General features: G+C 44.5%; 1 protein-coding gene across 1 annotated transcript; it reads left to right on the top strand.

The window, feature by feature from the left end:
* The first annotated feature begins 36,014 nt into the window (after positions 1-36,014).
* Positions 36,015-50,283, top strand: vstm2a (V-set and transmembrane domain containing 2A). Its single transcript, XM_068748198.1, has 4 exons — positions 36,015-36,053; positions 36,833-36,883; positions 38,130-38,466; positions 50,204-50,283. Exons 1-4 carry the CDS (start codon positions 36,015-36,017, stop codon positions 50,281-50,283), a joined length of 507 nt encoding a protein of 168 aa, XP_068604299.1.
* The last annotated feature ends 21,806 nt before the right edge of the window (positions 50,284-72,089 follow it).

The following is a 72,089-nucleotide window of genomic DNA, read 5'->3' as shown; positions in this document are numbered from 1 at the left end:
CAATAACGGTGAGTACACCGATGAAGTGGTAAAACACAATAACGGCGAGTACGCCGATGAAGTAGTAAACCACAATAACCGCGAGTACACCAATGAAGTAATAAAGCACAATAACAGCGAGTACACCGATGAAGTAGTAAAACACAATAACGGTGAGTACACCGATGAAGTGGTAAAACACAATAACGGCGAGTACACCGATGAAGTAGTAAACCACAATAACGGCGAGTACACCAATGAAGTAGTAAAGCACAATAACAGTGAGTACACCGATGAAGTAGTATAGCAAAATAACAGCGAGTACACTAAAGAAGTAGTAAACCACAATAACGGCGAGTACACCAATGAAGTAGTAAAGCACAATAACAGCGAGTACACCGATGAAGTAGCAAACCACAATAACGGTGAGTACACGGATGAAGTACTAAACCACAATAACGGCGAGTACACCGATGAAGTAGTAAACCACAATAACGGTGAGTATACGGATGAAGTAGTAAACCACAATAACGGCAAGTACACGGATGAATTAGTAAACCACAATAACAGCGAGTACACCGATGAAGTAGTAAAACACAATAACGGCGAGTACACCGATGAAGTAGTAAACCACAATAACGGCGAGTACACCAATGAAGTAGTAAAGCACAATAACAGCGAGTACACCGATGAAGTAGTAAAACACAATAACAGCGAGTACACCGATGAAGTAGTAAAGCACAATAACAGCGAGTACACTAAAGAAGTAGTAAACCACAATAACGGCGAGTACACCAATGAAGTAGTAAAGCACAATAACAGTGAGTACACCGATGAAGTAGTATAGCAAAATAACAGCGAGTACACTAAAGAAGTAGTAAACCACAATAACGGCGAGTACACCAATGAAGTAGTAAAGCACAATAACAGCGAGTACACCGATGAAGTAGCAAACCACAATAACGGTGAGTACACGGATGAAGTACTAAACCACAATAACGGCGAGTACACCAATGAAGTAGTAAACCACAATAACGGTGAGTATACGGATGAAGTAGTAAACCACAATAACGGCAAGTACACGGATGAATTAGTAAACCACAATAACAGCGAGTACACCGATGAAGTAGTAAAACACAATAACGGCGAGTACACGGATGAAGTAGTAAACCACAATAACGGCGAGTACACCAATGAAGTAGTAAAGCACAATAACAGCGAGTACACCGATGAAGTAGTAAAACACAATAACGGTGAGTACACCGATGAAGTAGTAAACCACAATAACAGCGAGTACACCGATGAAGTAGTAAAGCACAATAACAGCGAGTACACCGATGAAGTAGTAAACCACAATAACGGCGAGTACACCGATGAAGTAGTAAACCACAATAACGGCGAGTACACGGATGAAGTAGTAAACCACAATAACGGCGAGTACACCAATGAAGTAGTAAAGCACAATAACAGCGAGTACACCGATGAAGTAGTAAAACACAATAACAGCGAGTACACCGATGAAGTAGTAAACCACAATAACGGCGAGTATACGGATGAAGTAGTAAACCACAATAACGGCAAGTACACGGATGAAGTAGTAAACCACAATAACGGTGAGTACACCGATGAAGTGGTAAAACACAATAACGGCGAGTACGCCGATGAAGTAGTAAACCACAATAACGGCGAGTACACCAATGAAGTAATAAAGCACAATAACAGCGAGTACACCGATGAAGTAGTAAAACACAATAACGGTGAGTACACCGATGAAGTGGTAAAACACAATAACGGCGAGTACACCGATGAAGTAGTAAACCACAATAACGGCGAGTACACCAATGAAGTAGTAAAGCACAATAACAGCGAGTACACCGATGAAGTAGTAAAGCACAATAACAGCGAGTACACTAAAGAAGTAGTAAACCACAATAACGGCGAGTACACCAATGAAGTAGTAAAGCACAATAACAGCGAGTACACCGATGAAGTAGCAAACCACAATAACGGTGAGTACACGGATGAAGTACTAAACCACAATAACGGCGAGTACACCGATGAAGTAGTAAACCACAATAACGGTGAGTATACGGATGAAGTAGTAAACCACAATAACGGCAAGTACACGGATGAATTAGTAAACCACAATAACAGCGAGTACACCGATGAAGTAGTAAAACACAATAACGGCGAGTACACCGATGAAGTAGTAAACCACAATAACGGCGAGTACACCAATGAAGTAGTAAAGCACAATAACAGCGAGTACACCGATGAAGTAGTAAAACACAATAACAGCGAGTACACCGATGAAGTAGTAAAGCACAATAACAGCGAGTACACCGATGAAGTAGTAAAGCACAATAACAGCGAGTACACTAAAGAAGTAGTAAACCACAATAACGGCGAGTACACCAATGAAGTAGTAAAGCACAATAACAGCGAGTACACCGATGAAGTAGTAAAGCACAATAACAGCGAGTACACCGATGCAGTAGTAAACCACAATCACGGCGAGTACACGGATGAAGTAGTAAACCACAATAACGGCGAGTACACCAATGAAGTAGTAAAGCACAATAACAGCGAGTACACCGATGAAGTAGTAAAACACAATAACGGTGAGTACACCGATGAAGTAGTAAACCACAATAACAGCGAGTACACCGATGAAGTAGTAAAGCACAATAACAGCGAGTACACCGATGAAGTAGTAAACCACAATAACGGCGAGTACACGGATGAAGTAGTAAACCACAATAACGGCGAGTACACCAATGAAGTAGTAAAGCACAATAACAGCGAGTACACCGATGAAGTAGTAAAACACAATAACAACGAGTACACCGATGAAGTAGTAAACCACAATAACGGCGAGTATACGGATGAAGTAGTAAACCACAATAACGGCAAGTACACGGATGAAGTAGTAAACCACAATAAGGGTGAGTACACCGATGAAGTGGTAAAACACAATAACGGCGAGTACGCCGATGAAGTAGTAAACCACAATAACGGCGAGTACACCAATGAAGTAATAAAGCACAATAACAGCGAGTACACCGATGAAGTAGTAAAACACAATAACGGTGAGTACACCGATGAAGTGGTAAAACACAATAACGGCGAGTACACCGATGAAGTAGTAAACCACAATAACGGCGAGTACACCAATGAAGTAGTAAAGCACAATAACAGCGAGTACACCGATGAAGTAGTAAAGCACAATAACAGCGAGTACACTAAAGAAGTAGTAAACCACAATAACGGCGAGTACACCAATGAAGTAGTAAAGCACAATAACAGCGAGTACACCGATGAAGTAGCAAACCACAATAACGGTGAGTACACGGACGAAGTAGTAAACCGCAATAACGGCGAGTACACGAATGAAGTAGTAAACCACAATAACGGTGAGTACACCGATGAAGTAGTAAACCACAATAACGGGGAGTACACCGATGAAGTAGTAAACCACAATAACGGTGAGTACACGGATGAAGTACTAAACCACAATAACGGCGAGTACACCGATGAAGTAGTAAACCACAATAACGGTGAGTATACGGATGAATTAGTAAACCACAATAACAGCGAGTACACCGATGAAGTAGTAAAACACAATAACGGCGAGTACACCGATGAAGTAGTAAACCACAATAACGGCGAGTACACCAATGAAGTAGTAAAGCACAATAACAGCGAGTACACCGATGAAGTAGTAAAACACAATAACGGTGAGTACACCGATGAAGTAGTAAACCACAATAACGGCGAGTACACCAATGAAGTAGTAAAGCACAATAACAGCGAGTACACCGATGAAGTAGTAAAGCACAATAACAGCGAGTACACTAAAGAAGTAGTAAACCACAATAACGGCGAGTACACCAATGAAGTAGTAAAGCACAATAACAGCGAGTACACCGATGAAGTAGTAAAGCACAATAACAGCGAGTACACCGATGCAGTAGTAAACCACAATCACGGCGAGTACACCAATGAAGTAATAAAGCACAATAACAGCGAGTACACCGATGAAGTAGTAAAGCACAATAACAGCGAGTACACTAAAGAAGTAGTAAACCACAATAACGGCGAGTACACCAATGAAGTAGTAAAGCACAATAACAGCGAGTACACCGATGAAGTAGTAAAGCACAATAACAGCGAGTACACCGATGCAGTAGTAAACCACAATCACGGCGAGTACACGGATGAAGTAGTAAACCACAATAACGGCGAGTACACGGATGAAGTAGTAAACCACAATAACGGCGAGTACACCAATGAAGTAGTAAAGCACAATAACAGCGAGTACACCGATGAAGTAGTAAAACACAATAACGGTGAGTACACCGATGAAGTAGTAAACCACAATAACGGCAAGTACACGGATGAAGTAGCAAACCACAATAACGGTGAGTACACCGATGAAGTGGTAAAACACAATAACGGCGAGTACACCGATGAAGTAGTAAGCCACAATAACGGTGAGTACACCGATGAAATAGTAAACCACAACAACGCGAGTACACCGATGAAGTAGTAAACCACAATAACGGTGAGTACACCGATGAAATAGTAAACCACAATAACGGGGAGTACACGGATGAAGTAGTAAACCACAATAACGGTGAGTACACGGATGAAGTAGTAAACCACAATAAGGGCGAGTATACGGATGAAGTAGTAAACCACAATAACGGCGAGTACACCGATGAAGTAGTAAACCACAATAACGGCGAGTATACGGATGAAGTAGTAAACCACAATAACGGCAAGTACACGGATGAAGTAGTAAACCACAATAACGGTGAGTACACCGATGAAGTGGTAAAACACAATAACGGCGAGTACACCGATGAAGTAGTAAACCACAATAACGGCGAGTACACCAATGAAGTAGTAAAGCACAATAACAGCGAGTACACCGATGAAGTAGTAAAACACAATAACGGTGAGTACACCGATGAAGTGGTAAAACACAATAACGGCGAGTACACCGATGAAGTAGTAAACCACAATAACGGCGAGTACACCAATGAAGTAGTAAAGCACAATAACAGCGAGTACACCGATGAAGTAGTAAAGCACAATAACAGCGAGTACACCGATGAAGTAGTAAAACACAATAACGGCGAGTACACCGATGAAGTGGTAAAACACAATAACGGCGAGTACACCGATGAAGTAGTAAACCACAATAACGCCGAGTACACCAATGAAGTAGTAAAGCACAATAACAGCGAGTACACCAATGAAGTAGTAAAGCACAATAACAGCGAGTACACTAAAGAAGTAGTAAACCGCAATAACGGCGAGTACACCAATGAAGTAGTAAAGCACAATAACAGCGAGTACACCGATGAAGTAGCAAACCACAATAACGGCGAGTACACGAATGAAGTAGTAAACCACAATAACGGTGAGTACACCGATGAAGTAGTAAACCACAATAACGGGGAGTACACCGATGAAGTAGTAAACCACAATAACGGCGAGTACACCGATGAAGTAGTAAACCACAATAACGGCGAGTACACCGATGAAGTAGTAAACCACAATAACGGCGTGTACACCGATGAAGTAGTAAAGCACAATAACAGCGAGTACACCGATGAAGTAGTAAACCACAATAACGGCGAGTACACCAATGAAGTAGTAAAGCACAATAACAGCGAGTACACCGATGAGGTAGTAAAACACAATAACGGTGAGTACACCGATGAAGTAGTAAACCACAATAACGGCGAGTACACCAATGAAGTAGTAAAGCACAATAACAGCGAGTACACCGATGAAGTAGTAAAGCACAATAACAGCGAGTACACTGAAGAAGTAGTAAACCACAATAACGGCGAGTACATCAATGAAGTAGTAAAGCACAATAACAGCGAGTACACTAAAGAAGTAGTAAACCGCAATAACGGCGAGTACACCAATGAAGTAGTAAACCACAATAACGGCGAGTATACGGATGAAGTAGTAAACCACAATAACGGTGAGTACACCGATGAAGTGGTAAAACACAATAACGGCGAGTACACCAATGAAGTAGTAAAGCACAATAACAGCGAGTACACCGATGAAGTAGTAAAGCACAATAACAGCGAGTACACCGATGAAGTAGTAAACCACAATAACGGCGAGTACACGGATGAAGTAGTAAACCACAATAACGGCGAGTACACGGATGAAGTAGTAAACCACAATAACGGCGAGTACACCGATGAAGTAGTAAACCACAATAACGGCGAGTACACCGATGAAGTAGTAAACCACAATAACGGCGAGTACACCGATGAAGTAGTAAACCACAATAACAGCGAGTACACGGATGAAGTAGTAAACCACAATAACGGCGAGTACACGGATGAAGTAGTAAACCACAACAACGCGAGTACACGGATGAAGTAGAACGGGAGGTGGTGATGAGAGGAGATGTGGAACCGGTGCGTCTCTTTGGTGTTTCGTCAGGAAGGAACCAGAGGAAAGTGAAAGTGGAGAAACAGAACAAGCAAAGGTCTCACAAACATGGCGACACAGAGGCTGCAGCTAACAGACGACCTGCCGCCAGACAGGCAACCTGGTTATCAGACAGGCAACCTGGTTATCAGACAGGCAACCTGGTTACCAGACAGGCAACCTGGCTATCAGACAGGCAACCTGGTTATCAGACAGGCAACCTGGTTATCAGACAGGCAACCTGGCTATCAGACAGGGAACCTGGTTATCAGACAGGGAACCTGGTTATCAGACAGGCAACCTGGCTATCAGACAGGCAACCTGGCTATCAGACAGGCAACCTGGTTATCAGACAGGCAACCTGGCTATCAGACAGGCAACCTGGCTATCAGACAAGCAACCTGGTTATCAGACAGGCAACCTGCCGCCAGACAGGCAACCTGGTTATCAGACAGGCAACCTGGCTATCAGACAGGCAACCTGGTTATCAGACAGGCAACCTGGCTATCAGACAGGCAACCTGGTTATCAGACAGGCAACCTGGCTATCAGACAGGCAACCTGGTTATCAGACAGGCAACCTGGCTATCAGACAGGCAACCTGGCTATCAGACAGGCAACCTGGTTATCAGACAGGCAACCTGGTTATCAGACAGGCAACCTGGCTATCAGACAGGCAACCTGGCTATCAGACAAGCAACCTGGTTATCAGACAGGCAACCTGGCTATCAGACAGGCAACCTGGTTATCAGACAGGCAACCTGGTTATCAGACAGGCAACCTGGCTATCAGACAAGGCTTCCCAAAACCTCCCCGTCAAGGCCAATCCGTTATGCTCTCAATCATCTCTCAGTTTAGGCCAAGGCCGATGAGAAATACATCCACGAGTCCAGGAGGTTGAAGGAAATCTGACTAGAGTTAGTGTTCGTATGCAGGACACATCACGCCATCGCCCTGGAAACTCTGCATCCAATTAAAACACAGATCATTATAGTACATGCATACAGGCTTTGTTCCTCATCATAAAAACATCCATAGTTTTACTCCCTATAATAGTAATCTCTCCTTTAATTTTCTACCCTTAATCTAATGTGTTTTTCTGCAGTCGTCCCACCTGCCCGTCTTCGTGTCCTCATGTCTGTCCCACACTGTCCTCTGAGGCAAAGCAGGGCTTGTAGGCGTGATTGCAATTGTTGTGAACGTTTGTTTGTCTTCCAGTGTTGGCCCGGTGCTGATAAAAGTTAAAGGTTGATGTATATTTTACTGACTCCATTCTGGATTCTATCCAGATGAAATTTTCTGGTGATTCCCACCCTCCATGACTGTGTCAAATTCCACAAATATTGGTCAACAATCAACCGAGATATTGAGGAACACATTTTGAAGCTCCATTGACTGCGATGTTAACGAAAAACGTCGTAAACCAGAACCCAGGATCCCGTCTGGATCATCGCCACAACGTAACCATCTGTTCCTGGTAACATTCCCATCATTTCCAGATCCGTCCAGAACCTTTTGAGTTTTCTTGCTATCAGACGGACGGACAGAGAGACAGACGCGGGAATATAAATAACCTCGTCCTCGCCTCGGCCGAGGTTATTACAGCGATAAGCTTTCCATATATTTTTACACTATGCAATTGCTTATGTAATGTTTGGACTTAAATAGGTAATAAATACAGTTATTTAACAGCATGCTAAGGAGTAGTTACATTTATTTGACATTACATTACCTTTAGTTACATTTACACTGTGTTACTTTACCACTGGCCCTTTGGGGGCCGCCATAATGCTGATGTGGCCCTCGGACTGCTTTACAGTCACTTGAAATATACAGACTTGCAGATTGATTTTTCTGAAATTGAACATTTTCATGCACATGCTAGAACAGGGGTCGGGAACCTTTTTGACTAAAAGAGCCATGAAAGCAAAATATTTGGAAATTTATTTCAGTGAGAGCCGTATAATATATTTTAAACGTGAATTCAACTAAATGTCAGTATAAGCGGTAAGCAGGTAATAAAACTAGTATAATAAGCCTCTGAACGTTACGGACTAACGTGAGCGGAGCCCAGAAAGCAGAGAACAGAGACGGTGAGATAGTTGAATTTATCATTTACACCTGGAGCTGCACACAGGACGAGGGGCGGCTGGAGCCCAACGTAATATATATATAACAAAAATACTTATTTAGGAGGAATTCTCACTCCTGAATTTAAACGGTGTGCGTTTCCCTACTCCAGGGACGCAGGTTCGATTAATTCCACAATGGCAGAGAGCAGGTCCGGTTCAAACAGTTTATTCTCATGAACAATGATTGTCATACATTTGTGCATATAAAACGGGTATCTGTTTAACAGCAATTATAAACAGTCATTAAATATAACAGGCAGCAAAAGCACTTGGAAACCTAAAGCAGCAGCCACAATGAGGGGAGAGCAGTGGCTGTGATTGGCCCACACGCCTCTTCAACCTTTCGAAAAATAAGAAAATAATATATCTAAATTATGTCGCAGTCACAAGCTCGACGTGAAACTAAGCTGTAAAATAAAAGTCCTACCTTCCAGGAACAACCCAAACTCACTGGGACCGGACCGCGGAGCCAATCTGACCTGGGATCAGACGAGCAGCCCAGCAGGATCCAAACGGGCTCTATCAACAATCAGCTGCAGATCCAATCACATGCTGGCGTCACCGGGGCGTGCATCGTGCTAATTATATGCAAGAGTGGGGCGTGAATGTTTTAGAAAGTTACCTGTTCGGATAATAAATTGCGCGCAGATGGCCGTTTGCGTCAGTCACACCACGACAGCCACACGAGCAACCCGGAAGGGGTGTGGACGCGCGCCCGGCTACAAGCCTACCTGCCATTCTCTCTCTCTCTCTCTCTCTCTCTCTCTCTCTCTCTCTCTCTCTCGCTCTCTCTCTCTCTCTCAACCTAGCCGGTCAGACAGATGGCCGCCCACCATGAGCCTAGGTTCTGTCCAAGGTTTCTGCCCGTTAAAGGGAAGTTTTTCCTTGCCTCCGTTGCTCTTGTGGGTCAAGTTGGGTTCTGTCTTTCCCTGCAGGTCTTTCCCTGCTAATCCTGTAAAGTGCCTTGAGATGACTTTATGTTGTGATCTGGCGCTATATAAATAAAACTGAATTGAATTGAATTGAATTGAAGGGGAGAGGGGGTATGCCGCCCATTGAGGGGCGAGCCTCAATGGGCGGCATAGCGCCCCACAGTGGCACGGAGGGAGACTACGAACGGCTACGTATGGCTACATTTTGTTTTATCGGCGCGCGTGCCATATGCAATCATTAAAAGAGCCATAGGGTCCCGACCCCTGTGCTTGAACATCCTAATCTGTAACTGGACAACGTTACCTCTACACTCGTGGTGCAGCACGGCTGTAATCTGCACCGACTATCTCACCGAGCTGTTTATTTATCTGTTTTTATTTGTAATTCTGGGACTGACCTGAATTAAGGGCTGCTGCTCCACATGCTGCTCTGAAAATGACACACAGCCTCAGCTTCACATTCACCAGCAGCAAGTGTCTGTTTTTCTCAAGTCAATATTCGTGTTTGGCCCATGCAGTGAGGAGGAAGACGAGCTAACTGCTTTCATTTCTGACACTGAGCTGGCTGAACTCTTTATGGAGATCGTTGTTTTAAGCTGTCCGGGTTGAGCAGGAAGTATTTTTTTCATGATGTTAATGTCAAAGAATACATATATACTTTAGGAGGACATTAACATAGATGTTCTTTCATTGTAGCTGATGAGGCAGGAAATACCCTTCTTGCGTAACTGGATGAGATCATCTGTTTTTTTTAGTTCACATATAACTAAAGTTATATTTGATTAGATTTTAAGGGTTAATAATTTCACTTCTGCCTTCTAGGCGGCACATCTGTTGGAGCCGTGGCTGCCAGGCCTCCCTCTGCGTACCTCCAATTGTCATTCAGATTCATTAGTCTGGTTTGCGTGTCGACATTTATTCATCTGCTGTTTTGTACCAGCCCTGCAGGCTCTTGTTTAAGGCTCACCCCATTACCATTCATACACCCATCTGTAGTTATTTGAACAGATCCTGTTCCGAGTCGAGAGTCTTGTGGGATACGCTTCAAATCTTTTGTGCAAACTAATTAGACGTCAATGAGATTGATCCGTATTGCGCTTGGATCGCTGGTAAGCTGTTCTGAAATATGAAGTAGTTTCATCAGCTTTGTTCAACAAAAACTGCTGTCATGCTATAATATATCTGTAGAGCAGCGGTCCCCAACCACCGGGCCGTGGCCCGGTATCGGTCCGTGAGGCATTTGTTACCGGCCGCACAGAAATAATTACTAATTTGTGAAATTTCCGTTGTATCGATTATTAGCGTCTAAAAGTTGTTTTATTTTGAAAAACGACCGGATTTTCTCCAACGTAACAATCGCCTCTCAATGTTCTTGGTCACGTGATACGTTACCTAAAGAAACAGCCGTAAACTGGTGAAAATTAATAAAAAACAAATGTCTTTGGAGATCTTCTTTGCTCATGGGAAAGTCCAACTGAGGAGGAAGAAGAGGAGGAGGAAGAAGACGAGCCGACGACCTCCAAGAAAATAAAACTTATTTTAACAGACAAACCAGGATTCAGACTTAAAACTCGGGTTTATCAACAGCTGATTAGCTTCGTTAACGAGGCAACAAAGGGTTCAAAGCTGCTTCATAGAGACCAATAACCCTGAAGTAAAAGATTCAGATTCAGATAACTTTATTTATCCCAAGGGGCAATTAAAAGACAAGAATGTGGACATTATGAAACAAAAAAACGTGCCCATGAAGGACACAAGCAGTTATTGAGACGGCAACTAATGGTGAGTACCGTATTTTTTGGATTATACGTCGCTCCGGATTGTAGGTCGCACCAGCCAAAAAATGCATAATTAAGAAGAAAAAAACATATATAGGTCGCACTGGAGGATAAGTCGCATTTTTGGGGAAAATTTATTTGATAAAATCCAACACCAAACAACATATAGCACAAAGAACATGCTAACACGTTTACCAAAATATCAGGTTTTACTCCGAATCACGAAATCCAAGGAAATCTTCATCCTCGGTGTCACTTTTGAACAACTCCCCCAACTCGGCAGGTAGACAAGACGCCGCTTCCTCTTCTACGTCGCTTACATCAGACTCGTCGTCAGTTGCAGTTCCAATTATTCCAGCCTTTCTGAATCCCGACAGGATGGTTGCGGTTGTCACTGAAGCCCATGCTTTGTCGATCCATTCAATGACTTCCAGGAAAGTTGCATGGCGCATTCTCAAGAATCAAGAATCAAGAATCAAGAAATCTTTAATGTCATTCATACACTCTCATGCACAAACGAAAAACAGCACTCAGGTTGCCGTGAAGCTGTGCTCTCCATCCGTCATCCACTGCTCCCACAGGTTACGCAAAACTGACTTAAAGCTCCTATTCACGGAGATATCAAGTGGCTGGAGTATTTTGGTTAAGCCTCCAGGGATGATGGCAGGTATGGAGTTGAAAACTTTTAATTTATTTTTTAACTGTGGTGTGATGTGCGCTCTCATGCTATCCATCACAAGCAGAGCTTTGCGTGCTCTAAAGAAGCCATCCGGTCGCTTATTGTAGCACTTTGTAAGCCACAAGTTCATCATTTCTTGATCAATCCACCCTTTCTCGTTCACGGCGACTGCAACTGAGGAGGATTGGATTTTTGGCATGGTTTTTCGTTTGAAAATGACCATCGGTGGCAGTTTTGATCCGTCTCCACAACATGCCAGCACCACTGTGAAGTGTGATCTCTCATGACCAGTTGTAACGATATTCACACTTTTTTGCCCTTTCTCTGCAACACTTCGGCCCATGGGGATGTCAAAAGTGAGGGGGACCTCGTCCATGTTAATAATATGATCCGGTGTCACGTTGTGATCACTTACATGCTTTTCAATGAACGCGCGGAAACTGTCAACCTTGGCTTGGAAGTCCGCTGGCAGTTTTCGGGACAGTGTCGTCCTTGCTCTGATAGAGAGGCGTTTGCGTTGCATGAAGCGGTAACACCAAGAAGGTCCTCCCGCAAAGCCGTTTATATTCACCTCCCTGGCAACCACCTGGGCATGGAGACGCAACTGCACCGTTGACAAACCTCTCCCAGCAGCACGTTGTTCAAGCACCCATGCGTGAACTCGTTCCTCCAACTGCGGCCACCTAGCTTGTTGCCCGCGATTAGCTTTCTTTGTTTTCTTCATTTCAGTAAGCGTAACCTCCGCTTTTCGCCAGTCCCTTACAAGTTTTTCGCTCACTCCAAACTTTCTTTCTGCTGCTCGATTGCCGTTTTCGGCTCCATATTTCACTATCTGAAGCTTGTAAGCCGCGGAATATGACTTTCTTTTCGGCGCCATTTTCATTCAGCCCTTCTAATTTGTGTTTTTAGATAACAGGTGTGACAGATAACTCTGAACCTCCAGAAACCGCGACAGATTCTGACGGGTCACAGAGTTCCCTGTAACACCTGTTATAGAAATGTGTAGGCTACTGTCTCTGCGCTCACAGATTTTGTAAAAAAAAAGCATATATAAGTCGCTCCGATTTATAAGTCGCACCCCCGACCAAACTATGAAAAAAACCGCGACTTATAATCCGGAAAATACGGTAGATATTGGTGTAATCGTTTTTTAATAGTTATTGCAAGTGCATAATATAAACTTTATTGGTAAGATTATATTCCTCTTTTTTAATTGAATTCCCCCCCGGTCCGCAAAACTTTGCCCGATCAGTGGCAGGAAAAAGGTTGGGGACCGCTGCTGTAGAGAACAGAAGCCCTGAATCAATCAATCAATCAATCAATAAATCCCTCGCATGAACCACAGTGTTTAACGATTGGGCTGCGTGATACGAAGCTGTAATCAGGAACGATTGTTGATGTGGAAGAACCACGGCGGTGCAACAGGAACAACCAGACCTGCTGGAGCTGCTGGAGCTGCTGGAGCTTCCACTCTTCATCTCTGCTGATTGGAAGCCATCGATGAACTGATAGATGCCGTGGATGGATCGTATCGCCTTTCAGTTTGGCTGTCAGTCAGAGCCGCCAATGTACAAAATAGTCATGTTGGTGTTTTACAAATGGGAGAAGAGCTGTCATAATAGAGCGTCATCCTCAAATGGCAGCTCTGGGCGGTCATTAGGCATTCCCGTTGTGGGCAGGAAGCACTTTGTCATTCTGCTTGCTGTCACCTTGCATTGACATTTCACTCAGCATTCTTCAGTGACTGCCTTGTCGGTTCCCTCATTTCCGGCCGTGGCATTTTACCCTTTTGTCTTTCGAGAGCTGCAGAAGCCAAGCAGGACAAGAAATGAAAGCTGTCAAATGGAATTTAAGATTTATCTTCATGCGTGTTCATCATGTCTCTCCTTATGCTCGTTGGTTTCAATGATCGGACTATTATTCATCCATTTTCTTGTAGACGTCCCGCCCAAATCGCCTGGCTGACCTCTGCTTAATCCGGCTTGTTGGTCAAGGGTCTGCTGGAGCCTATCCCAGGAGGCGGGGTACACCCCGGACGCGTTGCCAGCGCCTCACAGGGCTGAATGGACCATTAATTCTACATGTCTATGTGTTTTTTAAGAGAGATATCGAATGGGAATTCTGTTTCATTGCAGGTAGGTTAAAGTAGGTACCTGGGGTCGTTGACTTACGACCTATGCAACGCTCGACTGTGCAAATTTATGGTCGTACCCGTCTGTTGTTTACGAGGTGTTTCTACGACATACCGAAAAACGAGCAAGCAAATTGAGTGCACGATGCCTACCAAGAGGAAATTGTCTTTTTCTACTCCTCATTTAGTCATGGAACAGCATAATATACTTAAAGGTCCCATATGATTAAAAACTCACTTTCCCATGTTTCTACACTATTCTGGTGATTGTGGGTCCTTAGCAAACCAAAAACAGCAAAATAAACCATCCAGTCAATCCTTGGTAGTTTGAGTAGGTCTGTAATCACCTCCTGAAACACGTCTGGAAGAAATCGCGTGCGTGGACGTCCCCGTGTCTGCGCTCTCTTCACAGTCATGGTGACCAGGAAGCTGAGCTGAAAGGAGAAGCTCTCCATTTACCGGTCGGTCTCCGTTCCTACCCTCACCTGAGGTAACGAGCTTTGGGTAGTGACCCAAAGAACAAGGTCTCGGGTACAAGCACCGTTACAAACCAAACGTCAAACCAGACTTCAGCCCGTCCAGCTGACAATAAATAAAATACAATAATTAGCCAAAATACTTGCACACGGTGCCGGAGAATGGGTTTAGTAGGAATGGGGACGAAGCAAGGGGGGGGGGTTACGGGTGCAAACAAGAGGTGTGGAAGACTGAAAACACTGGCGTGGGTAGCGTAATCTGGCAACAGAATGCGGATCAGGTGTGCCTGGTCCAGCTCACCTGTAGCCGTTTACATGCAGTAATCAGGAAACAAACCCAACATGAGGGAGGAGAAAGAAGAACCCAGAACCAAAGGACAGCAAAAACCACAGGCCCATGACAAAATACATGTTTCATTGTATTTAAATATGAAAGATAAATGGCAAGATTATCAATGTATATACATATAAATATATATATGTGTATATAGTAGTATCAGGGTTTATACAGAGATTCTTAAGTTAAATGTACAACATTTTTACTACCAGTTTATTTGTGATTATTTTTATGTTAGTCATTCTGCTGTCTCTCGGCATGCGGCGGAGGACAGATTGATCACTGCTCACCCTTCAGCCGATTATTGCTTGGCCTGTGATGACCAGTGTTTGTTGCTCCGTGATGCCAGTCTGTGCTCGGCCTTATTTAAGTTTGCGTTCTTGGATGGTAATTATTCTGGCGGTGATTTTTGGTTTCTGGTTTTGCACGTCCCGTCTTGCTCAATTGGATATTTTGTTGGCTGTGAATCTTTTTTTATTTTCCTGGAGGCCCCCCCCCCCCCTCCCCCTCAGTACTTGCTGAGAGTTTTAAACATTGCTTTGCCTCCGCCGCCGCATTTTGTGGGTCTCTTACCTGCCACTCCCTTCTTGAAACTTGACAAGCACGACTTCAATCTTCAATTGTAGCAGCGTAAAATGACAATAAAATCTCTTTCCAAAATTAATTAACATATTCCCTCACAATTTAACGAGGTTATTATTTCTTAACTCCAACACTGGACACAAAAACTGGCCAGAGAGAGGGAGAGAAGCTCTCTGTGTGTGTGTGTGTGTGTTCGGGCAAGCGCGTGAGCTACATTTAAGTTAAGAGGGAACTCTACCATCAGAGTTGGATTAATTAAGATGTCACAAGCTCAATATGTCAAATAGGACAGACTGGACCTTTAGAATGAGCAGCTACACGTTGCAATGGGACACACATTTATAAGTGTTTTAATTACGAGGAAGACAATAGATAATAATAATTAAGATCAACTTTACTCTGTAATAACAGTATTTCAAGAATTAAACAACAAACAAACTGCATAGATTCTCTCCTGGAGTCTCACAGATCTCAGAGTCTGGAGGACGTTGCATCAACAACAACATTCATGTTGATGGAATTAATAGCAGGAAAACATGCAAATTCAAGTTCCAGTTCGACAGCAGGGTCACGAGTTGTGTGGCATTTTCCTCTAACATTTTGATCAACCTTTTTTTCCCTTGTGTCTTCGGAGAACGCTTGATTAAGTTCTGAGCTTTGCTCCTCTCTTTCCCTCGGCAATCTCTGCACACTTGTCTGCATCATTTTCAAGTGCGTGACACACACTCTTGAGTACCTCCCGCTGGTACCGGAGGTCCTCCAGGTCTTTCTCTGCAGCTGCTCCCCCCCCCCCCCCTCACCATCAAAGCACAGCCTGCATTGTGACCTTGGAGGAGCTTCTTGGTCAGAGGAACGTTCTGAATGCCGCCACAGCCCATTAACCAATCGCAGATTATCCTGAGGGCTTCGAGAGATTCATCACCGACGTTGCACGCTTCAAGCTCCGCTGTTGCTCGTCCACGGGACAAGAGGAGAGCACTTTGGCAAAGCTTCAGCAGCCCAGGGTGGGAGGTGTGATCCGGGCAGCTTCTCTGCCTAACAATGGGGGATATCAGCAGGGACCTTTTCTGCAGTTTCTGGATGATCTCAATCAGACACCGCAAACACAGAGTGCTCCCCTATCTTGGTTCCTGGTTTGCCCAGGAGCGCCCATTAAGGAACATTCCTGTCAATTCTTTGAAATGAAATGTTTGTATAATATTAATACTGAACAAATTGTATTTGCTCGTTGATGCGTGCAGGCATCATAATTCACACTGACATCACAAAACAAATCAACAATGAAATTCCTTTGATGGCTGATTCAGCCTCCTGGCCCATGTCTACCCTTTTTAGGGAGACCCAGTTCTTCTCCTCAGAGATGTCCAATTTAATGAGCTGGGGGGGGGGGGGGGGGGGTTGGAGCTCCTGTTTGACGACAAGCCATTCTATCATTTAATACAGGTTTAAATTCACATTAATTCATCAAAAATATTTAGAGTGATACTTACCAACAGTAAGTCGCGGGTTCGAATCCGATGTGTGGTCTTTCTGTGTCTGCGTGGGTTCTCTCCGGGTTCTCCGGCTTCCTCCCACCATCACAAACATGCAGCTCAGGTGGATTGGTGACGCTAAATTTCCCGTAGGTGTGAGTGTGTGTGGCTGATTGTCTGTTTCTGTGTTGCCCTGGCGGCTTGTTCAGGGTGTACCCATTGATTGCTGAGATAGGCTCGAGCTTGGCCCACGACCCAGTAATGGGCAAAGCGGTTGAAAAAAATAAAAATGAAAACTTGCCAACAGAAGCTCAGTTAAATATTTTTCCAAAAAAGGCAACACTGGCTCTTCTATTTGGTATTTTTGAAGAAAGGGGTGAAAACGTCTCGCAATGGAGAGAACGAACTGAAGCTTTGGGATTTGATTTGATTTGAATGCTTTATTTCGAACATGCAAATTAAAAGACAAATAGAAAACAAACAAACCGAAAACAATGATAATAGTCAAACCAACAATAACAGTCAGAACAACAATAATAATACGAACAAAACATGTCCGAAAAGGAGTAGGATGAAGCATTAGCTTTTTTTGAACCTACCCCCTCTCCACTACTCAACAAGCCATTCCTCTAACATACATACATTCAATACATATCCAAGTAAATAAAAAATTTCAATTATACACAAACATATATTTTACATAATTCTTTATTTTTTATTTTGCTAGAAAATAATTAGAAAATTAACCTGATATATCCTGTCAGGTTTGTGACACTGTAAAAGAGAGAAAATCAGAACCAAGCCCTAAGACTAAACACCAATGATCATTTACTTGACTTGCGGCAAGAAACGAGACTAGTATTCTTTCTTTCAGCAAGGGAGAATGGATGCTGCTCATGAGCTGCCTCCTGCGATTCTCAGCGAGCATCTCTCCCCCACCTAGTTTTATTAGCAGATAAGAATGGGTACAGCATGAAACACACGCACACATCCCCGAGGCCTCCGATCTGAGGCCTCCAACCTTGAACAGAGACAAATAGTGCACAGTCTAGTCAGCATATAACAGTGATACAATCGTACCAGACTCCAAGGACTATATGTGAGCATGTTTATGAACATGATCATTTATCTAACAATCCACAAGATAGTAAATAGAGTAAACAAACAAATATACTTTCAAAAAATAGAGTCAAAAAGTGTAAATAACTAATTAATAAATCATTCGTGAAAACACCCGATCATTAAAGCCCTTCTCCCTCACTGTATTTCATGAAAACCTTGTGTTTGTACCGCTTTTTAAGAGCGGATCCCCTTGTGCTGCCAGGATGGCGTCATAAGAGGGTTTTGGACCTTCTTATCCTCAGCATCAACATACTTCAGAATCATGGACCAAACTTCCAGGACTGTCTTTGCAACCGGTAAATGTTCCACCCATCTGTGGCCACAGAACATTGGGGCCATCCATTCCTACTGAGAGAAGCTGCCTCATGTTGAGTTGGGAATGACATCACAGTACATCTAACACAGAAGAACGTTTGTTCAAATAACATTTATTGTTCAAGTAAATCAGATTCATAGAGACAGACAGTAATACTGTATATTGTTCCAATTAAAATTGTAGATTTGTTATCCTAAAGTAAAACATGAGTCAGGTGTGGGAATACCTTTGCCTAAATTAGATAATTGGCTATGTGGCTAACTATAGGTTTGGCTTTATTGGAGCCATGTTCAACCTTCAGATTAAGCATAACAGGCCATCAAACATTTTGATTATATACATTCCAATATTGTGTTACAGAAATGTAACAGTCAGCTAAATGAATAAAATAATCAGAAATTATAGCGATATGGCCTAAGATTTATATTCCGGTATAATTTGAACCGTAGATGGTAGAAGGTATATATGATGGTATACTTTGGTATGTAAATTTTAACAAAGTACAACAGGTAATTGTTACCCAAACATACAAACACACAATTGAAATGAACAAGCCTGTAAAGTAGCTTTAGTGCCAATTAGTGGCACACTACCAGGAAAGTTGAACTGAAAAACTAAGCACACACAAAGAAGAATTAAAACACAAAATTATAAGAACAATGCACATACAATGTAAAACGTCTTTGAGTACCTAGAAAAGCGCTATATAAAATCAATGCATTATTATTATTATTATTATTAATTATACAACGTTTTACTGGTTTATAGTCTTCTTACAGACCTTGCAATAATCCTCTCGGGCGAGTCTTTAAAGTTTGATTCCTCCAGCTAGAGTTTGGAAAATCTGCACTTTCCCAAGTCTGAAAGAAAGTAAACAAAGTACTTGTGCAGAGGTTGAATCGCCATTCAAGTTTGAATCAACGCACGTGCATGGGGCACCATTTCCTATCACTCAGGTCCTGTTCACAACATAAAAATACATTCACGCAAGTTGATTAATTTAAGAAAATTTAAGGCCTGCATGTAAATTACACAAATTGAAAATCGCATAGTCCCAGTTAAAAGGGTGCTCTGAAAATTACTACCGCGTCAGATGACATTTGCTACTTTTAACTACCTTTTACTGGCTGTAATTTGGCCTAATTATTGCTCACGAAGTGTAAAATTTGCACCATCTTTCTCCCATGACAGGACATGAAAAACGTACTTTTCCCATGTTTCTACACTATTCTGGTGATTTTGGGTCCTTATCAAACCAAATACAGCAAAATAAACCATCCAGTCAATCCTGCGTAGTTTCCGTAGGTCTGTAATCACCTCCTGAAACAACAAATTATTTTCGAAGACCGAGATTCCACAGATAAATTAGGGGTGTCAAATTATTGCATTAATTGCTATTAATTAATTAGTCATATTTAGTGCATTTTGTTTTTTAATTGCTTTAATACATTTTTTTTATCTCTTAGCGAACCATATCTAACGTTAGCAGCGGAATGTTAGCAACTTAGCAAGCCTTAGCAAAGCTCTTCACCAGACTGAACTGGAGGAGACGCCGCGCTATAAGCAAGACCAGGACCGACGGGCTGACAAATGTCCTCGCCAGGTGGATAGCGATGACCTGTAGGCCGATAAACATGTAAACATGGTGGAAGACGAGGGGTTAACAGGAAGTGCTGCAAACCTGCGTCCAGTGACGACGAAAAGAGAAACATTCTGCAGAAGAGCAGAATGTAAATGATAGAACTGCATCTGTTGGAATGGAATCTCCCTCTGGGATTAATAAAGTTTTCAGATTCAAGTCAAACAATAATTTACTTTCTAAAGCTACTGTTTGTTGATCTGCCACAATAATATAATGAATTTAAATGAAAATACATTAAGTTGAGGGCTTTTCTTTAATTAATTAATCTAATTTAAAAAAGACATTAATTAGATTAATTAATTACTCAATTATTTTATTGCTTGACAGCACTAATATATATATATATATATATATATATATAAGACTTCTTCAGTTCTGAATAAACTGAACTCAGAAACCTCTTGGATTAGAGTTGAAACATCTTCAACAAACCTTAAAGAAGTTCACTGACAATGTTCATACATTATTATGTTATCGTGGTTATTGGAATAGAAAATGATGGCTGCATTGTGATGACATGATTCATGTGTAGATAGTGTTCACTGGTGAACATGGTCTCAGAATTATACTTGTTGAGATTCAATTAACAAAATATGCAGAGCATAACAGAGCCGGTGTGAAGCAGCTCTCAAGTCAACTACAATTAGCACCACTTGCTTTGTGATTTGCACGTAACCATGGCAGCCGGTGCTTCATTTGTGAATCAGGAGGTCCTCTCACCAACAGAGGTTTGTGTTTCTGTGAGTCAGTGGGGGAGGAAAAGACAGAGAAAAGAATGGACTATTGGTGAAAACTAACTTAAGCAAACATAAAAAAAATCTCCATCTATCTATCTATCTATCTGGTAACATATTTAGATATCAAAGGGACAGCATCCGAAGTCGACATTAGGTGATCAGAACAAAGACCAAACTTTGTCTCACTTCATCCACCAAATACTTTCCCTTTCTTAAATCGGGTTTACCATTTGTCCCTTTATGTTGTCCCACAGCGTTTGTAAAGGAGACTCCTGATGACCATTTCTTTTTGATGGTCTGTCCTGGAATCAGACCCAGCAGCCATCAGTGTCCTCACGTTTAATGTCTGCATTACGAAGTTCTATTGAAGATGGAAGCACTGATGTCCATTTGAGTGGAAATCGTTGTCATCAAATCAAATCATTATGTATCCATTCGGAACAGGGCTAGAGGTCGACCCAGGAGACGATACATGGACGTAGTGAGGGAGGAACTGGGAGTGGCTGGTGTTGGGGAGGACGATGGACAGGGTGAAGTGGAGGTTGATTTGCTGTGGCGACCCCTCGGGGACAAGAAGAAAGTACAGTTGTACTAGTAGTAGTAGTAATAGTAGTAGTCGTGTCTTTGTACCTTCTCATTTGGTTGTGTTTTGAGAAGACCACTAAAGTGTCTCATTGAGTGAGACGACTTTGCTTTTTGGTCTAGTTACTGCTTGTTGACTTGTGAAAGGACAATTTACTGTAGCGCCCTTAGACTTACTCAAGAATAATAATGATGCTCATTCACTTTAGGTTCGGAAAGTTGGATATCTCTTAATTTTGTGTTGAACCCACTTAAAAGAGAAAAGACGTTTATACGTTGAACAGTGACAGCTTTATTGCCTCATAACAGTAACTGGTAACTATATTACAATAGAAAAAAAGAACAAAAATAAATCCCCTTTATAATAAAATAAAATAAATAAAAGTACAAATCAAATTTCCTTTCGTTTTTTAGATCAGTTCTTTAGTTTCTCCTTTGAGGAAAGTTCCATTTAATTTGTGTGTCTTATCTGAATCTGTGTGACTGAAGTGAATCGGTGGTCTGAAGGTCTCTGAGGAACCCACGGCCGGCCACGCCTGTTGGTAGGGTGGGTCGTCCAGTGATCAGAGAGTCGGTGGTTCGAATCCCAGCTCTGACTGTCTGCATGTCGAAGTGTCCTTGGGCAAGACACTGAACTCCAAATTGCTCCCAGTGGGTCTGGCAGCGGTTGCCCACTGGAGTGTGAATGTGTGAGTGAATGGGTGAATGTGAGGCCTAATATATATATATAAGTGCAGTCAATTTACCATTTACCGTGCGTCTGGTCCGTCCACAGTCCAGATCTCTGAAACTGGTCGCCACTGAACCCTCCAGGGTTCAGAATCAGAGTATTCGAGTCTTAATCCAATAAAAGAAAAAAACAATTGGAGCTCACGCCGTAGGGCTCGCTGGATGAGAGCGGCTCCTCCGTTCAGTTTAATACTGGATTCGGTTCGAGGTTCTCTTCAGATTTCTATTGTGACGATGTTCTCTTAGGGCGTCGAAAGAGAGAGCGCGCAAGAAACAGCGCTTAGTGAGTGCAACACGGAAGGACGGTGTGCGCCTCCTTCTGGCATGGATGTGCAACAATAACTAGAAAGACAATCAGAGATTGCAGACCCCGCCTCCAAAAGACTATTGGATCTTGTGAGACAGTAAACAGGGCTTCCGGATCAGAGGGGCCAAACCTGCTCTAGCTGGCTGCTCCGGAACGTACTACAAGACTCCTTCTGGACTCTTTTTCCCATCATGCCATTCGTGTCCCTCCCTCTTAAAGTGGCAGTTTACAGCAGAGGCACAATTCCAGATGTAAAAATAATTCTAGAATCTGGATCCAGATCCGGATCAACGCCATTCTTGGGAAGGACCGAGCCACGGACAGAACCTTGCTTGTGTACAAATTTCAAGTCGATTGGGTTACTAGTTTTTGAGTTATGCGCTCGGACAGACAAACAGACAGACAAATGCACCCAATTGCAATACCCTCGCCTCCCCTTCAGCAAGGGTAATAATAATGCATTGATTTTATATAGCGCTTTTCTGGGTACTCAAAGACGCTTTACATTGTATGTGCATTATTCATTCACTCCATACTTGGTAAGGTGACAGGGTGAGGCTGCCAATCTCAGCCATCAGTCCTCCTGACCCCACCGACATTCAATCGCTCACTCATTCACACATATGGTTTTAGCAACCATATGTTTCATGTGGGTTACACCGGCTTGACTCAATAAAGTGATTGTACACAATTCAAGCACTTTCCTATTTTCTACATGCACATTTGCATGCTTTAGATGTAATTGGCCTACCTCTTGTCGTAAACCGTCAGACTCTGAAGGGGATGTTATTTTATTTGACCTTTATTTAAGCAGGTAAAATGATTGAGAACAAACGTCACACACACAGGAAACACAATGATACACAACACCACTGTAAAGATGGGGTGTGTGTTGAGAGGAGCGGCTGCTTGAACATCGATGATGTCATCATCATACACGCAGACGGACTCGTGTTTGCCTGTGAATGCCAGCTCCGGGTTGTAACTCGGGTTAACATGGTTAACCCCCCCCCCCCCCCCCCCGCTGCCCGTCTTTAGCCACTCACTCAAGCCTTGCCTGCCAGCCAATCAGATCGGAGCCACTTCATTCTGCCCCACACCTGCTGCTTTTTTCTGATTCATCTGGATATTTAGCCCCCCCTTTGGACCTTTTGGAGTTGGACCTGTGCCTGTTTCTGGGTTTCTGCCGTTTCTGATCTTTTGCTATTGAATCTTTGAACGGACTAAATGTACAGATTAAACCGTCCGTTTGGCTGAATCCTGCCTCTGCCCGGGAATTCTGCATGTGGGTCTAACGCATTTATGACACCGTCACCAAAGACCTCAACTGGAGGACAGATTGAATTTTAATTGAATGCAACATTGACAATTCATTATCTGCTATGATTAAGTTGTTCTGGCTATAATGGATGCGGCTGGCGCCGAAACCCATTCATCATTATTGGCTACGTGTCAGTGGGTAGCAGGAATCTGTCAATATGGAGGGTATTTATGTATCCACTGTTTACCATTGCCCAGCAGGTTTAATGATATGTACTTTATAAAACTAATTAAGTAAACACTATCATGCGACTAAGTTCAGAAATATCCCACAATGGAGCAGAACCGGCCTGGATCTCGCTGGTTCTGCTCCTCAACCATCCCTTGTGTCAACAGAGATAATGGATGGGGCGCGTTGCAGGAGTGTGTCCTGCCCTCCTCCGCATCCCCCGCCCTACCCCACCTGCGCCTAATTTTAATGCACTCACACACTTGTATATATCAGAAAAGAAAAAAATGCTTGTGTGCAGTGTGTGTGTGTGTGTGTGTGTGTGTGTGGGGGGGGGGGGGGGGGGGGGGGTATATGACATATGTTATAATAATACCTATAAGTACTGCACTGTAATAAAAATATGTCACATTGATATTCAGCCAGCATCCAACCTCATATGAGTGTCCCGAGCTAGGCTTAGCATTCTGTCCAGGTTTAGCATTCCGTCCAGGCTTAGCATTCGGTCCAGGTTTAGCATTCTGTCCAGGTTTAGCATTCCGTCCAGGCTTAGCATTCGGTCCAGGTTTAGCATTCTGTCCAGGTTTAGCATTCTGTCCAGGTTTTGCATTCCGTCCAGGTTGTTAGGGTTTCCCTAACCCTCTCCCGGTTCTTTGTTCTCCGTTGTGGGCGTGTGGTCAATAAGGAGGATTTGGGCCAAGATTAAGATATTTATATAACATACAGATCAGTACAAGTTAGTTCGGATATGAGAGCTGGATTCCACCATGCTTCTCGTGGCTGTTCCATGGCGGAATGCCGGCATTTTCTGCTTCGTCAACACGTCCCTGTAGGCGGGGATTTGCCCCAGCCAATCTAAGCCCATGTTTATCTGCGTCATTATGTGTCGTCACCAGATGAGGCGTTCAAGTGAATCAGTAATAATAATACAAACATAAATGTGGTGCTCCCTGTTGTGATGTAGGCGTGTAATCACGTTGTGGAATCCCATTTAATATGGAAATTCCCTACAAGGTTTAGCATTCCATCCAAGTTTAGCATTTCATCCAGGTTTAGCATTTCATCCAGGTTTAGCATTTCATCCAGGTTTACCATTCCGTCCAGGCTTAGCATTCCTTCCAGGCTTAGCATTCCGTCCAGGTTTAGCATTCCGTCCAGGTTTAATATTCCGTCCAGGTTTAGCATTCCATCCTGGTTTAGCATTCCATCCAGGTTTAGCATTCCATCCAGGTTTAGCATTTCATCCAGGTTTAGCATTTCATCCAGGTTTAGCATTCCATCCAGGTTTAGCATTCCATCCAGGTTTACCATTCCGTCCAGGTTTTGCATTCCGTCCAGGTTTAGCATTCCATCCAGGTTTAGCATTCCATCCAGGTTTAGCATTCCGTCCAGGTTTTGCATTCCGTCCAGGTTTAGCAGTTCATCCAGGTTTAAATTCCATCCAGTTTTAGCATTCCGTCCAGGTTTAGCATTCCATCCAGGTTTAGCATTCCGTCCAGGTTTTGCATTCCGTCCAGGTTTAACATTCCATCCAGGTTTAGCATTCCATCCAGGTTTAGCAGTTCATCCAGGTTTAGCAGTTCATCCAGGTTTAAATTCCATCCAGTTTTAGCATTCCATCCAGGTTTAGCATTCCGTCCAGGCTTAGCATTCCGTCCAGGTTTAATATTCCGTCCAGGTTTAGCATTCCATCCTGGTTTAGCATTCCATCCAGGTTTAGCATTCCATCCAGGTTTAGCATTTCATCCAGGTTTAGCATTTCATCCAGGTTTAGCATTCCATCCAGGTTTAGCATTCCATCCAGGTTTAGCATTCCATCCAGGTTTAGCATTCCATCCAGGTTTAGCATTCCGTCCAGGTTTTGCATTCCGTCCAGGTTTAACATTCCATCCAGGTTTAGCATTCCATCCAGGTTTAGCATTCCATCCAGGTTTACCATTCCGTCCAGGTTTTGCATTCCGTCCAGGTTTAACATTCCATCCAGGTTTAGCATTCCATCCAGGTTTAGCAGTTCATCCAGGTTTAAATTCCATCCAGTTTTAGCATTCCGTCCAGGTTTAGCATTCCATCCAGGTTTAGCATTCCGTCCAGGTTTTGCATTCCGTCCAGGTTTAACATTCCATCCAGGTTTAAATTCCATCCAGTTTTAGCATTCCATCCAGTTTTAGCATTCCATCCAGTTTTAGCATTCCGTCCAGGTTTAGCATTTGTCTAACACCAACCATATTGCAATGAAGACAATTAGTACCGTAATTGCTGAACTATTATGCGCACCTGTGAAAAAGCCGCACCCACTGAATTAAAAAAAATATATATTTTGTACTAAAATAAGCCGCACATATTCGTAAGCCACAAGTGCAATCAGATCCGTAACTTCGGGATAAGGATTGGCTCTAGGGGCTGGGTCGGTCGGGCTGGGGTGCGAAGCGGGGCTGGGCTCGAGCCGCGGCTGGGGGAGCAGTCGCTCCGTCGCCCTCCCCTCTCCGCCCGTCGGAGGCTGCGCGGTGCGCGCGCGCGCCTGGCGGGGTGTCCCCGTCCCCCTTGCCCCCGTGCCCCTCATCCTCCGTCCGCGGGAGCGTGGTGCGGCAGGGGTGGGGACGCACGGGAGGTCGAGGGGGTGGGTTCCTTCCCCGCTACGCGGCGCGTCCGACGCCGCGTAGCGGATGGCGGACAGGCGGCGGGGACCGGGTACGGCGGTCCGGCGGCGGCGACTCTGGACGAGCGCCGGGCGCTTCTCGCGGATCTCCCCAGCTACGCGCAAGCGGGGCTTTCCCTCCGGGCGGGCGGGCGTTAATTTTGTAACGAAAATAAATAGGCTTTAACGAAACACGGCTCGTAACGAAAGTGGGAAATATACGTAAATTTGCCGCGTCGTTGCATAAACCGCAAGGTTCAAAATATTGGAAAAAAGTAGCGGCTTGTACACCGGGAATTACGGTAGTAAGAATTCTCAAGCAGAAAAAAGCAAATATTTCGAGCAAATATTGAAACCAGCTTTGCATTAATTACTTTGTGAGGCAGAGACATGATGGTGCCGCGTCAGAACGTGTTCTAAACCTGCCTGGATCTCATTACGCCATTGCGTGCGCCACCTTAAGGTCACATCCCTTGGGCTCTCATCCAGAAGTATCTGAAGCATCTGGGTGAGCGGCCCGGTTTACATGAGATCAGTCTGTACAACGTGAGATCAGCACAACTGCAAAACTCAGCATCGATGTCTTGTCACATTAGTTGTGGAATCTGTGCTTTACATTGAAATTCAATCATACATGTATTTTTGCCATGGCCAGTGTGGACAGGATGACACTATCGTCTTGTGGACTTGTCCTCCTTCGCTCAGTCGCACGTCTTTACAGCTTAGAATGATGGAATATGATTCTGTTTTTATTACAGCAGCTGTCTTTTAATAATATGCATCCAATAAAATCAACCTAAAACTCTTTCCAGATGTGTGCTTAGAGGGAAATCAAACATGTTCCGTATTGCAGTTTGTGATATTGTAAGATGTTACCTCGTCCACCTTGGCTTCTGACTAGGCAGTCATTACTCCCTTATTTGGCACTATTTTTTTATGGTTATATTTCTGCACCCTATTTTCTGCTGCTGCTCCGCCGGCCTTTTCTCTAATGCTTATCTTCTTGAATCATTATTGAGCATCGCTGCAAATGGCGGCTGCACAAAGAGAACCTCTCTCTTTGATTCTGAGACACTTATACCAAGGCCTGGGTTCTCAGATCTCAGACGCTTCCTGCTATCAAACCCCATTGATGCTGCACTGGAAACATCCTGACATTCTGTCATATTGTGCACATTCCACATTCAGTCAGTTGCGGTACCACAGAGACACATTTACAAATAGCTAAATGGATCCAGATGCGCCTGGCACTTAGCCAGCAGCTTTAGAGGGAGGATTTTAGATATAGAATTACTTAAGTCTTGGGGTTGGACTGAAGGTTGGCTTAAATCACGATTCACTTGGCAAATCAAACGCTTTTGCAGAGACAATGACTTCATTTCATGTCTTCTTTTACACCCGACAGTGAATAGTGGATGCTGATGAGGGATTCCTCATCACCAGACACGCCGACATAGACCAGCCCACATGGGACTGGCCAAAGCCCTACAATCTATGCACTCTCAGCTGGCTGACTGGTTTCTCCGACTGTTTTCAGATTGATTTAGTTATGATATGTCCGTTCGTTTGCAACATATGTCCTCAGTGTTTGGTAAGTCTCATCAAAGTCTGAAGTTTCATTGACTGTGCGAACAAATGTCTGGCGTCTGACTTTCATTCCCATTACGCCACAGAAACACACTGCCAGGCCAAAAAATAAATACAAGTCACACCTTTAGCTTTGGCATGATCTATCAGTTTCTGCAATGCCACAAGTTGTATTTCCATCCCCTGTTGAATTTCCCAGCGCATCCCACAGCTGTGCGATAGGGTTCAGGTCTAAACTCTGGTCCACGTGTAAACCGTAGCTCAATGCTACAGCGTTCACGCTGTCATGTGACGTCCTAAGCATTTGTGTATGTCAACGGCCGGTTTAGCTCATTTAAATGTCTGGCCTTTCATTGGCTGTGAATGTTTCTCATTTGGGCTCTCAGAGCTTTCCTCTCACACTGAGAGCGATACAATCACGGCAGCAGCAGGGGGGGTCTCGTCTACACCTCGGTTTAACCGATGACCGTTTTCTCTGTGTGACGTTAATTTGATCTCAGCAACTCAATAAAGTTTTTGATGCCTAGTAATTGCGGTGCACATTCTACAAGAAGTCAATTTGAGATTTGCATGAAGAATGGCAGCGCGTCATGGTGGAAGGGTTTCGCAATAAAGAGACAAGCGATTGAAATCGAATCGAGACACTTGTGCGCGTCCGCAGCTTTGCCTCAGAAAGCACTCATGCAATAGGAATGAAATATAAATGGGGAAATAGTGAAAGTTTATTCTCGCAGAGTCTTACATTGAAAACTTTTACATTGCTTTCACTGGCTGGAGACTTACTTCTGGCAAGAAGCATTATAGAGAGAGAAAGAAGCACGTTTCTATTGAAGCAGCTAAATCCTACACAGACACTAACCTCTGATCTCTGTTCAGGACCAACAGCAGCCACACACAGACAGAGGAATGGAAGGGTTCTGGACTGATAGTGGACACTCAGCATGTCACTTTATGTTGCAATTACTTTAATTGCATTTGTAGAGGTTTATGTGTCGAATATGCTCACGCATAATTTCATCATTTTAGTTTACTGCCAGGCAAAACCAAGGCAAGCCCAACACAAACGTTTCAGCCAATAAGCATGTGCTACACAGCCTCTCAAATGATTGATGCAGATGATAAATCAGTCACATGCAGGACAGTGTTTGTCCACTGAATGAAGATAACTATCCTTCTAGTGCATGACTAGAATTAATATTAATGTTTCCTCTCCATAACTGTTACTCAGTGTTTTCCTGCCGTTCCAGTTGGCCACTATATATTCATGTCAGGAGTTAACTTGAGCCAAAACCTGAAACCTTAAATCCGAGTTTTTGAAATTATGGCATTAATCATGCTATTGCACGTAGCTCTCAGGCTAATCTCTTGAGCATCTTCAAAGTGTCTTCCTAGTTTCTGCTGTAGAGTTTAACACCAAAGCACGTTTTCATGTTTGTGAAGTGAGGAACAAGCCGAGGTGCAAAAGTTCAGCAACAACATGATTGCCTGGTTTGATAATATCAGTTTCATTTCATGCTGTATCTGAGCTGACGCACGGTTCAGCATCCAGCGCCTTGAGACAGACGGACAGCAAACTGTGACAGTCGCTGGCATTAATGACTTCCATTAACGGATTTCATTGCCATCTGTCTGTTTGTTAACATAACATTTTCAGATGAGCAGTCAGTTAGGAAGATTGTTTCTGTGAGCACGGAGGTGGTAATTCATTTTTCCTACCATCTTGTTATCTTCAGCTCTCACACATGATCGGTTTTAATTTCCTGCTGTCATTGTCTGATGTTATCAATTCAGATATATGCTGTTCACAAATGGCCAATAGCACAGCGGCATTGTTGCCACCCACACCCTCCAACTCGTAGCCACTGTCCAGTTTTACCGACTTTAGTCATCAGCCGCCGCCGCCACCCTCGCCTCTACTCCAACAACAGTGTCCCGGTAGAGTCAAAGACTTCCTGACAGATTTCTTTATCATAAATCATCTGCTGCAGCAAAATGATTGTCTTAACTTTGCTGACTTTATTAAAGAAGTTGAGTACAAACACTATCTATCCAATAGTATTCACTCTTCTGCCTATAAGAGGTGCAATAAAGTAACAGGGGGGGGTTAAAGTGACAAAGAGTTGTGGAGTAGGAAAGATTCCACACCGTTTAATCATCACTGGTCAATAAAGGTTTTTTATTTCAGCAATCGTCATCATTACAATCTTTGTCAGAGTTTACAAATCAATAATGACGTTGCGTCGTACCATAAAGGGCACCAAACAATCGGAACCAAATAACGGGCACCAAACAACGGGCACCAAACAATCGGAACCAAACAACGGGCACCAAACAACGGGCACCAAACAACAGGCACCAAATAACGGGCGCCAAATAACGGGCACCAAACAACGGGCACCAAACAATGAGCACCAAACGACGGGCACCAAATAACAGGCACCAAACAACGGGCACCAAACGACGGGCACCAAACGACGGGCACCAAACGACGGGCACCAAACGACGGGCACCAAACGACGGGCACCAAACGACGGGCACCAAATGACGGGCACCAAACGACGGGCACCAAACGACGGGCACCAAACGACGGGCACCAAACAACAGGCACCAAATGACGGGCACCAAACAACGGGCACCAAACGACGGGCACCAAATGACAGGCACCAAACCACGGGCACCAAACCACGGGCACCAAACCACGGGCACCAAACCACGGGCACCAAACGACGGGCACCAAACGACGGGCACCAAACGACGGGCACCAAATAACGGGCACCAAATAACGGGCACCAAATAACGGGCACCAAATGACGGGCACCAAACGACGGGCACCAAACGACGGGCACCAAACAACAGGCACCAAACGACGGGCACCAAACGACGGGCACCAAACGACGGGCACCAAACGACGGGCACCAAACGACGGGCACCAAACAACAGGCACCAAACGACGGGCACCAAACAACGGGCACCAAACAACAGGCACCAAACGACGGGCACCAAACGACGGGCACCAAACGACGGGCACCAAATGACGGGCACCAAACAACGGGCACCAAATGACGGGCACCAAACGACGGGCACCAAACAACAGGCACCAAACAACGGGCACCAAACGACGGGCGCCAAACGACGGGCGCCAAACAACAAGCACCAAACGACGGGCACCAAATAACGGGCACCAAACAACGAGCACCAAACGACGGGCACCAAACAACGAGCACCAAACGACGGGCACCAAACAACGAGCACCAAATGACGGGCACCAAACGACGGGCACCAAACGACGGGCACCAAACAACGGGCACCAAACGACGGGCACCAAACGACGGGCACCAAACAACAGGCACCAAATGACGGGCACCAAACAACGGGCACCAAACGACGGGCACCAAACGACGGGCGCCAAACAACGAGCACCAAACGACGGGCACCAAATAACGGGCACCAAACAACGAGCACCAAACGACGGGCACCAAACAACGAGCACCAAACGACGGGCACCAAACAACGAGCACCAAATGACGGGCACCAAACGACGGGCACCAAACGACGGGCACCAAATAACGGGCACCAAACAACGGGCACCAAACGACGAGCACCAAACGACGGGCACCAAACAACGAGCACCAAATGACGGGCACCAAACGACGGGCACCAAACGACGGGCACCAAATAACGGGCACCAAACAACGGGCACCAAATGACGGGCACCAAACGACGGGCAAAAAAAGACGGGCGCCAAATAACGGGCACCAAACAACGGGCACCAAACAACGAGCACCAAACGACGGGCAGCAAATAACGGGCACCAAACAACGGGCACCAAACGACGGGCACCAAACGACGGGCACCAAACGACGGGCACCAAACGACGGGCACCAAACAACGAGCACCAAATGACGGGCACCAAATGACGGGCACCAAACGACGGGCACCAAATAACAGGCACCAAATAACGGGCACCAAATAACGGGCACCAAACGACGGGCACCAAACATCGGGCCCTTGACCGCAAGAACCTTCCGGGTGGTTATAGGATTCAGATACTTCAGATTTAAGTGTTTCTCTTGAAAAAGCTTATCGATACAAGTCAACACATGCGTCTGCATTTTCCATGAAAACATTTCTGGATTCAGAGCGTTACATTTTATTTATTTATTTTGACAAATTTGTCAGAAGCTTCCTTAAGACCTTATTTCCCCAAAACATTTGAGTGTTCTGACGATAACTTCATGGGGCGGGCTTTAAAGGGTTAATATAAACAGCTGTTTTACTACACCGCTTTGCGTGTCTTTGTCTAAAGTGCACCAGGTTCCTCCATTGGAAACAGCTGCATCGACATGGGATGCTTAATGCAACAGGTGTGTGACGTGAAGGTCGTGGTGAATAACGCAAACAACCATCCTTCCAACCAGGATGCTCAACATTGTGCAAAAAAGCAAGCACAGATCATCAATTCCTGAATCTAAGCACAGTCGCCTGTCTAAATATAACAGCGGTGCCATTTCATGTGGAGCAAAAAGGCTTTCTGGCAAGAATGCGTCACAGAGCATCAGGATGCTGCGAGCTGGAAGGAGGGTTTTCATCCATTGGTGTTTAGCTGTGAGAAAAGTCACTCAAGGATTTGAATCAAAACAATTACAACCACTCACATCAAGCTGACAAAAATATGCTAATCGATTAGACACGGGATGATGGAAAATAAATGAGCTACGGCGTCAAGAAAATCCATTCTAAAAGTTGCACAATTTCAGAAGGGAGCATAAACAGTGAAACAGTTCTGCTCCATCTTCCGTCTCCGTTGTGTTGTCTGTTGGCTCGTCTCTCAGGTTCCCGTCACGCATCCAGCGGTTAGTTCATTGTGCTGATCCAGATAAAGAACCTCGTTTCCCTGAATGCAGCAGAGCCATGGCGAGTGGAGTACGTGTACGTGTATGTGTACGTGTACTTCAACCCCAGCTCGTATAACTGGTGCGGAGATTATAAAAGAGAAGGCTGAAAATGATGACATAAAACAAGCCGACGCCCAGACAGGAGACAGATAATCCTGCATCTCTGTTAAACTCCTCCCTGACACGACAAAAGGTACCCGCGCCACCAGGTACATGTCTGTGTATACGCAGTCATTGCTTTGCAAGTCACGAGTAAGTCTCAAGTCTTTGCCCTCAAGTCCCGAATTAAGTTCCAAGTCGAGTCCCAAGTCCTACACTTTGAGTTTCGCGTCATTTCAACAGAGTAATAATATATTAAATTTACAGAGACCATGTTTGCATTTAAAATCTGTATTTATTTATCAGGTCAAATGATTGAAGCAAGTTCCATTGAATTTTACAAGAAAACTACTGTCGAGTACCAGTAACATTTAACTCATATTCTGATGGCGATATACCTGAGCCGGAGGGACAGGCTGCAGGAGGGGCCGGAGCTGGGCCCGGCGGCCCTGTGGAGGCTGAACGTCAGGGCCGGACTGAGGCTGGAGTTCGGGTTCCACAGGGCCACAGGGAACATGGGGGACTTTCTGAAGATGTGGGGGGTCGACAGTATCCTGTGCCACGTGTCTGGTCTGACGGAGGAGAGTTGGCCCTCTGCGACTTTTTATGAACATGAAGCAATCATTTATTTGTTCTGCTCAGACCTCGCTGCCACAGAGGGTGAAATGTGATGAAGAATTGTAATTAAAGGCTTTTACAAAACAAAAAAAGGTCATTCTGAAATAATATTCTTACTTTCTTCAAATCTGTAAAATGATTTTATAAAGCAAAAATAATGACTATCACTGGCGTGTATTAATACTGGACTGCACTGACCATCAGACTGAAAACGTGAACGTTGCGTTACCTTCGCTGCTGAGGCAGTTTGCAGCGCTGGTTTAAGACGACTTCGTCATCTTATTCTGGGTGACCATCAAAGTAAGAGTCGGGGAGTGAACCCGCAGTGGCTACAAATAACCGTGTTACGCAGTGGCGGGCGGTGCATTTTACACCTAGGCCTTCAGTGAAGTCCTACTTAGTCCGACTTGAATAAATACCCCTCATAATACCATCATTTATGACACCACGGCTTTAGAAATAATGTACAAACACACACTTACGCACTACTGGGTGTTGCATCACCTCAATCGTGTACAACACAGGATATTTTTTAAGGAGCATTTAAAAATCAATAAACTGCATCAGCAATTAAAACTTACCACTATACGTGGTACTATCAAAGTTAGAAATAAAAGGGAATTTAACATTATTTGTCCAAAACGTTTTAAAGTCCACCATGAAGCTTTAAATTGCGAACTTGCAGTTTAATATAAGAAAGACTGCAACACAACGTGTTGTACTTCCACTACAATCACACTGCTGCACATTATTTACACACATTGCATTTACAGTATATCTGTGATTTTACTTCGTTATGTTAAATAAATAAAATGTTGGTACTCACCAAAACGGCTGTCCCGTTTGAAAACAAAATCCATTCTCCTCTCTTAAAGTTCCTAAATCCAGTGTTGCTCCAAACATTAAATCGATCCCTTGCAAACAAAAGGCATTCCCAGCAGAACAATTTGCTGCGACTCTCGGAAGCTGTAAGCCAAAAGTTTGAAGCCTGGAAGTGGCGTACAAATCCTTTCCCCACCTGGGACAGGTTAGCTAGCTCCGGAGTGGGACGACGTCGGCTCACGAGAGCTAGCTTCTCTGTAAAGGTCCGTCTTGAAAATGGCCTTTCAAGAATATCCACAACCAAATCCACACTTTCCCCTCCTTCGGCCATTGTGGGTTAAAAGCGCAAGAATAGTTGTGGCTTTATTCTCGGTCGGTCGCGCCGTACCGGTGCGCATTAGCTGATGACGCAATATGCATAGCGCTGCCCTCTCACACGGAGTATCCAATCACAGGCAGGAAGGCCTTACTTTCACCAACTCGTGATCTGATTGGCTATCGCAACTGTCTATCAACTCAACTCTACGAGCCCGTTCACTCACACAACACAGACGGCAAGCAGCGCTGATTCTGAAGGTCTCGGACGGATAGTACTTGCCACTGGTACTATGAAATCCGCCTGGCAACACAAGCTAGCTGAATTCTGATTGGATAAAAACTCTCACCTAAAAATACATCACTGTAATATAATATGACATAAATGTGAAGAATATATATATATATATACATAAAATTAAATTGATTTTATCATAAATATGATCATGTATTCTTGATTTCTGGTTATGTTAGGCAAGCAGAGAAGGCCTTGCAGGCCCTGACCGCCCGCCACTGGTGTTACGTTACCAGAGAGTTTACAGCCTCATTAACTAGAGCAACTAGCAAAGCTACTTAGCTGATAAGCTAACGTTAGCTGAGCATTACGTTACCATCCTATGTGCAACGTCAGATGTCGAACAAAGTTGGAAGTTGTTGTCTCTCCGTCTGTGATCTTCAACCCGCGTGTTTTGCACACTGAAACTCGTTTTTTGTTGACCACTTCAATGTTTGTACACAAACGACACTATCTTTGGTATCATTTTGTAAACTGGCACTTTGGTTAGCGTGTTTACTTCGCTGGGTGTTCTGCAATTTGATTGGATGCTGTCAGATCAAAACAACGTGGATCTAATTTGATTGGATGCTGTGCCAGCTTGCCCACATACAGAGAGAGAGAGAGAGAGAGAGAGAGAGAGAGAGAGTTATTAACGTACATTTTAATCTTTGTGTTTTGGTGGAAGAAGCAAGTCTCTTCAAGTCAAAGGGCTCAACTCCAAGTCAAGTTACGAGTCATTCTTGATTTAAAATTTGGCAAGTCGAGTCTAAAGTCATCAAATTAATGACTCGAGTCCACACCTCTGACCTCTTCCAGAAAGTACATGTCTGTGTATACACAGACAGGAAACTCAGGTCCCTAATTCTGCTCATTAATCATGCCGTCCTCCAGAGGGACGCTTCGGCCCCCCTCTAAGGTAATTAAGCGCTTTAAGGAACGGCCTATGCTGCAAATTCTCCTAAGTAGCCATCTCATTTTCTGCTCTTCTTGTTTGTCTCTGCACCCGAGCCAACAGCTTCCATGTCCCCTGGAGAAACGTCCTCCTCATCTTCCTCCTCCTCCTCCTCCTCCTCCTCCTCTGTTGCACCGCTTCAGCTTTGTAGTCAGCACACTATTTTGCAGGCAAATGTCCATTTGGCATCCGATGTGGAGTAAATAAATTATAGCCTCTAAAATAAATTCCCAGTCCATGTCGGAGGCTGTCGGCTTAGCGCTTGCCGCCACGATGTCTCCGGGGGCACCGGGGGGGTGGGGGCATTCCGTCAGCCCCAGAACTCCCACACCGTTCAGTCTTCCTTTGTGTTTGGAAGAAGTTTTTTTGGACTAAAAAGCCGATATTACTTTAACCCACAGAGACTGAAGGAGATTTTGAGGCACACTTTATCTCACTAAGCTGCGAGATCCTGGTCTGAACCAACCCCCCCCTTGATTTGTTTCCTTGTCTGGAAATTGTGTTTTATTTTCTCTCAAATTATCTAAAAATAAATCAAGAACTGAGCGGTACAGCGTTGTTAGCATTGCTAGTTAGCGTTGTGCTACCTGCAGGTTGATGCAGGAAGGACCGATGTCTGTGCTTTTGGAGTTGTCGTGACTCCGAGGCGGATCTTCAGGATGCTGAGGCTGTCCCTCGGAGCGACCGTCATGCAGCAGGCTGCTAACGCTTTCTCTCTGTTTCTTTGCTATCTATGTTCACAGATGGAAATGACACCAGAGCCTGACCCTGACGATGAAGGGACAAAAATCAGTGTAAGTGGACGAGCCTGCCTGCCTGCCTGCCTGCTTGTGGCCTGGTGCAGCTCAGAGCATCCCGAGCGACACAACAGCAGCTGATTAGCACAAATAATAGCGCTTCAGCCAGAGAAAGGAGCTAATCAGTCAAATCAGTGGCAGCGCTGTGCCCTGTGTGTTATCACGCTCAGCAACCGCTCCAGCCTGTTTCTCTCCCACAATGCAGCAGGCTTCCTGTGCTGAGTGCACCGCGCGAGCGCGCCGCCGCCTGAAAGCCCCATCAGAGAACTCAGATAGTCAAAGAGTCACAGAATGTTAGGCAGCAGCTCCAGAGTCGAGGCAAGACAAATGCCTGGAATAGTACAAACTCCAATGAATATTCATGTTAAGCTAGGTGGAGGAGTGTTGAGGGATTATTTTTAGAACCTTAGCTGCATTCTTGGATTTCCTCGAGCTATTAAACGGGTACTGCATTAATGAATCTGTGTTTTTAAGAACAAGTGGCATGAAAATGCAAAAGAGGAATTACTGTTACTAAACACCAGGGCCACTGCGACCTCTGCAGAGCTACCTCCAGTAACACGAGTGTGGATTCGTCTGCTGAGTTTCTGAGCTGTGTGGGGCAACCATGGGGTCACCTTGACCCAGGGCTCGTTCCCAGTTAGCCTGTAACCCTTTGAACGCTGGAACACAACGGTGTTCACCACGATCGACAGAGATGAGACAGCACCATCACAAATCACTTATTCAAAGTTCTACATTTTAGTGCTGCTGCCATGCCAACCAAGTGTTGGAAATGTTCTGAGTGTAGCACCAGATGATAATGTATTTGATCATTAGAATGACATTAGGAGCCCCACGTTGTGCTGGTAGCTGATGACCTGCCACACAGGACACAGTTCTGGATTGGTCACAAATATATTGCGTCCAGAAAATGTAAAAGTTAGATTACTAGGCAATATTTCCACACATTTGATATCCTATTTATGATCTATCATGTGTAATTATAACAGGTGTTAGTGGGAGGTTTCTGCCTCTCTTAGCTCCTCCCTGCTATAGAACATACGCCGTTCTATAATAGAGTAGTATTAAAGGACAGCCGGGACATGCTCGCAGCATTTTAAACCTGCGCTCTATATGATTCCAAATCTCAACATATTATCATCCAAGTGTCAGAACACATTTAATGGGACTGAGTGGCGTGTGGTTAAACCTTGCCCCCCCCACAGGAAAGCTGCTGTCATGTCACTGTTTCTTCCAACAGACGGTGAAAGTCCAAGGCAACGACATCTCACACAAGCTGCAAATCTCCCGGGTAAGCAAGACCGACGAAGGCTTGTACGAGTGCCGGGTGACACGCGCTAACTACGGCGAGATTGTGGAATACAAAGCTCAGGCGTGGCTCAAGGTCAATGCCACAGCCAGACCACGACAACCCCAGCCGGCCCCCAAGAAGAGCTCCCCTCTGCACCTGACAGACAAAAAGCCAAGGAAGCCCAGCTCGAATCTGGGCCACGATAACACGGGTTCAGACCAGAGGGCGGCCTCCACCTCCACCTCGCACACGTCCTCTAATACAGCCACGCATAACCCTGGCTCAGGTAAGGCTCGCACACACACACACACGACGCACGCACACACACACACAGAGACAGAGATTGTACTGGCAGCAATCTGTTTCCTCTTTGAGGGCAGCTGTGGGGCATTAAAGCAGCAGCAGGCGAGGCCATGTCCTGCTGACACGTTGACAAGTCGTGCACAAATTACACTCACTTTCAAACACTGTTGTGGTGATTGTGTGAAAACGTGTAGCATCGGTCAGGGTTGCTGTTGAATTTGAAAAAAATAGAATAAAATAATGAGACATTTCTTTGGCTGCAACAAAGACGTGTGCTGCAGGATGTTGTCTGGATTTAACAGGCGCTTTCCAAGCAGGCCAATCGTCAGCAGGCAGTCCGGAGTCGACGGAGGGCCGTGCTGCAGGCCTGAGATTAGAGGGTCATCGTGCAATGAATCAAAATCTGAACCACACTGCTGCACGCTGGCTAATTAGTGCAGCAAGTAGATTAGAGAAACTCGCTTTTAATAAAGGCGCTAACCCTTCACAGCAACCGAGCGTTGGTGTTTCAGGCTGAGAACCAAAAACAAAGATTTATTCTCCAGTCCTTCCTCACGAGATTTTGTCGATTTTTTTTCCTTTCAGTGTTTGGAGTGTAGCAAATCCCTGAATTCAGTCGTGCATCTTACCCAGAATGTTCGCGCCTTAATTTGTTGCGGTGGAAACACATTTGCAGGCTTGCATGCACATTTCAGATTTTACTGTCAGGGTTTAAGGACGCTCTTGTGATGCTCTGGCACTGCAGGCTGTCTCCCCGGATGTATTTGTCCCCCCCCCCCCCCACACACACACACACAGTTTAGTTTACATTTTAATGTTTTAAATTTTGAAATCTGTTTGATGTTTTTCTCTTTAGAATTTTACATCAATATGACCTAAAGATGGTAAGATTTAGGGTTAAATGTAGCAATGCACAGATGACTTTTTTTAATTTGCATATCAAAGTAAAAGCATAATCAGTAACGCCAGCCTTTCAGTGGAACGATCATGTGCTCCAGCTGCCCTCCGTCCTTTATTGAAGGCCGCGAAGCTGGAATCCAGTCTAGCACCTGTTGAGTTGTCTCAGCGAGTGCAAACATAATCAGGCTTTGGAAGAAATGGAAAAGGTGCAGACCATGGGGGGGATTTATCCTGTTAAATGTTGCTGAGGTCAGTTGTGCTACTCAGATAAAACTCTCGCATTGAAGGAATTCCTCATTTTAAACGAAGGATATACCGAAAGTGGCAAATTCACACGATGCTGCGCGACAATAACGTGATCAGAGGAAGGGTGCAAACCCTTCCTGGGCGACAACAGAAACGGATAGCTCAGACGAGACAGCTGGCTCGGCCTCGTTGTTAGGATTTAACACCTCTGTAAGCCATTTTGGAGACAATGAACACCAAATAAATGTGATTATTTGTACGTTCTTCACTGGTGAATGTTATTAACATGTTATTAACATCCACCAGAAATCCTGTTGTATATTGTTTTTCCTTTGCAGAGACAACTGCAGCCTCAGCGACTTTAGGTTTAACAGAAAACAAAACGATGCTATCGGGAATGTTTGTTCTATAACGTTGGGTCATGTGTGTAGCGTGTGTGTAGCGTGTGTGTAGCATGTGTGTAGCGTGTGTGTAGCATGTGTGTAGTGTGTGTGTATAGCGTGTGTGTAGTGTGTGTGTAGCGTGTGTGTAGCCTGTGTGTAGCGTGTGTGTAGCGTGTGAACATATTCAGTCACATTTACTCTAAAACACATTTTGACATTTAATATACTGTTGGAACGTTGTGTGAAGGTTCTTCGCTTCCTCAAGACATCTGTGCTTATTAAGGAAGATACTGAACTGTCACTGAATGCTGTTTTAGCACGTGAATGAAGTAAAATTAGAAAATGTGTTTATTTTGTAATTTCCAATTAACCTTACACGGGCCGGTCAGAGTCAGCCAAAGGGCCGTATGCGGCCCTGGGGCCGTACAATGCCCAGGTCTGGGACACACAAATCTGGACGTCGTACCTACACAGCTCTCACTGCACGGTCTCGAGGTCCACGTGAGACCATTAGCATTCTGGTCCAGTATGTTTAAGGAAGGTTTAACAGATAACAAGAAATTCTGTTAGATATGTGTGTGTTAGAAGTGTTAAAAATTATGTGTGCAGCGACGTGCAATATAAAATAAATATCTGAATACGTTTTTATACATTATGTCTCTGACTGACAACCTGAAATACTATATTGTACGTCTAAAGACAATTTAAATAAATAGGAAAACAAAACAACAATCACATTTTTACCTGGTCAGAGAGTCGCCACGCTGAGCAGGTTGTTTTTCAGTATAACAAGATTGATTCTTTATAGAATACATTATGCATGCTCTGATTTTCCTGGTGAGCACAATCTCAAATCAGAGTTCTGCATTAGTTCCCATCCACTGATTGTCAAACGGTGCAATAATTGTACTGCTCTTCCTCCTCTATGAAGGCCAGTCATTCCATATCTGCATGGTGAGACAGTTGAAATGGAGTCGCCCGGCCTTTGGGCTCAGATTGCCCTCTGCCCCCTGAAGCATTACTTTCCACTGAATGCAGGTAAAATGAATCGTAATTCTCCGGGCCGCAGCGGTGGAGACGATGCCGTGAGTCCCGTGGCCGTGAGAGGCAACGAGGAGTCACGGCTGAGGCCGATAGGCTTCTATTACCGAAGCTTTCAAGTCGGAAGCAGATGAGCAACAATGGATACGTGGGCCGATGAAATTAAACCTGGGAGAGTGCAGCCATCTTCCTTTCCCGCATTGCTGCATCTGAAAACAATGAGGCACTTTCCAGATGGGGAATTGTGACTGGAGCGGGGTGTGTGTGTGTGTGTGGGGGGGGGGGTGGGGGGCAGCAGCAGAGTCGTTTGTTCACAGCGACTCTCCACCAGTTTTTCATCTGTTGTTATAGCACAACTTGGCCTCCATCATTCTTGGCAGTGTTGTTCTCTCAAAGCTCAGAGGTGGTCCGAGCTTAATGCAGAAAGAAAGGGGGCTAAGTGTCCCCGAGGGCAGGCTTGTCCCCCGCCCGCTGTGACCAGCGTGGTTCACGTGAAAGAGAAAGAAATACGGGCCCAGTTTGATTGCATAAACAGTCATTCAAAGAAAGAGAATGAAAATAACTGATCTTGTTTTTAGAACAGCCAGATTTTAAAAATCGGAAAAAAACCTGCCTTGGCTGCAAATGGCCGAGGAGCGAACTCCAGTGAGTCGTCACTGCAGCCGGTGGTTTGCAGCAGCCCGGCTGCAGCCGATGAGCCGTCACATGCCGTGGCAGTGGGTTAGCTTAGCAACCTGTGGCTGTCAGCTGGCTGGCACGTCAGGGTTTTGGATTCGTGTGAAATATCCTGAGTAAAAAGCCAACATCTGAGCTGTGTTCATGTTCATGAGACTGAAACTGCAGCAAGTTGTTTCAGTCACACACACTTTTTTATATAAATATATATAAACCCATAACGTTCCGCCAGGCTCACTGGGAACATTTTGGGGTTCAGTGTCTTGCCCAAGGACACATGTGGACAGTCAGAGCATTCAGACAGCTGACCTATGCATACATATATTAGGGGTGTAACGGTACGCTAAATTGTCAGTTCGGTTAATTTTCGGTACAAAGAAGGCAGAAAAAAATTACTTAACGCATTGAGTGCCAGCCATTTCCAGCCCCAGTTTTCGCTCGCTTGGCCGATATGGCCAAAACCCACAGAATATTCTTTACCATGACTATACACACACCGAACCCACCAATTGAAAGAATAAAGTCTCATTTCATCAGAAAGTGTGTTCCTATAATTTTTCGTTCCGGAGTTATTTGCTGTTGGAGAGAAGCAGATTTCAATGTCAGGGTTGGCAGTGATTGTTTGGGTTATAAAAAACGTCTTTAGACGTGAATGGCACTCAAAGAGTTAAAATTATTATTTTATTTTTTTAAATGCAAACAATGGAATTTGTATAAATAAATAAAAGCAACCCATTTGGGTGATATTTAAAATAAATTTGACTGAGTTTTTTAAACTATTGTATTGTAACAATTTAAAATTGTTAATCAAATTATAAATAAGTTAAAACTGTAAACTTTGAACATTTAGCAGCAACAGCCTGAATATGACAACTGTAACTAGTACTACTACTACTACTAACTATTCAAGCTTAAAGTTTTTGGCTAGAAAGATTAACTCATCCACATTTCCTGCAGAAAGCACAGATCTGGTTGCCATGACAACATCTCCAGCAGAGGAGAAAACCCACCCACTAGCAACAGAGCTAGCTGGAATACAGAGCTAATGCATTGCGAGTTTTCCTATGTGGTCAAGCCTGCTAGCCTCCAGCGTGCCTCCCCGTCAGGCAATGGTGTCCGACACTCAGAGTTGTCCTTACGGAAACTCGCCCAGGACTTTAGTTCCGCACGGAGCGCTTAGATTGTTCTAGTAACAAATTTTATGAGGAAAAAATGCTAAAACCGAAAAACCGAAATGGTACACAAGTGGAACCGAACCGAACATGCAGAACCGAAACGGTTCAATACATCATGTCAACCGTTACGTGATTAATCAGAGTCACAAGCCAAAGCGACCGCCAGCTGTAAAGACAGGATGGTACACGGAAGTGCCAACTCAAACCAGCATCCCAACGTAGTTCTAAAATGTGTAAGACAAATCAATTAAGCCTTTTTACAAGGTTCAACAAAATAAACAACTGTGGAATTAATTCAAAATGAAACACTTGCAACGACTTTGACAAGAGAAATCAGTGCTTTTAGCCAGACTGATGGAGGAACGAAATAACAAGACCCCTGCCAACACAAATTATAGTTTTTCTTGCATCCTTATTTTTATGTATTTTTTTCCCTTTGCTGAACAGTCTACAAAAAGAATGATAATTCACTAATGTTTTATCTTTGTTCTTTTCTAAAAATAGCACAGGAACACAGAAGGTGTGTTTAATGTTTGTGTTTTCACTGACAAGTGACAAAAGAAAGCTCATACAAAAACAAAATCCAAAAACTCTCAGACAAATATGCTGCAAAGGTAGAGGAAGTATCGGTCTTTTAAAAATACAGGTGTCAAATACAGGGAGTCTCAGCTCATGTAGATGATAATGGTATGATGCAGGAATGTTACTAAACTATCTAAAAACCTTAATCTTCATAGAGGCACCAGACAAGGCCGCCCCCCACCCGAGCTGATTTTTACGTCAGCATTGGAGCACCAGGTGCAATATAAATAGCTGATATATACTACTGTACTTTCTTCTTGTCCCCTGAGGGGTCGCCACAGCAAATCAATGTTCTCCACTTCACCCTGTCCTTTGCATCGTCCTCCCCAACACCAGCCACTCTCATGTCCTCCCTCACTACGTCCATGTCTCTTCTCCTGGGTCGTCCTCTAGTCCTGTTCCCTGGCAGTTCCATCCTCAGCATCCTTCTACCGATATAGTCCCTGTCTCTCCTCTGGACATGTCCAAACCATCAAAGTCTGGTCTCTCTGACCTTGTCTCCAAAACGTCTAACCTTTACTGTCCCTCATATTGTCTCATTTAAGAGGAGTCTTCTTCCGGTCTTTGGAGAAGACACATTTCTTTCTGCTTCTAACCCCCATCTGCCTGCTGACTTTTTTTCTTGGACCCGCTGCCTGCTACCCTCCCGACGACTAAAATCATGGTATTGATTAGGTGGTCTCTTGGTATAATTTCTCCAATATTTTCATCGAAGCACGGCAACCCGGGGGAGCCGACCTGCCCAGATGCCTGGGACCACGGTCCTGTCTGTGGAATGCTTTCTTTCACAGTTCTTGAATTTATCAAGAACTGTGAAAGCAGCCGTTTTGGAGACTATCCAGTACATCAGGGCAACTCCCAGCCCAATTTGCAGATTCTCCAATAAGCCAAATAGCAAAATATATATGTCCTCAACAGATTGGACCACGAGACAGACAACCCACCAGTTGTCCCAGGCTGTGTGGAGTATGTAGCCTGCCGCGGAGATCCTATCTGGGCAGGTCAGATTCCCCAGATTGCCGTTAAATGCAAATTTTTAATCAATCGCACTAAGAGACCAACTAATCAATTCCATGGTTTAAGTCGTGAGGAGGGCAGCAGGCAGCAGGTCCAAGAAGATAAGTCAGCAGACAGACAGACGAGACGAGACACAGATAGCAGCAGACAGACAGACGAGACGAGACACAGATAGCAGCAGGCAGATGGGGCAGGAACAGAGACAAAATGTGTCCGTCATCTCCAAAGACTGGAAGAAGAACGTTGTTGTTCGTTGTATGTCTCATTAGCTGTATCTCCATATCGATAGGATCGTATTAAACAACCCCAATAAAAACTCTACGGCCACCTCTGCTAGACAATCCCACACCTGCACAGGTATGTCATCCAGTCCAAGTCAAACAATAGTATGTATTACAGTACAAGTACAGTCAAACACCCTGTCTAAGAGGAGCATTTCTAAAAAGCCCTTGCGGTCTTGTTTCCGTTGAAAGTCCTTCGTACGGAATTCATCGACAATTTATCTTCTTCCTCTTCATTGTCTTTCTAACTTCACTCGTGCTAATCTTTGTCACTTCCAGCTTCCTCTACTCCCCTTTGTTCTCTATCGTGTTCCTCATTCATTGATTCCTCTAAATACTACTTCCATCTTCCTACACACACCTTCATCTCTACTCTTCATCACTCTAACATGCTGAACATCCTTCCTGTCTCTACTCTTCATCACTCTAACATGCTGAACATCCTTCCTGTCTCTACTCTTCATCACTAACATGCTGAACATCCTTCCTGTCTCTACTCTTCATCACTCTAACATGCTGAACATCCTTCCTGTCTCTACTCTTCATCACTCTAACATGCTGAACATCCTTCCTGTCTCTACTCTTCATCACTCTAACATGCTGAACATCCTTCCTGTCTCTGTCTCTCTGTCCTTCCAGCCTGTTCAGATCCTTCTCTCCCTCTTTACTATCTAACCTGCATACAGGTCATCATATGACCTCTGTTTGACCTTTGACCTCTCCCTTTGCCTGCGTCTCATCTCCCTGTACTCCTGTTTACTCTCTTCTGTCCTCTCATGCCCCACTTCTTCTTAGCTAACCTCTCTTCCTGTGTACACTTCTGCACTTCCTGGTTCCACCAGCAGGTCTCCTTATCTCCTTTCCTTCCAGAAGACACACCCAGTCCTCTCCTACCTGTCTCCCTGATCACCTGAGCTGTTGTATTCCAGTCTTCTGGAAGTCTCTCTTGTCCACCCAGAGTCTGTCTCACCTCTTCCCTGAAAGACACACAACACTCTTCATTCTTCAGCCTCCACCACTTTGTCCTCTGCTCTGCCTTCGTCCTCTTCCTCTTCTTCACCACTAGAGTCCTCTTCCTCACCACCAGCCTATGCTGGCTGGCTACACTCTCTCCTACCACGACCTCACAGTCACCGACCTCCTCTAAACTGCTCCGTCTACACTAGATGTCCAGCTGGTGCTCCTCCCTCCACTCTTGTAGGTCACTCTATGTTCTAGTCTCTTCTGGAAATAAGTGTTAACTCCTGCCATGTCCCTCCTTTTGGTAAAGTCCACCAGCATCTGTCCTTCTCGGTTCCTGTCCTAATAATAATAATAATGATATTAATATTAACATTAACATAATAATGTAAAGTTTGTCTGATGTAATGTCTGATTTACATAGGTACATTTTTCTAAAGGTTTTATTTATTATTACTTTTTCCAGATTAAAATTATTTCTGTGCCCATTGTGGGGTTTTCTTTCATTAACCGAGCGGTACCAACAACTTTTTCCACGTCTGTATATATCGGTAGAAGGATGCTGAGGATGGAACTGCCAGGGAACAGGACTAGAGGACGACCCAGGAGAAGAGACATGGACGTAGTGAGGGAGGACATGAGAGTGGCTGGTGTTGGGGAGGACGACGCAAAGGACAGGGTGAAGGGGAGACGGTTGATTTGCTGTGGAGACGGTTTCGCCGTATTTTAGTGTGGGAGAATCTGATTTTTGAGCAGTACGGCGTACTGTGGAATTTAGTACGGTGAAGTCTGTAAATATGGGCAAATTTAAAATAAATAAATAAAGATTCTGAAAATACCGTGGCAAAAATGATAAACGAAGCCGCTGAAGAAAATGTTAGCAGTTAGCAGACAAACGTTACACTTCTGTTGTGGTCATCAACACAACCGCAGAAGCATTTCCGCCACTTATCAACTGCGATTCTACCAAACACCTCCGCCGGGCCGACCAAGTCCTCTAAATATTGCCAACAAAGCAACATTCACCTGGGCTTCCCTAAATGACAGATCCCTGCTGTATATCTGCTGCATGGTTTGACTTCGCTGTCAGTAATGTTTAGGCACAGAACGCTCCGGGACCTTTGACAGGATAGCCATTGGTAACTCACACAGTGTTAAGGTGGGGATGCCTGCAGTCACGCTTAAAGGGCGGCGGAGTGAAAGGCTGACATTTTGTATTGTTTCCTGAGACAGTCATTGTGTTTGTTTTTCTGGAGGGGATGTCTGGAAGGCGGGGTGACGAGTCGGCCTTCAGCATGATAACTCGTTTAACACAGATCAGAAAATACCTTATGCTTATATGCTAGGAATGGAGTCAGGTGGAGGCCATTTTTATTTACTCTGTCTGTCTGTCTGTCTGACTGTCAGAAAGTTATTACAATATTTTGAGAACTCTTGTGAACGGATGGACCGAAGGACAAAGAAGACTGAGGACTACTCCCACAAATATTTTATTTCGGTTTGTACGATGATGAATATATTTATGAGATAGAATGTTAGAGTACACAATGTACTGCTGTGTTTATACCACACATTTGAAACACTTCACAACACAAACCAGCAAACATCCATTCACACAGTCATTGTTGATGATGGTTTGTGTGTCGGAATGGAAACGGTTTCTTGATTGCGGTTTATTGACATCCGGCGATGTGCTGGCGTCTCGTCTAGGGTGTCCCGCCTCTTGGCCGCAGCCAGGTAGGACTGGCTGAAGCAACAAACATGACCTGCAGAGCGGATAGAAGCAGCTGCAGATGAGACGGTGGAGGTCTTCTGATCTATGAGAGGACGGATGAATGGATGGCTTTCACTGTTTAACGTCACTGAACCGCTGCCGCAGCTCAACGACTGACTTTTCCGTTCAGCACGGCCACACGACGGCGTCTGGTCGATATGCGGCCGTATACATTTTGTTGGGAAAACATTGCCTAAGACAAACAAGCTCAACAAAGCTTATAACGCACTTTAAAACAACCGTAGCTGCTGTACATTGTCACGCCACCTCAAATGCCAATCAAAAAAAATCTACTGGCGCTTTTATTAGCATGTAATACAAATGCGAAATTCCTCGAAGATGTTTTAAACGTTTTAATCACGATTTAGTTGAATCCATCACAAAAGTGAAATTAAATTCAATTCATTTCAGTTTAATTTCTATCGCGCCAGATCACAGCAGAAAGTCATCTCAAGGCAATATACAGGATTAGCAGGGAAAGAGGCAAAGAAAAACTTCCCTTTAACAGGCAGAAACCTTGGACAGAACCTAGGCTCATGGTGGACGGCCATCTGTCTGGACCGGCTGGGTTGAGAGAGAGAGAGAGAGAGAGAGAGAATGACAGGTAGGAGGAGAGTCAAAACAAGGAGATGGATAGACAGACAGAGCAGGAGCAGACAAAGAGTTTTATATAGCAGACAAGAGCTGCTATATAAAGCTATAAATGCTAATGCTAGCGACGTGGACATCAGTGTTGAGGGACTCAGGTCCAGGTTCTGCAGCACCACGGACAGAAGGACCTGCAGACAGAGACAGAAAGAGGGACAAACAGGGGGAGAGAGAGCACAAGACTACAAGGGAGAGAGAGAGTGATTACTGACATATATTTATAACATGAATAATCAGATAAAGGGGGAGGAGCTCAGTGTGTCATGATGTTAAGCCACCAATGCTGGCCTATGACAGCAGATTGATTATATTGATTACTCTATTGATTAACTATAAGCTTTGTTAAAAAGGAAAGTCTTTAGTCTACTCTTGAACATAGAGATGGTGTCTGTCTCAGGAACCAATCAGGGAGCTGATTCCACAATAAAGGAGCTTGATAACTGAAAGCTCCGCCCCCCTGTCTGCTCTTGCAAATTTTTGGAACCGAGAGCAGGCCAGCATTTTGGGACCGCAGGGTCCTAGTGGGGAAGTATGGGATAATCAGCTTTTAACGTCAACTCAAACCTCCATGGTGACAACTCTGTCCATTAGACGTGCGTTTAATCTATTAATTAGCTCATTACCGGCGGGATGTTTGTGTGACTGCACTGTTAGGCCGTTAGACCATAGTGTAAACTGTAGCAATATATTATTTACGTTTCATTAACATTTTCTTTAGAAGACTATTGTCATGTTTCAGCACTAATGTCGTTGTTTTCAGACTCCTGACGTGTATTTCCTCATTTCCTTGATGAATAAACATGAAAGTTGAGTGAAAAAAGCCTTCACTGAATTATTTGAATCCCTTCTGTTCCCTATCCTTTAAAAATGTGAGCGAGGAATCTCCAGGGAGACCTTGTCAGCTTCGCTGTACGCCTGGTGTTTTCCTCGGTCAATCTTTCTCTGACTCCACTCTGTCTGCATGAGGGGGGGTGGGATGGGGCGTGTCACGGATGGGTGACACGCCCCATCCCACCTCACACGTGTTCAGGTTGACCCATGTCGCCCATCTAATGGAACCAAGTACAGTGGCTTTTGCATCATAATTACAATTATTGAATACAAATTAATCATGTTTTAATTTAATATTCTGGATCTGTGTAGTCAAATGTTTTCCCAAACCTGCTGACAAATAGAAAAACAAAAAATAATAATAACCTTATTATTACGTGCAACAATGTGCACCTCGTTTATGTCTTCCCGAGGGGAATCGCTCTATAGCAGGGGCGTCAAACTCATTTTCTCCAAGGGCCACATTAGCATTATGTCTGCCCTCCAAAGGCCAAATGTAAACAGTAACACGTTAATGTAGTGGAAAAGACGTCACTTTCAGGATCAGCACCGGACAGCTCCATATATAGCTGCTTCCTATGGAGCTGTCCGGTGCTGATCCTGATCCATATGTAGCTCAGGATCAACATGTCAGCACATGCTGGAAAAAACAAAAAAGTTCAAATAACTTTCAATAGTCACCTCCAGCAGATTATTGATTTCCTGACTGCAGCGTGTTGCTATTGTTATTGTCATGTTGCTGAATTTTTCTGTTACAAACATTGCATATTCAATTGTATAGTTGTAAAAATATATGGATAGATTATTGCTGTTATTATAACATAAATCCTTTCAATTGATCAGGTTAAGAAAACCACACGGCTCCATCGATCAATAATCAAACTTATTCAAGTAAATAATATAAAATAATAAAGAAAGAAAAATATCATCCAACACAAGTTATGGCATTAACTTTGTTCAAAACTCTTGTCACAGTTGAGGGGCAGAACTGCAGAACAACAAATGTGGGCTGTTAAGAACATGTGTGACAGACGCAGCATTTTACAAAAACAAATGTCTGCACACAGCTCTCACGGGCCACAAAAAATGACTTGGAGGGCCACATTTGGCCCCCGGGCCGTGAGTTTGACACATGCGCTCTATTGAGTCTTCATACCAGGGAAAGGTGTTTCGTCCGTGTTGTTAACTCTGATTCTTCTCGTCTCAGGAACACGACTATCATCCAGCGATGGGCTGCTCGTCCTCCTCCTGCTGTACGCTTTGGTGAGGGAAGCCCTTTTAGTGTGAGGAACTGGCATGGTTTGCTCTCTCTCTCTCTCTCCTCTTTCTCTCTCTCTCTCTCTCTCTCTCTCTCTCTCTCTCTCTCTCTCTCTCTCTCCTCAAAGTGAACAAGCAAGTTGCCTGTCTTTTCTCCTCCCTCACCATATGGACTGCACAGTTGACCCTCATTTCCCAGCAACCACTGCTCTTGTATGCAGCACATCGTTGTCAGCCACTTTAAGCACCAGTCACCTTTAAACCAGTTGGATTACCTTTTGTACAGACATCAACGCCATCGATGGTGAAAAGGACTCTTGTTGGATAACATGGACGAAGGACTTTTATTCTTTTTTTTTTTTTGCTGTTGATGTGTTCATTGCTCAAAAGTGAATAACAAAAAAAAAATCTATGTTTGTGTAATATATGATTCTAAATATATATCTGTTTTGTTTTAAATACTTATATTTGCTGTATGTGCCGTAGACATTTAGCTGACACTCACCATATTGGCCATGGGAATTAATTTGTGAAATTGTCCTGTCTAAGAATCAACAGAAACGAGAGTCAGTGTTAATCTGGATTAACTTTAAGTATCAGGTCAAAGATTATTGCATTTCTCATTTTCCTTCCGCTGTTGTGGCCACCCAAATGATCCAGTGTGCATCACTTTAAATCTTATTACTGTATACAGGTGTGCATGCTTATTCGTCTGAAGGTTTAAAAGAGGGGGGCCGACTTTAGTGGAGCTGTCAGTGTTAGCGTATGTTAGAGTTTGCCTTTTTATGTGCTAACTTTGGTGTGAAAAAAATTCCCTTGTCTATTTTAATTTGTATTGCAACCTCAACAGGAATAAAAAAAAAAAAGGATGTAACAGTTTATGAGTCATTCCAAGTCCTGATATGTGACCATTGGATGATTAATTTTAATTAACCTGTACCGTTTTTAAAGGGCATGCCCCCCCCCCCCCCCCGCCCCCCCGGCTGTGTGTCATCGTTTCAGAATGGATCGTTATCGTCGCTAGTTTCTGTTATGTTGCTGCACACATTAGCACATTGTCCATGTGTCTCCATGGCGACATGATACAATGCAGCATAAAGAGCGACTTGCTCGCCCTCGACGGGAGGAAAAGATTTGTTCTGTTGAAATGTCACAGTCACATCGGCTTGTTGTTTTTTTTTGCTTTATTTTTGGATGACGCATCATTAAAGTTTATAACCACGCAAACCATTTATGAGCAAGACGCTTTGACAATCTGAGAGACGAACAGAGACAGGTGCTTCTTTATGCATTTCTTTCTTTCTTTCTTTCCATCAACTCCAACGATCGGCTGCAACCGGCGAAACAAAATACTCACGATTCTGGGACATCGCTGACTTTAAACGAAATCGTGCACTATTCAGCACAAACGCAGATGTTCCAAATACAACCTGAAATATTTACCGGCGACAGATGGTTTTTATGCTGCACGCTACTCACCGTGAGGATCAGGCGGACAGTGTTCAGCAGTCACCCTGCACCGACTGCTTGTCATTCGGTGGGCATCAAAGCAGTTGGTACGTTTTACTGAATTAAATTCACATTCACGCTAACATGGAGCATGAGTACGGAGGCCCTCCTGTGTTGCATGGTGCGGCCTAACGTTCACATTGCAAACAAAGAAAAAACAAACTAACAAATAAACAAAAACAGGAGTTCTTTGTCCTGTACTCCCAAAGAGGAGACGGGGAATTCAGCTTCAAGCTTCAAAGGCTGACTGGGTGTGTCTTGCTTCGGCATCAGGCCAGAGACGTCTGCTGATCCATCACTTGGTACCAGGTGTGTGGAGGAGGAAGGAGGACAACTCTGTCCAAGTGCGGAATGTCCGACTAGCTTCAGGCTGCATTTGGACAGTCAAACTAGCATCGTGCTCACACTTGGTCACTCTGCTGGGGACTGGGAATAGATGGCTGTATTTTAAAATTGGACAAGTTGTGTAATATGATCCAATGTTAAGTTTGCAGACGTGCTCCAGCTTTAAGGGCACGAAGCAGAGAATGTGTGTGTGGACTCTGTAGGAAACGGAGTCGTGTAGTAACACATCTGTATAACTTGTAAATACAATAATCAGCATGTTAACTTTTCTTTTTTTTTAGGGAAAAAGATAATCCATTTCAAAAGGCAGAGGCCAGTGATGTCCTGTACTTGTAACAATGGTGTCATGTACTTATATTCAAGTGTTAGTAAGTCTAACGTGGGTTTTCATTGCTTCGAAATGAACTTGGCAAAATGTATATTCACCTCTCTCTATATATAATGAGCATCTCCTCGACCGAGCTGCCGTTCTGCTCTGCGGAACGCTCTTGGGTTCTTGCTACAGGCGCTGGAGGAATGAACTTTGGGTGCCGGATCGTGATGGAGGCTCAACAAAGTCTCTGTTACCAAAGATGAGCAGCGTTCCCAGTGGCGGCTGGAGCGGCCGCTCCTTCGGGGATGCTCTATCACAAACATCACGCCAGCCTCTTTGTGCCGGCTTCCATTGGCCCGTTTCCTCATCCACTCTCCATGTGTTTCATTTCAATGCGGTTTGTTGAGCTGTCGGAACTTCTAACGGCTTTTGAGTTTTCTTTCCTCTGGTGTTGTGTGAGGCTTCTGTACTGGAACATTGGTGTGCAGTTTGTATTATAATGATGATATCAGAGTAATATTTAAATAAACCATTTTCACAAATGAAAGCGAAGCACCGAGGGATCCTTTCGGTAGCAAGTGGAGTGGAAAGACCGCTGACGATGCCAGAAAACGGGCTCAGCTTTGAACTGCAAAGGAGGATTCTTTTCATTTGATGGTGCTGCTGAGTCTTATACGATCCTCCGTTCATTTATATATAAAAAAAAAACCCATCGTATTGAGAAAAGGAAACAGAATGACATGAAAATAATAAAAATGAAAACCTGAGCCGAGCATGAAAAATACGACTCCTCTTTTTCAGCTCACAAATATTGTCAGTGACAGGAATAAACCAAATGCATTTATTCTATTCCTCTGGGCTCCACATTGAGCTGGCGTCTTGTCCAGGGTGTGTCCTGCCGCTTGCCCGTGGCCAGCTGAGTTAGGCTGTATGTTTTCCCGTGCCTGCTTGGGTTCTCTGGTTCTCTGGTTCTCCGGTTCTCCGGTTTCCACCTAACATTCAGTTTAGGTGATTTGGCCGCTCCAAATGGTCCGAATGATGCCAAGCAAATATCCATCCATCATCTTGAAGAAGAGACGATCTTCAGCTGTTTTACCCGCCTTGTGTGTCACTGCTCTGCTGGCTACGAGCAAGAGGCAGGGAACACCGCAGACCGTTCGCCAGCTCATCGTGGGGCCTCATGAAAGACAAAGAAACACCAATGCCCAAAGTCAAAATCACAAACAAGAACAGAAAGCAAGGAAAGAAAGTACCGGAGACACGAGCAAAGGGTCCACCTGCATGCACGATCAGTAGACGGTCACCCCTTTAAGTCAATACTAGACATCTAAACATATTTAGTACTTATGATAGAAGCACAGTCAAACTGGCAGCCGTGGAGGAGAAGAGCTGCTCCTTGATTGATCAGTTGAGAGGAGAGATCGTCTGTCCGTTGCACGACCTTCCGCCTGTCGCTCAGAACAAAGCGGCATCGACGGCGAGGCAGGGAGGCAGAAATCATCACGATAATGACTCGGGTTGATAAACCGGAGTGTTGTTGGATGAATTCATAATCAAACGGACCAAATGCACAGAGAAATAGATTTAAAATGCTCCATGCGAGACTCAAGGAGTCTTCATCGTCTTCAATGTGCTACTAAACAAATGTAATTAAAATGGCCTTATTATCGATGTATCAACAGTTAGTTAAGAGCACAGTGTGACTGAAGGGTTTCCGTTGAAACTGTTCATGTCACAATAATGAATTGAAGCACAGCTGATCGGTGTCAAAGGAAGTTAGTGCTGGAACGCACAGGCTGTGTCGCACGCTAGTGCTGAGCAAAAGCAGATGCATGTATAAGTATAGCAACGATCTGTAGGCCCGGCGTCATCAGAACCGAGCCGTGCGCAGAATACAGGCCCATCCAGTGCAGTTCAAAGAGACCGAATCGAATTCCCTGCACAACGTTTCACATGCAGCAGTGGTTTGTGTGGTAACAGGGGTCGCGTTATCCGTGTGTCAAAGCACATTAAATATCTGATCGGGGCTCAAGTGTGGGACAAGCTGATGGATGAGTAAGTCCATTTTGCAGCCCGAGTGACCATACAAAGCATGTTATGACATCGGCCACCCTTCATCCCTTCACACGGTCATATGGTGGCGCCCGTTCATCCGTCACACAGATGGGATGGTCAGACAGGTGCTGCCGTGTAACGGCCGAAACACATGAAGGAAATCAAAAGAAAACCTTCCTTACCTGCCAAATACCGCATTTCACAACCTCCTCGCGTTTTCAGCTAGACAGTCAACGTACCCACTTTATACGCGGAGATTTTGTGAGAATAAGAGGAAATAAAGTGAATTGAAAACCCAAAAATGTTCAGTGATTACATTTTACTCGTCCATGGAAAGGCTGCTTTTGCGGAAATTGAAGGGCCCGCCTGAGATAACTTCAGGTTCAACTTCACATTCGTTAAAAAAAAAAGAAAAAAGAAGCAGATTACACACAGCCCCAAGGGTGACTTCAATCATCTTGATCAAGGCGGCTCGTGATTGGCTGTTGTAAGTAGTGACAAACCAACAAGGAACCAATTAACTGGGGCACAACCAATGATGGAATCATGCCACGAAAACCAGTGGGGGGGGGATTGATTGCACGTCGCCCTGATTGGCAGATAAATTGACTGCATCACACTAATGCAAGGATAAATCCAGGTTACGCAGCGTGCCAGTGACAAGGTCATCCGTTTGTAGCCCCAGAGCCCAGCTGATGGAGCACTGATAGCAATTGTGCTTCAAAATACTGAGAGACTTGGTCGAGCCGGTTGCAGAAAACAATGAATACCTTGACATGCTGGGGAGGCAACAGAAAAGGGAGGTTCTCTTTTTGTCATGTTTGAGTTGAGAGACAAAATCCGTCAAGATCAGCTGGTAATTCCACAGATTAGTTTCAGTTTCAGCAATCAGCCTTCAACAGTGCAAACCTCAGAAACAGGGAGCTCCGTCTCCGTGAAAATGATCCTGTCAAGTCTTATCATCTTATCATCCGGTCGTTTGTCTAAAATGTATGACAAAGGACTGGGAAATGAGGAGAAAGGGGGACAAGGCCCTCTTTGGAACGGAGAAGATCCTTTGGCAGCAGTGACTCAGGTTTACTGAGTCAGAGGATCAATAATATAAAGCAGGTAAAGAAGTAGATCAGACAGACAGACAGACAGACAGACAGACAGACAGCCTGTGTGAATGTCTTCAGATGGCACACATTTTCAGCCTCACTTCTGTCGGTGTACCCTCAATACCATAATTTTACGTTAGCTGGGATGAGATATCACATTCCGTGATCTTATCTGGTCCTCGTGGATAGCATCTCCTCCCTGGAGTACACTAGTCCAGTACTACTGGCATGTAATAACGGGCTTGGGGTGAGGCCATCCATAATAAGTAAAATGCTCATGCGTGTGTAGCGGGGGCAGACGATGCATGCATCGAGGTTGTATGAGTAAAATAGAGAAGCAGATATAGATGAGGAACAAAAAATGAATCCGCTGGCCATGCTTGTTAATTCAGAGAGCAATGCTGCAGCTATTTTTGTGTGGACAAATCACCAGCTCACCTCCAACACTCCAATTAGCCCGCTGCTCCAACAGCAGCACAAAGAAAGACACAATAACGATGTGGAAATGATTGCAGTGGAAGAGTGAGTCTGAAGCGTGTGTATTTACACATGCTGCGTTGTGGGGGTGTCGATGAATCACAGGCCAAGATCTGTTTGCCTTTCTGCAGCCACTGAAGAGACAAGGACCGCAGTAAGATAACTCTTCTTTATGCTTTCAGATTCTCATGAAATATCATGCATACGTTCTATAATCGGGGCCCATGCTGAGTGAAAGGCTTGCTGTCATTCCTGCACCCTGTTGGTTGCACTGAATGATGTGGGCAATGGAGGCAACACAAATCAATAAATGGCCCCCAAATCTGTTCAAATACTTGTTGTTTTGATTTCTGAATATATATTATCATTTCCAAAGGAAGATTGGATAACATGTTTTAAACACTGGGCTTAAAGTTTTCCAATTCAGAGCAATCCATCTTTTTGCATTCAATGAACTGAAATCAATAAAAGTCCTTTCGGCTTTACTAAAGTCTTGTTCATCTGGATATAAACCCATTATAAACTATTGAGGATCTAAGTTAATCTGTTTTGAAATGATCTTTTCTATTAGATTTTTTGTTTTACTTTTATTTGACAACACTCCCACATACAGTGTATTAACGTACCCTTTAGTCTGTCACAGCTGGAGGCGGGCCTCTGCTTGTCCATGCACTAAATTCTCCTGTCTTCCTGCTCCTCCTCATGCAATCAGCTCATACCAGTCACCTGTGCTCCCATGCTCACCTGCAGCTACCCTTTCATCACCCCGGACACTACATATCCTCAGCTCAGACACCACACCCTTGCCAGATTGTTTAGTGATGATTCCTACTTTCCAGTTTTTACCCCGCCTGATTCCTGGATTCCGTCTCTTTGCCTGCCCCTTGCGATCTGTCTGTCTGCCTATTCCGTTTACCCGGTTTGTGACTTCTGCTCATACTCATCGTATGTCAGCGCTGCCAGCGGCTGGTACTGAATGAGTTATTAATAAAGTCTGAGCTTAGACCCTTCCTCAAAACATCATTTGTGATACTTGTGTTTTTCTCATTACTAGTGATGGTGAGATGAAGCCTCATGAGACATTGAACAACTCGAACCAATTGATTTGAGAAAGGGTTCATTTCTCGAAGCTTCATGTGCTCACGAACCCCCCTACTGGACAAGTGTATAATGACAGGCAGCTCTATCTGAACCACATCAAGTGATGCGTTGAATTCTTGTGTCAGGTTGTGCAAACATCTGTCTGAAAATAGCATAAGGACAGGGGAAGTGCTTGTGGAACTCGGAACAGGGCACAGATGATGCTTGTGTAACTTGGACAATGATGTGCAGGACGGGGGACGTCCTGTCACCTATCCTACTCTCCTAAATATAAACTAAACTCTAACCCTACATCCTAAACTCTCCAAACTATCTCCAGACTGTCCTCCAACAACCCACATGTTGAACGGAGCCTGAGGGGTCTATAGAGCTGCCAAACCACGTGGCACAATCTGAACCACTTCCCGAAGCAATCACGTACAGCCGGGCAACGAGGCTTCGGACATCATCATTTGTGGCTCCTCCCCTAAGCGAAGCAAGCCTTCATTACTCGACGTACGCTTCGAAGCCTAGGCACACCTCGTAACATCGCTACTCGTTACTCATCTCTCATTACCTCCGCCGGCGTTTGTCTGTCTGTGCGTCCGTCCGTTAGCAAGATGACTCAAAAGGTTCTGGACGGATCGAGATGACATTTTCATGAAATTCTGGGAATGTTACCAGGAACAGAGTATTATTATTCATCTGCCTTCTCTCTCTCGGCAGCGGGTGTGGCAGAGGACGGATTGGCGGAGCGGGGCAGAACACACCTGCCACCCAACTTCTCATCATCACCACTTAATTCGGTGCTCACCTGCCTACCACTGCTCGACATCAAAATGAAATGGACTTGGGCATGATCAGCATGCCGTCAGGTGGGGGTGAGGGATCAAAAAGCCCAGTTGGGTTCTTGAGAATGAAGCTTTCCGATGTCCTTTCTTAGTTATTTGGATGTATTCCTCATGTAGATTCCTGTTGCCACGTCATAATTTGATACGAGTTGGCAATCGGCGTTGTTCCTGTTCTTTTGGGGAAATACTGTCCTAGAAGCCGAGGTGAACTCACTGAGCTGGACACATCTTCCGACATAATTATCAGGTTGAAATAATGTCCGTCCAGGTTAGATCATCACCTGGACGTACGCCAATAACCAAAATGCATTAATAAACAACAGGACATTAATTCTACCAGACAAATCTCTGGACTTCCAATGACCAAAAAAATGTCACAAAAGATGAATTAAACTTATGTTCTCGAGACCAGAAATGTTTTGGACTTGAAGGCTTTTTGCTCAGTGGTACGATCTGCCCTTGGAAATGAATAAAAAGTGTTGTTTCTTTTTTTTTTTTGTCAAATTAAATATGATATGAATAAATACAGATTTCCTGCATGTTTTGACATTCTCTGACTCGTTCATTTGGGACCTGGTGGCGAGCAGTGCTAACAATCAATTTGGCACAAAGAGACTTTAAAGAAAGGCAAAGCAACTGAAGGGCATTAAACTAAAGTTTCAGCTGCTTGACAGTTCGTGTGTGTGTGTGTGTGTGTGTGTGTGTGTGTGTGTGTGTGTGTGTGTCAATCCCCCTGCATTATTTATTTGAACTCATTAAAAGTAATCAATTAAAAGTGGCATTGATCTAAGGGTCTTCATTGGGCTTTCAGATATCTGTCACTGTAATGCATCCTGTGACTTTCTAACCCTGCTTGATTGTTTGGTTCCACAAAATGCCCGAAGGAAAGGAAATGTGTTTGTGTCGGCCCATCGATGCTGAGAGCCGCTCAACACTGCCACATTTATGAACCCCTGGGATTCTGGCAGAAGACCATACGGGCACATCAGCCAAAATGCATTTACGATGGCCGTTCCATCGTTAAGTGTTTGAATGCAAAGCACTGAAGCCAACAGGAGAGGCAGATGAAACACACTGAAGCAGTTATGGAAACGTGAAGCTATGAGTAGGTGGGTGTGATGATTAAAAACGTCCCAGAGGATGGAGTGCTGGATATACAATATATTAACAGAATGTGACGCCTGCCTCATTACGTAAACTCCTATAGATCAGGGGACGGACAGAAGCACACATCGTTCATGGAACCAAACATTCAGACACAGTTGTCGACCAAACAGTACAATTATGTGTATTTGTTGTTGAATTAACACAAACTTTTTTTTTTTTTTGCATTCGGAAATCAGAAGCAATGTTTTCCAAATATAAATGTCATGCAATATAAAAGACCCCTCCAGCAGAATCTTTCTTCCTCCTTCTGTTCCTCCCATTCTGCCATCGGGGCATCGGTGAAGAAGGGAACGGCAGACACAAAGGAGGCAAAAGGGACACCCTGCTGTCAGAGCAAGTCAAGGTTGTTTTGCAGCATCGCAGATTCTGGGAAGAAATCAGTTTCATGAATGGCAAAGCAGGAGACACATGTCCCTCCGTCTCCCGGTCTGGGGAACTATGCTTTTGTTTGCTTGTTTGCGGCTCCAGGCCAAAGGGCAGTAGGGGCGGGGCAAATTAGCTGAACCTGTTTGTCAACAGATACTCCAACATGCAATACTTAGTATTACAACAATGCAATATTTATTGCCCCCCCAGCTCAGTGCCTCTCACCAGGGGCAACTCCAGAGTGGGAGTGAGTCTAACCCCTCTCGGGAAGACTGGTTCCAGAGTCCTTGCTGTGCTTCGAGGGGAGGCCAACTATATCTAGTCAGAACTTCTCAACCTCACGCACCAGTTCAGGCTCCTTCCCCACCAGAGAGGTGACGTTCCACATCCCTAGAGCTAGCTGCTGGAGCCGAGGATCGGACCACCAAGGCCCCCGTCTTTGGCTGCCGCCCAACTCACAAAGCACCCGACCCTTTTGGTCCCTCCTATGGGTGGTGGGCCCACGGGAAGGAGGCCCCACGTTGCCTCTCTGGGTTTTGCCTGGCCGGGCCCCATGGGTGAAGGCCCGGCCACCATGCACTCACCCTCATGCCCCACTCCGAGGCCTGGCTCCAAGAGGGGGCCTCGGTGACCCACATCCAGGCGAGGGAAACTCTGGAACATAAGTGGTTTGTAAGCTACCTTTTGTCTTGTCCCTCCCCTAGGACCTGTTTGTCATGCGGTGACCCGACCAGGGGCTTAAAGCCCCCGACAGCTGAGCACCAAGGATCATTATAATATCGAATAAATATATTCATCATCATCATCATTATGGTTTCACAATGCAGGCAATTCTGTTTTTAATCAAAGACATTTCAAGCCCGTTCCTGTCTGTTGATTTTTTACTTTTGGATTGGTGTACAATATTAATTAGTTTTCCTCCATCAGTTTCTCTAATAAGCATTGAGTGTGGTTTGAGATGTTTACATCATCCGTGTTCCAATTCAATGCAATTAAATGTTATTTCTGTAGTGCCAGATCATAACAGAAAGTTAACTCAAGGCTTTACAGGATTAGCAGGGAAAGACAGAAACCAACATGACCCACAAGAGCAAGAACTTTGGAGACAGAGTCAAGGAAAAACTTCCCTTTAACAGACATAAACCTTGGACATGACCATTAGCATCAGTGTTGAGGACCACATGTCCAGGTTCTGCAGCACCACGGTGAAAAGGACCTGCAGACTGAGACAGAAGGAACGACAAACAGAGGGAGAGAGAGAACAAGACTACGGGGAAGAGAGAGAGATTACTGACATATATTTATGACATGAATAACAAGATAAAGGGGGAGGAGCTTAGTGTGTCATGATGTTATTCCACGTCTAATGACAACTGAATGTTCCAGAGGTGAACAGAATCTGATGATCTAATAAAATAAGCCCGGGGGCGCAGGTCGTTGAGCGGGTCGTCCTGTGATCGAGAGGCCGGCGGTATATGTGTCCTTCTTATTGTCTCATTTCTAATCCTGTCCAACCTGGTCACTCCCAAGGAGAACCTCAGCATCTTCATCTCCTCCACTTCTAGCTCTGCCTCCTGTCTTTTCCTCAGAGACACTGTCTCTAAGCCGTCCATCACGGCTGTCCTCACCACTGTCTCTAAGCCGTCCATCATGGCTGTCCTCAGCACTGTCTCTAAGCCGTCCATCACGGCTGTCCTCACCACTGTCTCTAAGCCGTCCATCATGGCTGTCCTCACCACTGTCTCTAAGCCGTCCATCATGGCTGTCCTCACCACTGTCTCTAAGCCGTCCATCATGGCTGTCCTCACCACTGTCTCTGAGCCGTCCATCATGTCTGTCCTCACCACTGTCTTGTAGACCTTTCCCTTCATCCTTACTTCTTGAAATATATACATATACATACATATATATATGTATATATATATACATGCTACGGTAGTGTATACACTACAGTATTCCATCCATCCATAAGAATAGATAGTCATGTACAAATGTCAAAGCAGAAAACGTAAAAGTATCACAAACTCCAGTACTGCACATCGTAAATCTCCAGATGTTCCACTTGTTTTTATACATATATTTGTCGTGTTTTAATTGCTTAATGGCATTTGGGTGAAAACCTATTGTGCCTTTCAGAAGGCAGCAAGGTGAGAAGGGGACGGTGACCTTGGTCAGGTGAGGCTGTGATGGTGTTTGTGGTTTCTGAACAGCTTCCCTGGTTGATGCAGGAAGCTTTCAGTGGAGCAGTGATGGAGAGACGTGAGCAGCTGCTGGGACAGCTTGGCTCTTTGTATTATTCTGAGGAAAAACAACTGCCTCTGAGCCTTCCTCACCGGAGCAGTGAGTCCGTAAGGGTCTCTGGGTGGTGTGTGTTTAAAGAAGACTCTCTCCATCGTGCCGTCTCAGCAGTGGGTTCCGTGTTCTCTTTCATGAAGCTGATGTTCCACTCCTTCGCTTTGAGGAGTTTGTTCGAGACCCTTTCTGGCAGGCTGGAGAGCTGATCCCCGACAGGTAAACTCGTCATTGCTGGGTTTCGGCCCAGCAATCGTGACGTTGCCTGTGAACCTTGTCTAAGTGTGTGTTCTGTCGGTTGGTTACCTGTTGTATTGATGTAGGTGACTTGCTGCTGGCGCTTGTGCTGATTTCCAGGGACCAGCCTCTCAAAGCATGGCTGATCAGTGGGAGTGGTTGCTAGGTGATAGATAGAGCTGTTGAGTAAAGACATGTTTGAATTTCCTTTTTGTTTTTCATCAAAATATAAAATGTGTCCAATAATTATAGCTCTTCCTGCTTTATTGAACATAAGGGGACTTCTCATGACACATTGAGATCCTGCACGTCTACTCTTATTTTGTCATGACTTAGTTTCCAAATTAACCCATTCAATGCCAGCCATGTTCAGCACAGCCTTCCCCCAGATTGCCATCTGTTTTACCTCATTTTTACCTAATATTCAAGACCCACAGAATATTGTGTACTATGAAACAAGTGAAAGATTAAAGTCTCTTCTTTCATTCTGCAGTTATTTGCCGTTAAACAGAGGCAGTTTTCACCAAAATCACCAGTTCTCAACAAAAACCAGAGAAAACAAGGGTTTCGTGCAGATAAATATCTCGACAGTTGTTTGTGCATCAGTTTGTGTGTGTGTGTGTGTGTGTGTACCCCATCTTAGTGTGTTAATGGGACTCAACAAGACGGACGCAACATTTTTTGGACACCGATGCCCACGCTTTACCTCGGAGATGAGGCAGACTCTCAGGCTGTGCATCAAAATACTGCACAGCATGGAGGCTGGGTTCTTCAGCAGCATGTTGGAGCAGCTCGTTCGTCAAGCAAGAGCTCCAACTCTGCTGCAGCGTTCTGTGATTCAAGGGCTGCAGCAAAGGGGATCAGCTTCGGCTGCCAGTCCTAGAAACTTCATGAGCACCTCTGCAAGAGCTATAAATTAAAAATGGATCACTCTGGCATCAGAAATTACAGTATATGAGTGACTGGAAGAAAATGGCCTTCATGTGACATGGACTGAAGTGGCGGGGGGGCTCTTTGATTTAAGCAATCATAGGCTAATTTTAGCGATCAGAAGCTTTGATTGCTAAAATGAAAACGAGCCGCTGAGACGCACGTTCCCGTGCTAACGATCACGATGTAAAAGGGTTCAGCTCGGAAGGAGCACGAGGTACAAACAAGCCCCCAAAGAATCGACTGGACTTTTCACGTCTCATCAAAGAGGCTTCTTCAGTTCTAAAGCGCAGGTCGAGGGTCCAGATTCTCCTATTGGAGCAGGAAACAAAGAAACAAAGAAGAGACCGGAACCACCAAGGCAATCAGATGCCCCAGGCGCATTAGCATTCTCTTTGTGGATGTTAATGCCCCCCGGGAGTCATGAAACCTGACTAATCCTCAGCCGCCATTAGCCTTCAGTCAACCTTGAACAGTCCAGTTGATTCTTGCTTTATGTTTTGCTCTTTGTGCGCAGCCATCCATGACCTGGATGGCTGCGCACAAACACAGACATCGCTAAAGAAGCGTTAGCCTCAACCTACGTCGTTCGTTGAGGGTTGGTTGAATCTTTTGACGTCATTGCCAAGAAAAGTATGGATTTAAATTGACGTATATTTAGACGTCCATGGCAATGAAAAAAGTTTGAATAACCTTACACTGGTGAGTTTCCTCCACAGAGCTCCTCTGCCTTATAGTTTCCCATGTCACTTTGCGTGACATGCCCCCCCCCCTTGCGTGTGTGTGTGTGCTTGGGGGGGGCGGTAATGTGGTAATGTTGTTTCACTGCAATCACTTTTAGCTCAATTATCTTTACTTAGAAATGAAACAGAAGGCATCACATTCAACTTTTATTGAGCGCTCGTGAAACTATCGGCTATTAGCAATGATTGTGGAAAAATTCTACCGAATGAATCACGAAGAGCAAAAAACGACGAATCAACTGGACTTGTTCAAGTTTGGTTGAAGATGTTTCACCTTCATCCAAGAAGCTTCTTCAGCTCTGAAGCATGACAGCTCTGCCAAATGAAGTTATAGCTAAAGTAGAATAGAATAGAACTGGAATAGAAAGCCTTTATTGTCATTGCATCGTGGATATTAGGAGTGCTGCTCCATTTGGTGCTAAGTTACAACATAAAATTAAAATAGCAGTAGAAAAAACAACACAAATTGAAAGTGATAAATCATGCATGCAGAGAGATTGTCCAGTACTTTGCATTTAGTAATTGCACATGAGGTCGGGGGGGCGGCGGTATTGCACTTAATTTGTAACCCATCGTTTACCTTCACATTACAAATTGCACATAGTGAGTAGTTCTATTGTTTAATCCTGGTTGTCGTTCAGAGCGCTGACGGCTCTCGGGAACAAACTGTCTCTGAGTCTGTTGGTCCTGCTCTTGTTCAACCTGTAGCGCCGTCCTGAGGGCAACAGGTTGAACAAGGTGTGTCCAGGGTGGGAGGAGTCTCTGACGATGGTTGTAGCTCTGCTGAGCTAGCGAGAGCTGGAGATACGGTCCAGCAGCAGAGAGCAGCCGGTGATCTTCTGGGCTGTGTTGATCACTCTCTGCAGGGTTTTCCTCTCTGCTGCTGTGCACCAGGCGTACCACACCGTGATGCAGTACCCAGGACGCAGTACCACACCGTGATGCAGTACCCAGGATGCAGTAACACACCGTCATCGGCGAATTTGATGATGGCGTTGGAGAGATGGGTTGACGTGCAGTTGTAGGTGTACAGAGAGTACAGGAGCGGACTCAGTACACAGTACTGGAGCGGACTCAGTACACATCCTTGCGGGGGGCCGCTGTTGAGTGTGACGGTGGGGGAGAGGTGGGAGCCGAGTCTGACCCTTTGTGTGCGGTCAGACAGGAAGTCCTTAATCCAGATGCAGATGGAGGTGGAGAGTCCAAGGTGGAGAGTTTAACCGTTAAAATGTCCGGTATTATCGTGTTGAACGCCGAACTGTAATCCACAAAAAGTTTTTTGGAAGGATTATATTCCTCTTTTTAAATTTAATTCCCCCCCCTGGTTCACGAAACAATTGCCCGGCATGAAACCGGTCCTTGGCAGGAAAAAGGTTGGGGACCACTGCGCTAGCTGAACTGCAGCGTCGGGGATCAGCGGTTGTAGCCACGTCTCCGTGATGAACATAACGTTACAGTCCCGGACGAAGCTGTTTGTTGCCAGTTGTAAATCCAGTTCGTCCATTTTGTGAGCGATGGATCTGGCGTTGGTGAGGAAGACGCTCGGGAGCGCTGGTCTGAGTGGTTGCTTTTGCACCCTAACCTCTAGGCCCGACCGGCATCCTCGCTTTAAGGTGAGATTAACGTTTTTCTGATCAGCTGCTCACGTCTATCCAATCCACATTGACACATCATTGTCAGCCTTCCGTTGTGCTATTACCGTTTCAGGATCAGGATTGTTGTTCTCGGACCTCCGTTTCTACCGTGTTTCTGTCTAACGATCTCATTCTGAGGAGGAGTCCTACTCTTAAAATGAGGGCAACCGTCTTTCCCCTCTGCTGGGGTATTACGTAAACCAATTTTGTGCCTTGTTACCGGCTAAATCGCTCTCGGTATTAGCTGAAAAGTTGTCGTAACCAAAGGTTAGGAATCTGTCTCGGAAGAGAGATTGCTTTTTATTGCAATACTTGCATGACAAGATTATTTTATTCTAATTTATTGGAAAGATGGCCTTTTTTTTACTAACTAGAAATTCCTTGCTGTAATTGTAACCACAGCTTTGTTAAGCTGTGGGTGTCACGCATCAAATTATGCTGGTGGGGGGTTCATTTTATAAAATAATTTCTCTCTATATATAATTAATCTCCCTTAATTATGGCAAATCATACCCTTCCATCCTCCACTGCTATGCTGCTGATTTGACTTCAACACAGCATCCCTGCAGTCTCATGACATTTGTGGTGTCCAATGGAGGTTAGATGGAGTGACCCGAAAAGAAGTATCCGACTCGTAGTGCAGCTGCAGGGACATTCTAATTAACATTTTAATTAACACAAAGTACTGCGTTAACTCCAGGCCGTCCTCGGAGCGCCGTCTGGGACAGACTCATTTCATTCTGTCTCAGTCTCTCCGTGCTCGCTACCTGTGAAAATGTCAGCCTCCAGAAGAATTAAGAGCTTGTCATGGATTAAATGTTCGAGTATTTCATGACTTTAACAGAAATATGTTGTATGTTAAACAGAAATTAGTTGCGGTCTTGAGTTTTCGAGAGAGAGAGAAGTTCAGAAAGGATCCCGTTGTTTATGCTCACAGACAGCAAAGGCCATGAAACCTCGACATTTACTGTTAACACAAAAGTAGTGCCATAAAAATCCTTGTCTCTCGACTCTCACACACAGAACGTGATGGTTTGACGACGCTTTAACGCCTCATGCGATGAAATCAGCACAGACAGATATTCCCTTTACAAGCTGTCTCTAATTTACCCGTTTAATTATTAATGCTTCATAAATCATTCGGTGCAACTTAACACATGGTCGATTCCTACATCTACACTTGCCTATTCTGTGGCTGACGCTGGGGGGGTCATCCGTCTGCCATTGATGCACAGCCGTCACACTCACATGCACGACTGCAGGCAGTTTCCAAAACATCTGATAACAACGGAACGGAACAAGAGCTGCAGAAAGAGGACCGAAAAGTACGAACCCGGGACAGTCCTCTGTGACCGTTCACCTCGAGGTTCAAATAATATGATGACCTGCATTCAGGAGCACACCTGTCATCCGAAAAGTAGCAATGCGCCTAATATGTGTTTCACATGATTCTTCAGAATCACCAGCAGCAACAACAAAAAAAGAATCTAGAACTTGGCCTTCATTTGTTTGCTTGTTTGGCTGTTAGCGGGATTAAGCAGTAAAACTTGACAGGTTTCCATAACGCTTGATGGACGTGCCGGACGAGGGATGGAAGAGTCGGCTAAATTATAGAATAGATCCAGATAAGGTTAGTGTGTGCTTTCATTTTCATTCTTTAACATCGAGAGGTAAGACGACAAAACCGTTTCAGTCGTCAGGGAGTATTTTCACAATGTGACATTAGCATGTTTCCTAAATGATCAGATCTGTATACTATATATCCACCATTGGATTAGCACATCACCAACCACGTAAAACTAAGTCATACAAATAAAGGTTGCTTAACTGACGCACACAACAACAGCGTGCGGGAGCCGAACCGCCAACCCCTCCATCGCAGAAGAACCCGCTCAACCTGCTGCGCCACCGTGGCCCCAAAGAGCACGACAAACAAAAGCATAATAAAAGTTCATTTACAATTCAAATGACTGCGCAGGATGAAGTCACAGGTTTCCTTAAAAAAATACTATTTCTGAACTCACCACGGTCTTCTGTTGGGGGTATTTACTTCCCTAACAGACTCGGGCAAGATACAGTTATTTATTTATTTCCGCCCTATTTGAGATTTCACTTTGAGATAATCCGACTCAAACATGAAAACCGATAACGATGCAGCTCCTCCACAGACTCCAGCTGCCTCCTCTGACACACACGAGGAACAAATAGCCTCCCGCTGCCAAGATAAACGATATAATCTACCCCGGGAAAGAGGTAAATACAGTAGAAACACGAGACAACACACTATTTGCTATACTTCACATGCCTTTAATTCATTCTGCCCTATAGTCTTTATCTCTGACAAGAACAGCTGCTGTCTCACCCTGCACTGCTCGCTGGAAGCACTGTCAGGCACGCTTTGCAGCTAGGATTACTGTATGTAATACATACATACTATATACTATAGTATATGCAAAATGTCCTTCAATTATTGGAGAATCCTGCTCTGAAAAAATAATGACCTGTAGACAAAGATTGATAAAGGTTAATCACAAGCACCAGTGCTGCATTTTATGGGTTTTATAGTGCATTACATTATCTATTTTTTCTTTTTTCTTTCTGCAGAACTACAGAACAGCCTGTTTTCTCTCTCCATCATGATGAGAGTTATATAAAAGAGGAAGGCTGGGGTCTCAGAGGATAACAAGAAGAGTGTGATGGATAGACCCGGGTCCACATTAAAAAGCCTCTGTCCATGTGCAGGGTTCCTTTGGGACAGGGGCAGCCATAGCAGTGGGACTTCCCCCCCGATACGCTGTTGGGGTTATGCAACAGAAAGCACTCAGAGCCAAGCAGAGGCAGCATTTATGTATTTTTATCCATTTTAAAATATGTGTTCAAACTGCAAAATACACCAAAAAAATGCCATCCTCTAGGCAGAAAAGGCTAAGCTGGGCTAAAAGCTGCTGCTGCTCATTTACACTCATTGTTTGTTCCCATTCCAGACGTATTGTGGCTTGCAAAGAATCACGATGATGATATGCCGTCAGCCCACGATGTGTTTGTGCACGAACATACGCGATAAAACCGATATCAAAATCCAGCTGTAAACAGAAACTGGGAAGCAAATGCCTCAAAATGTCTCTAAAACGTTGAACCGGAGTTGATCCATTTAAAAAACAGACTAATTTAAAGTATAGTTAAACCCTCTCGTAGCCTTTCCTCGCCTCCGCTCACCCATTCTCCGTCTCTCCCTTGCCCACGCTTGGAAGGTAATTCGTTCACTTCTGGGTACATGCTGTTATTGCACATGCATTTCATATTGATAGCTTGCACTTTTAAGTGGAGCAGTCATTTGTTTTAGGTCTCTGCCCTCCCAATGCAAAACAGATGGCTCCACTTTATGTTATTATTCTAAAGGACACTGGTTTTATTAAAACTTTACTATGTGAGTGGGAAAGTGGGCTTATTTTAAAGGCTCATTCCTTAAAGCAGGAAGTTTTTAACATAAAAAAAATATTGTCGTGCCCACCCTGAAGGGAAGGTGTCTCCTTCACGCTTGGGTCCTCTACCAGAGGCCTGGGAGCTTGAGGGTTCTAGCACGACCTTAGCTGTCCCTAGGACTGCGCTCTTCTGGACGGGGGTGTCGGACGTTGTTCCTGGTACCTGCTAGTGCCCCCATCACTGCTGGAGCCATGCACCCAGCTTGGGGGTTACTGCCACCTAGTGCCCCGATCACTGCTGGAACCCTGCACCCAGCTTGGGGGTTACTGCCACCTAGTGCCCCGATCACTGCTGGAGCCATGCACCCAGCTTGGGGGTTACTGCCACCTAGTGCCCCGATCACTACTGGAGCCCTGCACCCAGCTTGGGGGTTACTGCCACCTAGTGCCCCGATCACTACTTGCACCACTGTTATTTGGCTTTTGCTGACCTCCTAGCTGCCTCATGGTATCATTTACCTGTGGGGTACCCAGCAATCTGTGGCTGTCCTACACATCTCTTATGTTGCCTTCAGGCAGTTCAACCCCTTCAGTTGTGATCATCTTCCCTCTTCTAGGTACCATTTGCCCACACTTATCAAGTCCGAACGACATCCCGATGTCATTGCTGTATATCCTCGTGAGGTGAATCAGAGAGTGGGTGGCATGCTCGTTCTTGGTATACAGCTTGATGACATCCATGTAGAGGAGGTGGCTGATGGTTGTTCCACTTCGGATCTGGTACCGGACACCACTCTGGGTGATGACCTGGCTGAGGGGGTTTAGGTCTATGCAGAACAGCAAGCATGATAGAGCACCTCCTTGGTAGATGCTGCATTTGATGCTCACCTGTGCAACTGGCTTTGACTTAGCTTCTAGAGTTGTCTTCCATAGCCTCATTGAGTTCTGGACGAAGGTTCTTAGTGTCCTGTTGATGTTCTACAGTTTCAGGCTTTCCAGTATCCATGTGTGTGGCATTGAGTCATAGGCTTTCTTATAATCAGAATCAGAATCAGGAGGTGTTTATTGTCAGTGAGGCTTCACAGACTGGGAATGTTTCTCGGTGATGTCGTGCTGCATGTAACAGTAATGACTAAATACAAAATATATACAAGTACAGACACATCACAAAACAATAGTCAAAACAATAGTCAATCCAGGCAGTGCACAGGTTGGTGCTCCCGGCCTTTTAGTCTCTGGTGACTGCTCTGTCAACCAGTAACTGGTTCTCGGCTCCTCTGGTGTTATTGCCAATCTATTTACTTTATCCGGTTCATCTATTGATCCATGTTTCTGCTCATTTTGGCTGCTACGATGCCTGATGGGAGCTTCCATGTGGTGCTGAGGCAGGTTGTAGGCCGGTAGTTTGATGGTATTGTTACCTTGTGGGGGTCCTGATGAGAACTGTCTGACCTTGGGTTAGCCACTCTGGGTGGGTTCCCAACTTTAGCAGCTGATTCATTTGTGCTGCTAGCTGTTCACGGAGTGCATTGAGCTTAAGCCAGTGGCATGAATCATGTCTTGCCATGGAGCTTCCCAGCTCTTCATTTTGGACACCTGCTGTTGTGATGACTACTGGGTCTTCTTCTGGGATGTTGCTCTGCTCTCACTGTAAGTCTGCCAGCCAGCTGTATTTCTAGGCCAGTTCTTTAAGATTCTCATCTCTGCTCAGCTCAGTTAGGAGGCTTCTCTCTGTGCTGCTATGATTTCCCTGCTCCTTCCGGCTGTTCATGCTGTTCATCTTGTAGCCAAGAGTCTTTAGGATAACTGATGCTGCTGCATATATCAGCTGATTGGTCTCGGTGATGGTCTCGGTAGGGGTACTTAGCAGTGCTGTGTTTACATCCTCCAGTAGACCTTTTGATGGCACTTTGTTACTTCGCCTTGGCAATCAGGAGGTAGCTGAGTTCATGACCTTCTCTCTCAGGTCAGCTGCTCTGTTCTTTGGGCTTGGTACCCAATGTCGATATTTGGAGGTGATTAAACCACCCCCTACCCCATATATTAGGTAGGGGGTAATTAGGCATTGTCTGCAACAGTAATTCGACTCGTCTTTGACAGCGGTGGAAGAGTGGGTTTGTTTTGCTTTGTTAAACCACTTTGCTTGTTTTGCTTGCTTGTTTCAGCACCAGGAAACTAACTAAACTAACTAAAATTATACAAAGCACTAACATTTGATGACAATAACTATTTATAATTGTTGTAGATAACTGATTTAGAAGCTTTGGACTTTCCCATTAGCAAAGAAGATCTCCAAAGACATTTGTTTTTTATTAATCTTCATTAGTTCACGTCTGTCTTTAGTAACGTATCACGTAAAGCATAAAAATTCACAGGCGAATGTTACGCTGGCAAAAATCCGGTCGTTTTTCAAAATAAAACGCCTTTTAGACGCTAATAATCGATACAACGGAAATTGTATACATTAGTTATTCCTTCTGTGCGGCCCGGTAACAAATACCTCACGGTATTTGTTACCGGGCCGTGAGGCACCGGCCCGTGGGGGACCACTGTACTACAGCACTAAAGTGTTCTGATTGGTCCATCAAAACTAGAAAGGTACCGTACGTCAATTTTCAAATTGAATATCTGTAAAAAAAATTAAAAAAATGTTTTTCATACTTAAATGTCACAGGATCTATAAAGAATTATCAAATGGAAAAAAACCCTGAAAACTAAAGAGCATATCTTTCCCATAGTATAATTTATTAATGTACATGCTGCATGGCTGGAACATTTCATTTTCTCTTAAAATATGGCCTGCAATACAAAAATGAAGACAAACTATAAAGATATAATTCTAACCCTAATCTCATGGAAGGAAGAGGGCAGCAACTTCTGCAGAGCAGTTTGCCACACTGTGCATAATGTTTTTAAGCACCACAAGCTGAGTGTCATCGAGTTCCATTCATGAGAAAACACATGCAAATCCATCAGCAGCACGACTTATATCTGCTGTTCCAGGGCGGGACTCAGTTCAGGGACTCATCCTTACCACATTTGATGGGCTCAGGCTGCAGTTTCCAATTCCTCCCAATAGCGGGTTTCAAAATTGCTTTTTGTTTATGACACTCTGAATTCAGACCTTTCATCATTACCTTTGGACATAAATCAGAGCGATGGATGGAATAATGAGACGAAAACATCTCTTGATTGTTGCTGGTCTTCAGCACAGTGTGTCTAGTAACCGAGAGCAGGAGATTTATCCAGACTCTTGGCTTTTGCTGTGTGATCTCTAATAATGTGATGCAATGTGCAGATGACTGAGGACAGAGC

This window comes from Brachionichthys hirsutus, chromosome 14 (assembly GCF_040956055.1).
Source record: "Brachionichthys hirsutus isolate HB-005 chromosome 14, CSIRO-AGI_Bhir_v1, whole genome shotgun sequence".
Taxonomy (NCBI): Eukaryota; Metazoa; Chordata; class Actinopteri; order Lophiiformes; family Brachionichthyidae; genus Brachionichthys; species Brachionichthys hirsutus.
Note: the sequence above shows the minus strand (reverse complement) of the source record. Positions and strands in the feature narration are given on the sequence as shown.

Excerpts from the sequence above, each read along its gene's own strand:
- vstm2a (XM_068748198.1), top strand. The coding sequence starts at position 36,015 with ATGCCGTCCTCCAGAGGGACGCTTCGGCCCCCCTCTAAG. Across the intron at positions 36,884-38,129 it reads ATGAAGGGACAAAAATCAGT|ACGGTGAAAGTCCAAGGCAA; the intron begins GTAAGTGGACGA and ends TTCTTCCAACAG. Across the intron at positions 38,467-50,203 it reads CACGCATAACCCTGGCTCAG|GAACACGACTATCATCCAGC; the intron begins GTAAGGCTCGCA and ends TTCTCGTCTCAG.